This window comes from Talpa occidentalis, unplaced genomic scaffold (assembly GCF_014898055.3).
Source record: "Talpa occidentalis isolate TD23 unplaced genomic scaffold, MPIMG_talOcc4v2.1 talOcc4.7, whole genome shotgun sequence".
NCBI classification, from domain to species: Eukaryota; Metazoa; Chordata; class Mammalia; order Eulipotyphla; family Talpidae; genus Talpa; species Talpa occidentalis.
This window is the reverse complement of record NW_023605083.1, coordinates 81,372,311-81,444,187: the sequence shown is the minus strand read 5'-3', so window position 1 is coordinate 81,444,187 and position 71,877 is coordinate 81,372,311. Positions and strand designations below refer to the sequence as shown.

At 45.1% G+C, this 71,877-nt stretch overlaps 1 protein-coding gene, 1 long non-coding RNA gene and 1 other non-coding gene across 4 annotated transcripts; 1 reads left to right on the top strand and 2 right to left on the bottom strand.

Annotated features, from left to right (window-relative positions):
- Window positions 1–31,632: 31,632 nt before the first annotated feature.
- Window positions 31,633–57,297, bottom strand: LOC119232481 (uncharacterized). Its single transcript, XR_005122105.1, has 3 exons — window positions 57,158–57,297; window positions 33,007–33,072; window positions 31,633–31,987 (listed from the first exon to the last, which is right to left on the bottom strand). It is a non-coding gene; the product is annotated as an uncharacterized LOC119232481 (long non-coding RNA).
- A 1,150-nt stretch (window positions 57,298–58,447) lies between these two features.
- LOC119233086 (U6 spliceosomal RNA) lies at window positions 58,448–58,549 on the top strand. Its single transcript, XR_005122252.1, has one exon. It is a non-coding gene; the product is annotated as a U6 spliceosomal RNA (small nuclear RNA).
- A 5,156-nt stretch (window positions 58,550–63,705) lies between these two features.
- COPRS (coordinator of PRMT5 and differentiation stimulator) lies at window positions 63,706–70,212 on the bottom strand. 2 transcript variants are annotated; one of them, XM_054689281.1, is made up of 4 exons: window positions 70,114–70,212; window positions 67,952–68,022; window positions 64,997–65,214; window positions 63,706–64,362 (listed from the first exon to the last, which is right to left on the bottom strand). In XM_054689281.1, exons 1-4 carry the CDS (start codon window positions 70,210–70,212, stop codon window positions 64,193–64,195), a joined length of 558 nt encoding a protein of 185 aa, XP_054545256.1. In that variant the 3' UTR covers window positions 63,706–64,192. The 2 variants fall into 2 exon arrangements, with proteins under 2 accessions (XP_054545256.1, XP_054545257.1); XM_054689282.1 differs by lacking the exon at window positions 70,114–70,212 and adding an exon at window positions 69,819–69,932 and having other exon boundaries at window positions 63,707–64,362.
- Window positions 70,213–71,877: the final 1,665 nt, after the last annotated feature.

Below are 71,877 nucleotides of genomic sequence, written 5' to 3'. Positions count from 1 at the left end.
TCCTTGAATCAGCAAAACAGTGTGAGAAAAGAACAATTTGATTATGCAGAACCTGGGCGGTGAATGTGTGCCAGGAATATGCTGAATACTCAGAAATAGGAAAATGAACCACTGTTGTGTAGTTCTGCTTATGCCTATCTTACTTTGTAACTTTGTTGTTTCTGCTAATAAAAGCTGTGATGTGCTGAGGAGGGCAGAGCAAGATCTAAGACTCTGCCTCCCCCACTGCCCTCCCAAGCTTCCCAGACTCATGTCCTGGTCCTTTTGCCTCGGCTATCTGTGACAAAATTCCTCAAATGGCCTCCCCGGTGGTGCAGCGGGTTGAGCACAGCACTGTGAAGCTATCCACAGCCTCTGCAGTGTGGGTTCGATTCCCGTCAGGCCAGGAGAAACCTACATGGCGTGGCAGACCTCTCCCGTCTCACCCGCTGCTCCCCTCAGCAGTGTCTTCGGTCCGTCTGTCTGTTCTGTTCCCTGCTCTGTCTCTGGGGAATTCTCTCACCCTCCTGCAGCTCTGACCTATACTCTAGTTCTTGTATATTAAAAAAAAAAAAAATCTTAAAAAATTCCTCAAATGCCAGGCATGCCTATACCACCACATAATATTGTCTTCATATATTATCACTTCTCACATTTTTCCTTTTTTGTTTTAATGTTTAATATGAAAGCCATTTAAGATATAACACCCGCCTCCCTAAAGAAAGCGCAAACCCACTTTAATGTGCATACCCACATGGTTATCCCATCTCCCCAGCAGGTGTGGGAATGCTATCCAGTGTAGGATGTCAGGGAAACCTACATATTTCCTGGGGCCTCCACATTTCCCCCATACTGTCTCTGTTCCTACCCCCATTCAAGGTGTTAGCTTCCAGAGTTGTGGTCTTTCTGTTAGGGGGAAAAGGATGTCCTAAAGCTAATTCCATACAGGCTTTGTGGACTCCACCCCCACCCCAGGCCAAAGCCAAAGATACTGGGAACTCCAAATCCCATCACCACCACAGGGAAGGTGGCTGGGACCTGAGGGTGGGGTTAAGCAGCCAGGTTGCTATAAAGGCAGACACGTGGGCTTTGGGGGGGAGGGTCCCCCATTTTGGCTCCCCGCCAGCTCGCAGCATCCGGCCAGCTCTGAGAATGACTGGGTTTCCAGGTCGGCGGATCGGGTAGGATGCATTAAAGACTTTATTTCCCTATTTTCTCCCTGAGTTGTACATTTTCCTTATTTCCTTTTCCCTTGTAAATAAACCTTTTATTAACCTTTTGTGTATGCCTGTAGTGGAGTATTAATAAGTCCCTTGTAAGCGCGCGGGTGAGGACCCACAGCCAGGAACCCGTTCAATATCGGGGCTGTCCTATAACAGCTCCACCCAGGGAAAGTAAGCCTCCACCCAGGGAAAGTAAAATGGAAGTACATCACCACTAAGCTGTTGCAGGATTAAAAAGGACACAGCCACGGCCCAGCACAGGACCTAGACCATAAATGAAACTTGGGGTCTTCTTTCCCGCCTCCAAAGGGAAACCAACGCCAGGGAAGGTGGAACCCACTCAACTGTGCTCAGCAGCCATGGAGCTCTGGCATCACCCATCGCCCCCTCTTCTTTCCTTCTGCTCCAAAGTGCTCAAAGACCTAGCAAGATTTGTCTAGTTCGTCCCTGAGAGTCCACCAGCCTCGGGCCTAACTGGCCCGTATCAGAAGGAACAGAAGCCACCACCCCTCCCACCCAAACCCAAACCACTACCAGCGCCTCACGTTTTACCAAAATTTAAATGTTTGGGGTGGGTCACAGACTCACCGAAGTCTCTTAGAACTTGGAAAGCACTTGAGAATTGTTATCCAAGGCTCAGATGTGTGCATACTGGGGTCAGATGGTGGCTAAGCCAAAACCAGATTCTGCTCCGTGAGCACAAGACCCGAATCTGGGAGAAATGCAAGCCCTGGACACCCATGAACCAGCTTTTAAGTGGGCTGAGCCCATGCTTCTCGAGTCTCGCAACATCGCCAGATGCTTGTTATAAATGCAAATTCTCAAACTCTGCAGCCAGGTCAAAGGCACTGAACCCTGATGTCCATTAAAATCACCTGAAGAGGACCTCCCCTGGTGGTGCAGGCAGTTGAGCGCAGCGCTGTGAAGCTGTCGGCAGCCTCAGCAGCCGGGGGATTCGATCCCGGCTGGGCAGGCAAGAATCCCACATGGCAAAGCAGACCTCTCCTGTCTTGCCCGCTGCTCCCCTAAGCAGTGTATTTCATCAGTCTGCCTGTTCTGTTCCCTGCTCTGTCTCTGGTGAATCCTCTCACCCTCCCGCGCCTCTGGCCTGTAACCCGGTTCTTGTATACATGAATAAATAAATCTTTAAAAAAAAAATTCAATTCTCCAAAAAAATAAAATCACCTGAAGAGATTTGACACGGACCAATAACAAGTTCCCTCCCTGAAAAACTAAAAGACAAAAACGTTAAAATATCTTTTATTTCTGAGTCCTAAGAATATATCTTGTGTCTCCACAATGAATTTCTTTTATGAACAGATATTACAATAAGCATAAAAGATGTGGGATCTGACACTATCTCACATTAGCTCTCATTCTGTATGTTTAGTGACCACTTGGTTCTCTGTGGTTAGATAAGTGAGTCACAGCATTGCTGAGGCACCTATAAAAGACAGCTCACAGTGAGTAGGGTGGGGCCTCATTAGCTATTCTGAGGTGATGCTGATGTGAACTCCTGGTGAGGACTCAGTCTCCCAGCAGTGGCCTCAAAAGCTAATTTAGTTGGTCTGCCCTAGTGCAAGCATCCATAACTTAACAAGCACCCCAAGTGATTCTAATATGCTGCCAGGCTGAGAACACCCAGGTTAAAGTCACTCACTTGAATTTCTCAACCTCTGTGGTCTCAAAAAACTAAGCTGGAAGGATGCATAGGGAGCCAGGGACCGAGTAAGGTGGCAAGTCAAAGCCAGCTCCTTGTCCCTTTTCCTCTTGGCCGTACGGCCTCCCAGGCAACCCTCTTCTTCACCTCCTTGGAGGGTCTCAGTCTCAACACGGGTGGTTCTCAGTGGGGTCACTGAAGAGCAAACCTCCCAGCAATTTACTAACCTCAGCTCCTACATCTGCAAGTATGAAGAATCATAAATTCGTGAGAGAAAAACCCCAACCCAGCAGCCAGCATCAGGCCACAACTAAATAACTGAGGGTGACACTTAAGACTTTCCAGGGTCCAGTAGCCACCACATCTCCAGTCTCTCACCTCCTGCCTCCCCACCATGTCCACTTTCTCACCTGCACACAGGCTGCCCACTCCACCTAGAATGTACTTTTCGCCCTCTGCCTGGTAACTCCTACCCATCTTTCAAGGCCTGTAGGGTAAGTAAATGATACCAGGCTTTTCTGCCCTCCTCTATTAGGATTGATGATGGATATGCGGTCCTGAATGCATGCCTGGAATAGGGTGTGGGCATATGTAGATGGGATTCACCTGGGCTAAGACTGGGCTTATAAGGGCGGTGTCGCGGGGACAGCAGCAGAAGCAAAGAGAGCCCAGAAAGACTGAAGACTTGGGCCTCCCCAGTGGCGCAGCGGTTGAGTGCTGGGTTGCCAAGCTGCCTGTGGCCTCTGCGGCGCCGGTTCGATCCCCGGCTGCTCCCCGGCTGCTCCCCGGCTGCTCCCCGGCTGCTCCCCGGCTGCTCCCCGGCTGCTCCCCGGCCACCGGAGGAGGGTCCCACATGGCGCGCAGACCTCTCCTGCCGCCCGCTGCTCCCCTCAGCAGTGTACTTCGGTCCTTCTGCCTGTTCTGCTCCCCGTTCTGGCTCTGGTGAATTCTCTCACCCTCCCGCGCTTCTGACTGTACCCAGTGCATGTATAAACAAAACAAATAAATAAAAACATGCCTCTATTAAAAAAAATAAAAAAAAAAAAAGACTGAAGACTTGCTGGGGGTCTGGGAGGTCTGCCAGCCTCCTGGCCCCCCAGCACCTCTGCCTGCCATGTACCTGGTAAATCCCAATAAAAGCCTGCAAAGCCACTCCAGGACTCCTCCTTCACCCCTTCTGCTTGGGGTGAAAACCTGCACTGTGCCCATTCCTGCCACTACAAGACCCTACTCAACTGTCAACCTCCCCTTTGCAGGCTTCCTTGACTACTCATCAGGGCTCTCAGGTTATAATCCACAAAAGCCTAGTTCAAGCTGGCTTATGCAGTTTTTGATTTTCAGCACCAAAAGTGGGCTAATTGCCTGGTGTCTGGCCTTCTAGGATGTTTCCCTTCTATTCTAGATGCTGGCTTCCTCTGACTTGTCTTCATTCTCCAGCAGGCTCAGCCCTGGTGGTGTCCAGATGACCACCAGCATCCCCAGGCTACATCCTTCCAGGAGCAGCCCCAGCACAGTGAGAGTCTATGACTCCATCGTCCTGGAAATGACCCAAGCTCTATTTTCACTGGCCTGGACTGTGGCCCAGGCCTGTCCCTGAACCAGTGTGTCGTCGGGAGTGCTCTGATAGGCCAGGCAGTGGGGGTCACGTGCCCAGACCTGCAGTCTCGGGATGGGGTCGGCCCTACACAAACTGATGGAGTGAGGAGAGTGGAGGTGTGACTTCCAGAGGGAAATCAGGAAGCAAGTGCCAAAAGGGGGAAGGGGAACTCAGCAATAACCACCTGTAGCTACTAGGTGGCCAGTGAGGGTCCTCCCTCCACTCCAGAAGGCTCAGAGCTCCCCTTTCCCAGGGCATAACAATCACTGTGTGACACTTGCCTTTGCATGTCTCACACTGGCTGCAGAAGGTGAACTCCTGAGAGCAGCTACAACAGCCCAGACAAGTCTGACAGGGGCTGGCTTCTCTCTGCCTGGGAAATGGCCCCAAATCTTGCTTTCTTAGGGCAAGGAGATTTTTTTTTTGCATAAAGAATATCTGTGAGTGGTGAAAATCCCATGGTGTGTATAAATGAACTAGGAGAAAAAAGAGGGAAATTGCTCAGTGCAATAATGTCAAGAGTGGAGCAGCTGAGGAGGCAGACCAGTGAGCTGAAAGACGAGATCCTGAGAGGTAATGCCCTGCTGGGCTGGCTCTGCTCCATCTGACTTCTCCAAGTGTTTCTGACCTCTGCTTTGTTCAACAGCCTGTGTTCCAGGCTGATTTGGAGAATTGAGGGGGAAATGCTAGATTCCTGTTAGAGTCCACGAACACAGAGAAAAGAAACCATGCCCAGCAGGAAAGTCACAAAGAGAGCAAGAATTCTATGAAAATGTACTCAATGCTACTGAATTGTACACTTTAAAATAGTTAATTTTATGTTTGTTTTACCACACATAATTTTTGTTATTTTTTTTTAAGATTTATTCATGCATAAAAGAACTGGGGTACAGGCCAGAGTCACAGGAGGATGAGAGGATTCACCAGAGACAGAGTGGGGAGCAGAACAGGCAGACTGACGAAATACACTGCTGAGGGGAGCAGCGGGCGAGACAGGAGAGGTCTGCCATGCCATGTGGGCTTCTTGCAGGCCGGCTGGGATCAAACCGGCACTGCAGAGGCTGCTGACAGCTTCACAGTGCTGCGCTCAACCGCCTGCGCCACCAGGGGAGGCCCTGGTTTGGTTTTTTTTTTAAAGATTTATTTATTTATGCATACAAGAGCTGGGGTACAGGCCAGAGATGCAGGGTGTGAGAGGATTCACCAGAGACAGAGTGTGGAACACAACAGGCAAAATGACTGAAATAGACTGCTGAGGGGAGCAGTGGGTGAGACAAGAAAGGTCTGCTGTGCCATGTGGGTCACCTTCCTGGCCGGGGATCAAACTCATGCTACAGTGGCTGCGGTAGCTTCATAGTGCTTAGAGTTAACCCCTTGCGCCACCAGGGAGACCCCATAATTTTTGTTTACAAAAAAAAAGGTGGAAGTCATCTGCATGGTGAGGGGTTGGGAGAAAATTCAGTGGAAGTAGGAAAATCCCTAAGAGAAACCAGATCCCCAGGAATTCCCAGCCATGGGAGGGGCCCTGTTAGATTTCCTAACGCATGTACAACCGACTTGAGACCAGTTTCTCTCAAATGTTAAGGGAAAGCATGATGCCACATGACTTCAGTCAAGTCCAGATAAATCAATACATTGTAAATAATTAATCAATCATTATCCTTGTAATTGTGATAATTCCATGGCTGCATTCTACTATCACTGCGCTGACAATAAACCTAACACTATGTCTCATTCATTCTAAGTTGCCCATCTTTTCACAACTTAACAATTTGGAAATCACGTGCAACTTACAATCAATACTGTAACAAAGCCTGTGGCAATTTTTTTTTTTTTTTTGTAGGTACACAGAATAACCACACTGCTTAGAATCATTGTGGTGACAATTAGGAAATACTGCAAATAATGTGGTCCATCTCAGGGTAGTGAACCTGGGCCAGGAGATCCACGTCTTCACAGGGCACAGGGATGTTCTGACTATGAAGTGAAATGGAAGGAGCAGGGGTATTGGGGGATGGGGTTGGGGAGAGATTAACTTCCCAGAAAGCTTACTGCCCTGACCATTTCTCCTTTATTAAGTCTGACCCCTGTGCAGCCAAGGGCCTGCACAGCTGGGGATAATGTATCTGGAAAAGGAAATTAGTTTCTCAGATGTGCAATCTCCACAGAGGAAGTGTGGTGTTTACTCCATGCACTCTGTGCCCAGCGCTTACAAAGCTGCCTGTCACCCTACAAGGGTCACGCAGCACCCTTGTAGGGAACTGCCTAACTGGGTAAGGATAAAGAACAGTTCACAGTAATCCAGCATGGGCTCTGCCCACCCTCCTTAAAAGGAAGATCAGCAAACCCTTGGAGGTCTCTCCCCGACAGCCTTCAAGCCCTCAGGCCCAGCTTCTCTTGTTCTGGCCACACAGCTGAGACCCAGCCAGGAGGAGAATGATGGGACCAGGAGGCTAAAGCAGGGGGTCAGGTGGCCAGATAAAATTCTGGGTGGCTTGTACTTCTGTTTCCTAAATCTGGCAACCCTAATCGGGAAACAACCCAAAGGCCATGACTCTCTGGGACCCTGTGGTCACTGGATACAGTCACCCTCCCACTGGGGTCAGCATGGAGGCTCCTGGCTGGGTATTCAAGGAGGGAGACAGAATCTCCCCCACTCCCTCACACATCTGCAGGCTCAAGTCACTTGCAGGCTGCTCACCTTTCTGTGGTGAGCTGCCCAGCCTGCCTCCTCCAAACCAGAGATTTAGCTAAGGGCCTGCAGGACCAGCTTCGAGGGCAAGTGGTCAGCAGAATAATGGGCCCCCAAATAATCAGACCCCAATACCCTAAACCCAAGAATGTTATCTTATATGGCAAAAGGGATTTTGTTGATATAAGAATTTTGAGATTATACTGAATTATTCAGGTGGGTCCTAGATGCAAACTTTTTATAAGAGGTGGGTAAAGACTGGATTACTGTGGAAGTGACAACAGAAACAAGAGGTTGAAGTGATGTGAGGAAGAGGCCACAAGCCAAGGCATGCAGGCAGCCCCACAGCTAGCAGAGGAAGGTGTGGTCCTGCCCACAACTTGATTCCAGCCTTGTGAAACCATTTCAGACTATAGCCTCTGGAAGTGTGAGGAAATATTGTGTATTGCTTTAAGATATTTCATTTGTGTTAATTTGTTACTAATCACTTGGGGTCCACACTCAAAAGGGTGCTTGTCTTAGAGTTCAATACTCTGTCCCTGGTACCTGACACACTGGATATTTAATAAATATTTGAGGAATGAACCAACAAGTAAATGAAGTGTAATAAATGCCCCAATGGAGGACTGTTCAGGTGTAATGGAAATCCCAAGGAGGCAACATTAACTCTGCAGGCTGGGGGGTGGACTGTAAAGATTTGTCTTACTGACAATATCTATGTTTTATACAAGAGAAAAAGAACCACGTGTGCAAGAAAGGGGGCCTTTGATTTTGCACTTCCAGCTCTTTTTATCCAAGGACTGTGTTCAGTTTGGCTCAGTCTGATGCAGACATTCTCCTGGGTAGCATTCGGGAAAGGAGTTTCAAAGCCTAACTTTTGTTTGCCCTCACACGGCATAGCTTTCCTATGAGTAGAAACCAGGTAAAGTCCAAAATCAGAAATGCCCCATATGTGTGGGAGAAGAGGTTTATTGGAAAAGACATTTGTTCTTGCATTGACATGGGATCTGCATGGATGACAGCTGACAGACATGTATTTTGTAAAGCCTGAAATGTTTGTCCTCTTATGTTGCCATGGTGACACCCACTATTCAGGATGGTACCAAAAGATGTAGCAACTGAAATTGGATGCAATCAGGTTGCTAAGGTCTCATTCCTCCCTCCTTGCCCTACCCCTCTGCTCTCCAACCTTGATTTCTCACAATAACCGAGGCACAGAAGTAGTTGGTAACCAAAGTGACCTTACCAAAAATGCAAATCTGATCACCTCAGTTGCCTGCTGTGAAGTAGCCAGGGGCTCCTCTTCTTTCTAGTTAAAATCCACACACCTTCCTGTGGTTCTGCTAGGCCCTGCACGAGCTTCCCTGCTGGGCATGAGCACTTGCTGTCCCCAACTCCCATACTCCTTCCTAGCACTCAATGCTTTCCCTTCCTAGCCTGACCTGCATGTCTAATTATACATTTATCTGTTCACTGTTTGCCTCTCCCTGTTAATTATAAACTCTTTAAAAGGCAAAAGTCTTTTTAAATATATTTTTCTTTTTTTTTTAGACATCCTTGTTTTTTTTCCCCACAATATAGGATTTCTCTGCTCAGGTGGGATCAACATAGTTTTCCCAGCAAAGTGCCCATGGTCCTTCTACACCCTCCACGTAGGTTCCCCTCTCCCTCCCCCCTACTCTACTTTCTTTCTCTCACTCCCCCTCCTCCTCCCCTCCTCGGTGTCTCAGCTCTATGGTCTATAAAGGCAAAAGGCTTTCTGTATGTTGATTCATAATCCATTGTCCATACAGTGCCTGACACACAATAGGCACTTATTACTGAATACTTGTTATTGAATTAATTGTTACCAATCTCCACTTTAAGGGAAGGAAGGAGATGGAGCAGCAGCACCTCTTAGCCCAAGGGTAGAAGGAAGGAATCATCAAATGGAAATACCTGCAGACTCCTGGGGAGTTCCAGCTTATCCCAGTTCAGCCAGCTTAGCCCCTGCTGAAAGGGTAAAGTCTTGGCATGTGGCCCCAGTCCCTGAGGCAGCTCCTGCTTTCATATCCTGGGACAGACCTCTCCATATTGCTCCCACTTCAGCTGGTCTCCAGAGTTGGGGAACAATTGCCTATTGTCAGAAGCAAAGCAGAACTCATTCCCAGAATAGGTTCCCCAATACTTAAGATGCCTAGTCATTCCCCCAGAGTATCCTTTTCATCTTAATAATAATAATAATTATCATTTAAAAGCATTTCCTCTGCGCCAGTAATTGAGCTAGGAGCACTTTACAAGTATCATAGTATTTAATCCTCACACAGTTGCATGAAGTTGGCTTATTATTATCCCCTTCTTTCAGATGAGAACTCTAAGGCCAAGAAAGGTTAAGAAAATTGACTGAAGCCACACAGATACTAAAGTTGAAGATCCTGAGTTCTTAGCCATTTAAATATATCCTATTTGCCCTTCCAATCAGCCTCCTGCTTCCTCATCAGGACTTAAGTCCCTTTACTGGACATGAGGATCAGTTAGGGGCAAAGGGTAGGGAGCCCAGTTGAAGAGGCTGAGTGACCTTCCTGAGAGGAGGCTTGTAGTTCTGTGTGAGAGTTTGGGGATGAATCAGAATGCTTAGAAGAATATTAAGCAAACTAGATAACAACTTTTTAAATCTGAAAGTGTTAGGTATTAATAGTAGTTACCACAACAGACACATCTTGAAATCTCAGTGGCTTAACACAGGAAGATTTACACTTCATCCCCATCACAGCCTGATTCTGGTTGATGGCTCTCCTCCAAATGGTGACTCAGGAATCCAGGCTGCTTCCATCCTGCAACTCCGCCATATCAGAGTCCTTCACGCTACCCACCTTGAGGGAGGACCACAGTGTGGAGAGGCCTTGAACTTCCTTGGAGCACAGGGGCCATATCACTTCTACTTGCCAGACCTGTATCTACTGGCCAAATGTAGTCACATGGTCCAGGCTGAACTACAAAGGAGGTTGGAAAATGTAATTACCCTGTGTTCCATGGACTAAAAAACAGTGGCATCAACACATAGTATTGTTCTACCATATTGTATAACAAGTAAAATGTGATCATTTCAGCTCAGGTGATTCAGTCATGGACAATATTTATCTCTTCACAATAAGATAAAAACTGGATATTGGTGCAACCAAAGATCCCAGTATCACTAGATGACTCTATTAAGAAGATGAAGAAAGCAGAAACAAATGCAGGGGTGAGGGTTGGGAGTTGCCAGGGTTGGGGTAAGAGAGCAGAATCTTTTTCTAGTTGGAAGTCAATAACAGAAAAATTTAAAATCAAGGCATAGCATTATGAACACATTTAGAAATATGGTAGAAAATGCCAGAAGAAAACCTTCAAAAGTTCAAGGTATTTCACTCCAGGGAGTTGGTAGGGTATATTACAGTACTATTTTAATTTTTAACCAGATACCCATTATATCTTAATTAAAGTAAAGTTAAAATGGGGAAAACAAAGAAAGGTAATATTACTGCTTCCCCAGTGAGCAAAGGCAAAGTAAATTCCAAATGTAACGCCTGGTGGAGGCACAACCCAGGCACCCAGGGGCTCAGGTCTGTCAAATGCACAGGGTGCTGACTTGCCTTTGGAGAAGCACGCTGGCCTGGGCACAGCTGGGCCCACCTCAGGTGGTGCTCAGGGGGAGCCATATATTGCTCAGGTTGGCTGGGCTATGCTGTGGGAACATCCCCAGAATCGCAGTGGCTCCATACAACACAAGTTTCTTTCTCTCTCCTGATCCTGTCCCATGAGAGCTGGGTACTGGAGGTGTTTCACCCGACTCAGGCCAGGCCAAAGTGGGGCCAGACTGAAGGAGCTACACCCAGGTAACACACAGGTGACTCTGACCACAGCTGGGAGGAGGCAGCTGGAGGTGCTGCACTGCTCCCATCGACTTTAGCCCAGAGGAGACACAGTTTTTCTTCTCACAGCCCTTGGCCAGAACCACAAGTCCTTAACCAAGTGAAATAAAGTCCTCAGGGTACCCACAGGGAGGAAAACTGGCTGCTGGGATATGTGTGTAGTATACACATGGATCCTGATCTGTCACTGGGGATTTTACAAGAACCAGGAAGAGGCAGAGAACACCACTGAGGTTGGGAACCCAGAGCTTCACAGTTGCGGATACAGTCTTTATCAGGGTCAAGCTGTGGGAATCAGGATTGGTCCCTCCACAATACCTGAGTCTGGACCTGACATCTGAACCCACTATAAGATGCTATTATTTCAAATCCCTGGGGAAATGCTGGGGAAAGTTCACAGTGATCAACCATCCCACCTGTTCCCCTGTCTCTAAAACCTCAGCCATAAAAAGCACAAGCCAGGGCCTCCCGCGGTGGTGCAGCGGTTGAGCACTGGGCTTGGAAGCTGCCCGCAGCTTCTGCAGCTTCTGTTAGATCCCCGGCCGCTGGAGAGGGTCCCACATGGCGCACAGACCTCTCCTGCCGCCCGCTGCTCCCCTCAGCAGTGTACTTCAGTTCTTCCACCTGTTCTGCTCCCTGCTCTGGCTCTGGTGAATTCTCTCACCCTCCCGTGCCTCTGACTGTACCCAGTGCTTGTATAAATAAATACATAAAATCTTTAAAAAAAAAAAAAAAAGCCAATGGCTGAATGAAAATGTGATGTGATTTTAAACCACAAGCAGAAATCCCTTTCGAGACCCACCAGGTCCTTGCAAGTTCTTCTCATCCTCTGTGCCTCTCCCAAGGTCATCAGATACCTGGATAAGCAGTCCCCACTGTCCTGCAGTGGGATTTTATTCTAGATATTTCTCCATGTTTGAAATACACAGACCATTGTTATTAAAGTGGCCCAAGGAAACCTTCAATCCTGATCTGTTTTCCACAATGCAAAGATGATCTCTCAAGTCAGGTAAGTCTCTTTATGAGGTATCAGTAATAATAAGGATAACAACCACAGGCAACATTCATTACGTGTGCCAGGCCCATAGTGTTTTCATTATTTTTTTAAAAACAGAAGCCCCACCCTTTTTGTGTATGTGGAAAAGAGACTTTTTTCTTGGCAAACTATTAAATACATCTCTGTTGAGACGCTAACACACTGCATAAAAAAGCAGATTTCCCTGAAAGGCTGAAGAAATGAGAACAGAGCCAGAGGGGAACCATCCCTACTTCCTGAAAACAAAAAACAGGCCATCTTAGGAAACTTCTTTTTTTTTTGGTCAAGTGCTGAATTTACTGATAGAGATTTGAGCAGACATGCAATGAGTGGGGAAAAAAAACTTTTTAAAACAGCTTTCTAAACTCTGAATATATTGTAAAAATTAAGGTAAATTTGATATGCTTGTAATTTCTTAACTGCTTGAAGGACTGTCAGGGAATGGTACAAAGGAAAAAAATGCTAATGAGACATAACTCCCTTGCTTTTTTCTTTCTTTCACCTTTGGACCCTTCTCACCCATTTCTCCCATCCTCTAACCCCCACCTCTAACACCCATCAATCTGTTCTCTGTATTCATGAGTTTGATGTTTGCTTGTTGGCTTGTTTTAATTCTACAAATAAGTGAGATCCTATAGCATTTGTCTTTCTGACTAGTCACTTAGCAAAATCCCCTTGTAGGGTAAGGTAAAAGGTATCAGGCTTTTCTGCCCTTCCGCCATCAGGATAGATGAGAGAGCCCTGTGATCCTGGGTGCATGCCTGATGGCAGGCACCTGGAATAGGGTGTGGGCATAGGTAGATGGGATTCAGCTGAGCTAAGGCTGTGCTTTTTAAGGGCGGCGTCACGGGGGGACGCCAGCAGCAGCAGCAGCAGCGGGAGCAACAGTAGAAGCCGAAGCAGAAGCTGAAGGAGCAGCAGTAGAAGCAGCAGAACGAACGCTAGAGCGCCCGGATAGAGTGAGGATTTGCTGGGGGCTGGGAGGACTGCCAGCCTCCCGGCCCCCAGCACCCCTGCCTGCCATATGCCTGGTGAACCCCAATAAAAAACCTGCAAAATCACTGAGGACTCTGACTCCTCCTTTACCCGGTCTGCATGGGATCAGAAAACCTGCACTGTGTCCATGTCCTGCCCTTACACCCCTCAAGGTCCAACCATGTCAAGGCAAATTGCAAGAGTTCATCTTTGTTTATGGCCAAATAATATTCCATTGTATATTCCACATCTATTCCATATACACGCCACATCTTTATCCACCCATAGATACTCAGTTGTTCCACCTCTTGTGTTTTATTTGTTTTAACTCCTTTGGTTCTTCTACCACTTCAGAGAGGCAGGAATTATCACCTCGTTTTAACAAAAATTAAAGTAACTTAGTAATGTCCCTAAGTTTGCACAACTAGTAGTGGAGAAGCCAAAATATCCTAGTGCTTGGAGCCAAAATTTAAGCTCAAGCCCTTACAGTGTGTGAAATTGAAAAAATCATTTCTTATTTCTGAGTCAGTTTCCAAAAATAATAGTAACAAGCCTCAGTTTTTCCTAAAATGGGGATGCTAATATCTACTTCTCTAGAGGTTGTTGAGGATTAAATGGAATACTCTGGAAATTTCAGAGCATGGGCCTGGGCCATGAAGGCAGCAGAGCAAGCGCCACACTCCCACTTCCAACTACATTTTTCACCCATAAATCAGAGATTGATGCCATTGCAATTACTCACGATAAAGCACAGAGTAGGTGCTGGAATGCCTTCGTCCTCCTTCTCCCCTCTGACCAGTGGGCATTTGGGTCCTTTCCAGTTTCTCACTGTTACAAACACTGGGCCTCACACGTTTTGCCTGGGCCTGTGCCTGGCTCTGCCGCTGGCATTTCTCCCCATTTTCTGAGTCAGACGGGGTGGGGGAAGGTTCCTCTGGAAGCGCCTAAGGGGGACTGGCTGAGAACGCCTCCTGGCACAGCTGCCACTGTGGGAGTGGAAGGGGCCGAGGGGATGCAGCTGCGGCCACCGCCCCACACCAGCTCCGGCCCAGTCTGTATCTGTGGAACATCCCCCTGCTTGGGAAACTGTGTGGTAACAACGGGTCCAAGGAAAATTCATTTTTATTTACTCACATGTACTTTAACTTAGTCATCACTCTGCGCTCACACCCCACAGCCGTCATCCTCTCAATGGACACCGGCCATCAGCCTACCAGAGCCATGGGACAGAGAGAAGCACACTGCCACCTCCAGAGGCCACGCACGCCACCTTGCCTTTATGGCTTTTAACTTATTTAATACTTGTGAATAACTAGATACTTCTAGGGCCAAGGATTCAAACTGAATGTTGAACCCCAAGAGGGAAAGAACCAACTTGTTCTCTAATATCTATCCAAAGATTTTTTTTTTATAGAGGCATGTTCTTTTTATTTATTTATTTGTTTGTTTGTTTGTTTATACATGCACTGGGTATAGTCAGAAGTGCAGGAGGGTGAGAGAATTCGCCAGAGCCAGAGCAGGGAGCAGAGCAGGCAGAAAGACCGAAGTACACTGCTGAGGGGAGCAGCGGGCGGCAGGAGAGATCTGCGCGCCATGTGGGACCCTCGCCCAGTGGCCGGGGTGCAGCCAGGGATCGAACCGGCGCCGCAGAGGCTGCGGGCAGCTTCACAACCCAGCGCTCAACCGCTGTGCCACCAGGGAGGCCCCTATCCAAAGATATTCTTTATCCTGAACCATAAATCAAAACCAAGTTTTCCCAGGAAAAGCCCAATGAACTATTTTGATCTAGGTGGTGGCTTTGGAGTTGCTAAAATTGAGGCTAATTTCCCATCTGTAAATAAGGATAAAAGTTACTATCTCTGACTGTTCAGGCTGCTATAACAAAAATACCACAGGCTGTGTAGCTTAAAGAACAAACATCTATTTCTCATCGTTTTAGAAGCAGGAAAGCCCAAGGTTTAGGTGTTGGTGAAAGCTTTCTGGCCCAGAGCTGACAGCTACTCACTGTGAAATCACAGGGCAGAAAGGCCATGGGGCACTTTGGGGGCTCTACTATATAAGGGCACTAATCCCATTCTAGAGAGCTCCGCCCTCATACTCTACTCACCCCCAAATGTCCCACTTCCTGATACCATCACAGGAGGTCAGGATTTCAACAGATGACTCGGGGAGACAGAACATTCATTCCATAGCAGTTACCTCATAGGGCATTGTGGAACTTAAGATGAGCAGCATCTGTACGAGCTTAGCAGGTCCTGGATGCAAACTCAGCCACAAGCCTTCCTGGGCAAAAGCATGCCCTCTTCATATGGGAGGCAGTTAGGGAGAGACATATACCTTGGCTTTGGGGGAAAAAAAAACATCACTTTCTGACTCTTTATGTGAGCCCAGTTGTCTCACATGGAAGGTGGGTTAATAATAACTTTCTCAGAGGGTACTTGTGAGAATTAAGCAAGTTCGGTTCTATATTTCTCCAACCATATCAAGTAGCCTAGGGTCCCCAATCCTAACCTGAACCACCCTGCCCAGCCATACCCTCCATCCCAACGCACCCCCCTGGGTTCCTCTTGTGTCTCAGGCTGTGGCACACACCAGAAACAGCACATACCACAGTGCCTGGCACACATCATGAACACGATTATTTCTTGCTACACTGAATTACTCTGGTTTTTCTTTCTACATTCTAGTTGATTTCTAGCCTTTGGTATCTAACCCCCTCTGCCTGGAAGCACTGACCAATTCACTTTTCTACACATCTGTAACAGGAAGTGGGATGGGACTTTCCTGTTGTCTTAGAGTTTCAGTTAAAGATTCAAAACTGAAAATGACAGATAACAAATACCCCACATTCTAAAGAATGATGCTAAATATATCTGTGCAGAACTCAATCACAGATACCAAAGCCAGTGTGGCCCCGTCATTTTATAGCAGCTGAAGGCTAGAGACGTGAGGTGGTCACTGAAGGGGAAATGTGGGTCTAGAAGTGCAAAGGGGAATAAAGGAGTACTACCCAACAGGTGTGACGTAAACGGGGCCTTTACTATCTGAAAGTGAATCACTAAAACCAAAAGTAGACACCATATCTCTAAAGAGAAATACCACTAGAGATATGCAAAGAAAAATTAAGTGAGAATCAAGGTGATAATATCAGCAAGTTGGATTTATGGAAAAACAAATAAATGAATGAAATAAAGAAGAGTATTTGATAACGATGGAGTGTTCACCAAAAAATATATATATACACCAAGTAACAAAGCATCATGAATATGAATCAAAAACTCACAGAACACAAATATGTGTGTATACATAAATATATACATATATACATATATATATATATATATATATGCATTTGTGGTGAAACTTACATGATCTCTCTCAATCCTTGAGAGACTAAGTAGATAAAAAGTAAGGGCTGACCAACCACTATGGAAAGCTGTCTGGAGGTTCCTCAGTCTACTAAAAATGGAGCCACCATATGACCTGGCAATTCCACTCCTAAGGAACTTCCCAAAGGACACAAAAACATTGATTCAAAAGAATACCTGTACCCCTATGTTTATTGCAGCACTATTTACAATAGGTAAAACCTGGAACAACCCAAATGCCCAAAAATAGATGAGTGGATCAAGAAGATGTGGCATATATACACAATGGAATATTATTCAGTAATCAAAAAAGATAAACTCATGCCATTCGCAGCAACGTGGATGGAACTAAAAGGAATTGTGCTGGGTGAAATAAGTCAGAAGGAAAAAGAAAAATATCGCATGGTTTCACGTATAGCAGGAATATAGGGGAACCAAATAAGACATCAGTGTAAAAAAAAATAACAGTACAAAGCACAACAAAGCAAAAACAGACAATTATAAATCAGAGACATCCTGCAGGAGAGGAGGAGGGAGAGGGATCTGAGGGAGGGAGGGAGGAGCACAGGGACTGAGGTGATTGTGCACAGGTGCATTGGTGAAGGAAATTCTATGGGGACTACACCTGAGGGGGTTGGGGGAAGCAAATATTGTTTAAAAATGAAAGATGATGTAAAAAATAATTTTTTTAAAAAAGTAAAGACTGAGAAGACCCAAATAACATAGCTAGTAAAGTACATCTAATATTCCTCAAACCCATACTCAGAATCAAATGTCTTTTTAAAATTCAAATCACAAAAATTGACAGTACCAGAGAGGAAAGAGTAGTAGAAGAAGTCCAGAGATCCTAAACACCTCGAGTCTGTTTCTCTCCAGCCTCACTGCCACTGCCTGAGCTCAGCCCACTGTCATCTCTCATGAAGATTCCTACTATTCTGTCACCCAAACCACTGCACAAATAACACAAGTCCAACAGGTGAACTCATCAGTAGCTCCCAATTGCCATCAGGACAAAGTACAGACTCTAAACTTCAGCTAATAAATCCTCTTATGATCTGGCCCCTACTTTTCCAGCTTCTCTCCTATACCCTTCCCACATCACATTTCACACCCTTGTTAGAGAAAATTCTTACAGTTCCCTGAATGTACCATACTCATTCCTGCCTCTGGCCATTTGCACGTGCCATTTCCATTACCTACCTTTACCTCCTTTACCTATCCCTTTCCTCCTTTCCTTTATCTTGCCAATCCTTTCAGCTATCTCCTTTAGGCCACTTTCTCTGGAAAAACCTCTAGTCCCACAAGACCACATCAATACCCCTCCTGGTGGGCTCCTCTAGCTCCCCGTCCTGGTTCCTAACACCACATTAGAAATGTGTACTCAGGACCTCCCTGGGGGCTCAGGGGATTAAGCACTGCACTTTAAAGCAATCTGCATCCTCTGCAGCGTGAGTTCAATCCTCAGGCCGGCCAGGGAGAAACCCACATGGCAAGAAAGACCTCTCCTGTCTCGCCCACTGCTGCCCTCAGCAGTGTGTTTCGGTCAGTCTGCCTGTTCTGCTCCCCACTCTGTCTCTGGTGAATCCTCTCTCCCCCAGCACCTCTGGCCTGTACCCCAGCTCTTGCATGCATAAATAAATAAATCTTTAAAAAAAAACTGTGTACCCAATCATTTTCTTTTTTTTTTTTTATTTGTTTGTTTGTTCGTTCGTTTTGTTTATACATGCACTGGGTACAGTCAGAAGCGCGGGAGGGTGAGAGAATTCACGAGAGCCAGAGCGGGGAGCAGAGCAGGCAGAAAGACCAAAGTACACTGCTGAGGGGAGCAGCGGGCGGCAGGAGAGGTCTGCGCGCCATGTGGGACCCTCCTTCGGTGGCCGGGGAGCAGCCAGGGATCGAACCGGCGCCGCAGAGGTCGCCGGCAGCTTTGCAACCCAGCGCTCAACCGCTGCGCCACCGGGGAGGCCCAATACCCAATCATTTTCCCCACCAAGCAATGAGCTCCTGAGACCAAGGGCCTGGGTTATCAGGTGCCTCTCCAGGTGACACTAGAAGGCTTCCCAGCACCTAGCCTGAGTGTCACTCAGGTGACACTCAGAAGGCTTCCCAGCACCTAGCCTAACTAAATACTTGTTGAATTATCAATGACCTGAAGAAACCAACCATGGCCACACGGCCATCTTGCAGCCATCAACACATCAGCTGTCTGCCGCCAAAGCCCCCTCCTTCCAAGTGTCTCTCTGGAACACATCAGGATGGCCGGAGAACAATTTATGAACTGATAAACTTTGAAAGGTTACCTTCAAGGCTGTGTTACCTTTATTTTTTAAAGTGGCCTCCACTGTCATTCCCATAATACATGGTTTCCAACCTTGGCTGTGCTTTGGAATCACCTAATGAACTTTAAACATTGCTGATGCCCAGGTGTCACCTAGAGGTTCTCACTTGATGGACTGAAGTTCTCATCAGATTCTGATAATCTGGCGAGGTTGGTGGCTACCTGTGCTTCCTGTGGTTTCAAATCCCAGGGCAAATGTCACCCCCTTGGAAAAGGTTTCCCAGGCACCACCTCTCCCCCTCCACACACACACACACTCTCCAAAAACTAACTTCTCAGTTCTTCAGCATTTTGTGCATATTTCTAAAGTGGCCCCCAGGCACAGTGCCAGCACACTCCCTGAGTGAATAGGCGCACAGATGAGCAGATTCCCAGACTGGACACTCTGCCTGAGGTCCCCAATCCCAGGCTGAGGGTGGACATTAGTTCTGGAGAATGTGAAGGCGACAGTTCTGGAGAATGATGGTCCCTCTAAACTAACCGGCAGGACACAGCACCCAGAGGAAGAGCAGCGAGACACAAGCCAGTCGTTGTTTCCCCCAGAAATTATGGGACAAAACCAAACAGATGCATGAGAGTCAGACAAAGCCTTCTTGGGAGTTGTACTCTCGGGCTGATGGATCAGTTATGAAAATACTGCACTAATAATGAGGGTGGGGCCTGGAGAGGCACCTGATGAAGAGGGCTCATGCAGTCCTTTTTAAACGCAGAAGCACAGGGATATTGACTCTGGCAGCTGTGCTAAATCCTGACACTCAGAGCCAGGCTGTGAAAAAGGCCACCAGCCACATATCACCAGAGATTTATGACTGCTTTAGTGGTGAACACTTCAGGTTGCTGATTTACCTGCCCACATACAGTCATGTTCCAGGGGCCTCACTCCAGGCTATTAGAAACTCCTAGAACACTGTTTGAAGATATCGTGCTCAATGTCTCCACTCCCCACCCCACTCGCAATGTATTCTGTATAATGGGTCAAGGTGAGGGCCTGGGAACTAGGAATTTAACTTCTGCCCCTAAGTGACTAATGCACAGCTAGTGTGAGAGACCGACTTGCAGGGCATGACTGTGTACCCACCAGGTGCCAGAAGGGTCCATACAGGAGTTCTCGGCCCAAAGTGCATACCAGAATGAGCTGGGAGTTTAAAGAAAAACAAATAATGGGGGCTAGGACCCTTTAAATTGATTCTAGTGAGAAGCCAGGGCTGAAAGTCACTGGACTAAAAGCAGGGCTTCCCTCAGCTTGCGCGAGAGTGAGGTGCATCTGGGCCTTGCTAAACATTCCGTGAAGTCTCTAAGAGGTCGGAGGGCTTCCCAGGACCAGACAATTCTCATAAGCACCTGGGTTGCTAGAAGCAGTCTCCCAAACTTGTTGACCAGAAAATTTCTAGAACTCTTGTGAAACATCGAGATTCTGCATCTCATACAAGACCCACTGAACACGAACCTCTAGGAGTGGAACCCAAGTATGAACATGTATAACAAGTGTGAACATGACTATAGGCACTCCTTGTTTTATTGCACTTCACTCTATTGCCCTTATAGATACTGTTTTTTTACAGATTGAAGGCTTGTGGCAACCCTGCGTGCAGTGAGTCTATTAGGGCCATTTTGCCAACAGCCTGTGCTTGCTTTGAGTCTCTGTGTCACATTTAATCAATGTACGTTTTTTGGGCATACTACTATTACACTCTAATAGTGTAAGAGACTGTGGTATCATGTAAGCATCACCGTTACATGCATGGGGAAACCAAAAAATCATCACTGGCTTTATTGTGATATTCACTTTATTGTGGGGGTCGGGACAGAACCCACAGGAGCCCTAAGCTGTGCCTGTATACAGGAGGCCCATTAAAAATGAGGTCAGAGGCTAGAAAAGAGTTTCCATGCACGTGTGGTCAGCAAACTACAGGACCCCACATGCCTTGCAGTTACAATTCCAACATGAAGTGATGTTGCCTCCCCTCTTCAGAGCCAGAGGAAGGAGAAACTTCACCTAGTAGACCCTCCAAAGGATATATAGGGGTGCCAGCCCCTTCAAAGGATATATAGGGGTGCCTGCCCCTCCAAAGGATACATAGGGGTGCCTGCCCCTCCAAAGGATATTGTTCTGCAACCATTCCAGGCCGGGTAAGTTCATCATCCATTCAGGCAGCTTGAAAGAGAATCTTGGAGCCCTTGGCGTCATCCCCATAGGTCAGGGGAAACAAACCAGCAGGAGACAGCAACTTGAGCCCCTCTTCGAATCCCTATACACTCACGCTCTTTCTTCTCGTAGTCATTCTCTGACGCTCTCCACAGTTCTCCACTGCACCCTGCCGCGCGGTCCTCTACCACCACCCCCTCTTCCGCCCTTACATGCTCAGTCTCTGGCACAGGTGCGCCCACTCACACACACACACACACACACACACACACACACACACACCACACTCCAGGTGCCGCCATCAGGTATGCGTGTAAGACCACAGGTGTTGATCATAGATGTTAATGGCGGGAGGGCAGAAAAACCTGATAATTTTCATTTACCCTACAGCTATCTAAGGGGAAGTGCACGTGAGTCTCTCCATGAGACCGTACATACCAAACTGCCTTTTTTTTAAAAGATTTATTTATTTATACAAGAACTGGAGTAAGGTCAGAAGCATGGGAGGGTGAGAGAATTCACCAGAGACAGAGCAGCAAGCAGAACCAGCAGATGGACGGAAGACACTGCTGAGGGGACCAGCGGGCGAGGCAGGAGAGGTCTGCTGCACCGTGTGGGATTCTCGCCGGCCGGCCTGGATCAGAACCAGCACTGCATAAGCTCCAGATAGGTTCATAGCGCAGAGCTCAACCCGCTGCACCACCAGGGAGGCCCCAAACCGCATTTCTGTTCTTTCTGAATCATCCCCTTTTGTTCATGAAATAGATGATTTGTTTTTTAGAGTCAACGCAAGTGACCACAGTGATTCTAGGACCAGGCATAGACGGAAAAATCGAGCTGAGGTACTATGAATGCTGAAAGGGCATCTAAAATTGACAGAGATAAATGAGTCACTACGGTTTCCCACTCTCAAAGAGTCCTAAGCTCATTCATTCAGTAGATCATATGGCCAGGCAGTAAACCTTTTCTACACATCTTCTCTGCAGCAAGGATTGCTAATGTCTGGGATACAGGTTGATGAACTACAAGCCCTGCCTCTTCTTCAACTGCACAGCTGGCCCACCTCACCCTACAGACTATCATCAGCTCCTCCCCAGAAACCAATCCTCCCACAACTCCCATATCCTTCATGATCTGCTCTGGGTTAATTCTGCTGAGGAGCAGACCTGACCTCTGCCCTTTGTGTCATTGGTACCTGGACCAATGTCTCCTGACCCATTTAAAATGAGGCTGGCAATTACTAGTCCAGTAACTATAATCTTAGCCCTCCAGGAGAATTGGACAGTGGCTGGCTTATCTTTGCCACCCCTGTAGCTTGCACCTGACAGGTACTCAATGGGGGCTTATAGCTTATAGAGTAGAAAGATATGTACATTGATACACAGATCAAGAAGCTCTGTGATAGAGGTAAATATTTATAATGAAAATGTAGGCATCGGGGCCAGATGCTATTCTTGACCCTCTAGGGTGCAGAGAGAGGATAAAACATAGTCCTGTCCCCAGGAGTTCCCCAGGTTAGGAGGAAAGACGGGGAGTAACAACCATGATATAAGGCTAAAGGAGAGAGACAGCAGGTAAGAAGAAACAAGATGTCCCCGCAGGGACACCACTTCTGGTTACTAATCAGTGTATGCTCCAAGGAGCAGAATAATTTGAACTTAGACTGAAAGAGAAGACTTATGTGTTTGAATGACCAGAGATGGATGGTGAGGCATCCCAGGAGGAGGAGACAGCGTGAGCAGAAACAGAGAGGCAGGAACATAAAACTGTGCCTCAGAGGTGAAACAGCATGGCACAGGGCCTAAGAACAGAGTCTGAAGGTGGGAAAGTCACAGGCAGGAGTCTGAAAGGACCCCAGGCCTCCCTCATCCTCATAATTCTCTTAGAGAAGCTACTAGAAGAGTCTGGCCTCCCTTTGTCTGTTAGTTCCACATTTTCTAGATTTGTACCTCTGAATTCCATGTCCCCAGTTCACACATTCCCAGTATTTGCAGCATTTCCCCTGGGCCTCAGAAGTGTCTCACATGAAGGCTGAATTATCTGTGATGAACAGCAGCTAGGCAGAGCTCCTTATGCAAGGACAGGAGGTGGCTAGAGTCCAGCTGGGGACGCAGGACCCTGCATTTTGTTCACTGATGAGAAAAGCTCAAAACAGAACACAGGTGCCTTTGAGGAAGGGGGCTGCTTCTTTTCCTGGTCTTTCCTCCTGATCCCACAGGCTGAGGCCAACGTCATGTACCCTAAGCAAGAGCTCGGTGAGCACCAGGTGACCCGAGTCCAGGCCTGCAGGGTCCGGGATGAAGTCTAGTGAGGGAAAACAGAGAGGACCATGCACAGAGAGGGCAGCCTGGAGAGAAGGAACCAGAAGTGTGTTCTTGGAATTCCCAAACCAGACTATGGTGCAGGGGTCAGCGGTCTGAGAAAGGCTAAAGATCACAGCATCTCAAAAGGGCAAAGAATAAAACGGCAAGGGCCAGGGTTGTCATTAAGTGAAAATAAGACCCAAGGTGGGCATTCATGAGGGACTAGAGACTCGGATCCAAGAGCAGGAGCCAAGTCTCATCTTTACTCTGTGCCCTAAATATGAGCATGGGAGAGCTGACTAGTGACTGGGTGGCAGGGTTCATGCACTCTTCGTGCCAGCCCTGTCCAATAGAAATATAACTAAAGTCAGGCAACTATAAATCAGAGACCTTCTGCAGGAGAAGAGGAGGGAGAGGGGTCAAGACAGGGGTGGGAAGAGCACAAGGGACTACGGTGATGGTGCACGGGTGACTTGGTGGTGGGAATTATACGGGGACTCCACCTGAGAGGAGAAAGCATACATTATACAAAAAGGAAGAATGATGTAAAATATATTTTTTTTAAAAGTAGAACATATATAACACAAGCCTCCAACATCATTTTGAGGTTTTATTAGCCACACTAAAACATAAAAGGGAGGTAGAATTAATTTTGTAGACATTTTATTTAACCTGATCTAGCCAAAATATTTCAATATGTAATCTATCTTAAAAATTAATAAGATTTTTGCTTCTTTCCCCAACTAAGTCATCCTGTATTTTCCACTTATAGTTCATCTCCATTCAGACTAGCCGCAGTCAGTGCTCAGCAGCCACACGTGGCTGGCAGCTCCCAAAGAGGACGGGGCAGCTTCAGAGTGTCCAATTTAGTGGCCCATCTTGCCACTAGAGGTACAGGCAAGAGTATCCTCACTTCATTCATGGAGTGAAAGCCACTGTTGTGGCCAGCTAGAACGGTGTCCCCTTCATCCTCTCTGTTCCTTGATCTCCATCCTGAAGCTTGACAGAGATGCCCCTGCAGACAGAGAAGGGTGCCAACGTGACATGTTCCCTTCCAGATTCTCCAAACCAGTCCTCGAGGACCATTTGCAGGAGTATGTGGCCAGGACAGATTTGTACACGTGTTAAAAGAGGCCAGGCTTCCTGTAAAGACTGCTCTCAGGAGGGTGGCCTTATCTGCTCAGTTGCAGAGCAAAGCACCACAAAATGAGTGGCCACAAGGACAGAAATTTGTTTTCTCACATTTCTGGAGGTCAGAAACCTGAGGTCAAGGTGTCATCCAGGCTGGTTTCTTCCGAGGCATCTCTCCTTGGCTTGTAGATGGCCATCTTCTCCCTCTGTCTTCACGTGGTCTTCCCTCTGGGGATGTCCGTGTCCTAATTTCCTTTTCTTATGAGGACACTAGTCATAGCGATTAGGGGCCACCGTCACCACCTGCTTTTAACTTAATCCCCACCTTAAAACCCCTGTCATTAAACACATCACATTCTGAGATATGGAGGGGTGGGGTACTTTAGCATATGGATGGGGGCCAGGGAGACACAATTCATCCCAAAACACAGAAGAAACAGAGAACACTGACATAAAACTTCCAGATCCTTGCGACCTCCATGGAAAAGGCAGAAGCTGAGAGAGGGAGAAAGCCTCTATTTTCAAGGCTTCAAGCTGGTCTCTATTTTACCAGAGTTGGATTCACCTCTGGGAGAAAATAATCTTTTTATTTTAGGACAAATCCACTCGTAGTTGTAAAGATGTAAAGCAAATACTCCTGTAATCATGGTGATCAGAGAGGCCACGTGGATCCGGGGAACACAGAGAGTCTATGAGATGACAGAAAGGTTATCTGTGTGGCGGGGTGGTTCCCTGCAGGCTGCAGGGCCTTTAGAGAAGTGCTTCCTGCTCTGGGCACGGACTGGACTGTCCTGTGCCAGGACGTGCCTTGGAAGATGTGTGGCCTTGTGCAGACAGCTCTCACAGGAGAAGAGAAACTCCAGCTGACCTTGGACTGGAGATCAGACTATAAAAAGAACCTGCTAATATTCCCCTTGTGGTTCTGTTCAAGATGGAGGCAGGTGGAGCTAGGACTGGAGGCCTGAGTTTTGAGGTACAGTCGTGTTGGACCCTCAAAGCAGGAAGCTATCAAGGTGGTGAGGGGAGTCATTCCCCTGCAAGTTGGACATCCCCTCTCTCTGTCATCCTGGGGAGAGGTTATCTTGCAATTTAAAATAAAGACAGGGGCTGCAAGTGCTCACCTAAAATGGAAAGAGACTCATCTCTCCTTGAACCTGAAGGAACAAGGCATCTGGGCAAGAGACTGGTCCACTCGTGACATGCCCATTGTGTCCTGTCCAGCTTGGCTGGGATGGCAAGTGACAAGCAGGACAGAACAGCTGAACATAGAAGTATTCTTGAAGAGTCACAAGAGATCCTCAGAGAGAGGAAGACAATCAAAGATGACCTGAAGTGACGAGATGGGGATTACATGACAAAGTGCTCTCTTCGTTGTTACTGGCTGAGACTTAGACCTGTTTGTTCTCCTCCACTGAGCTTCAAGTTAAGGCCAAACCACTTACTCATCCTTGTGTCTCCAGAATGATCCTGGCACAGAGAAAGTCCTCAGCAATCACGCAAGGCAGGATGTGGGAAGCCAAGCCCGTCCTGCAGAAAGGAAAGCTGAGGCTCCAGTGTGTCACAGAGGAACCCTGGGGAAGCTCACATGATGGTTTTTCTCTTTACTTCCCGGCAGGCAGAGGCAGCCTGCCTCCCATCCTCAAATGTGCCTCTCAACAGAATTTGTCTCCCGGAGAAACAATGTAGAAAAGCACAGCAGAGAAATTTAACAGAAAAGAAAGGGGAGTGGTTAGCGGTAAGCCTGTACCCAGGCAGACACTTTATGAATGAAGAAGAAAAATAATCAGGACAAACCCCTAGAAAGGGCCAGACCACCAGGGCCTCCTTTCCTGGTAGTGATCAATTTCTGAAATGATTTCTCTCCCAAGGTCCCCAACAACAAGGAGGAGCTATTACCTCCCAGAGCCCTCTCTGTCTGGACTGAAGTCAAGGAGAGATGAGGAAAGAGCTGAGGTCTGGCCAGTTCATTAGATGGTAGCCCTGCCAACAGCATCAACAGCAGGGGGTTTCTGGCTACCTTGGTCTTGCCATTCTTTGCAGTCCTTCTGATAAAAAGCACTGGCATGGGGCCTCCCTGATGGCACAGGGGTTAAAATCTCAGAGCTATCAAGCTATTGCCAGCCACTGCAGCATGAGTTCTATCCCCAGCCAGGAAGATGACCACATGGCACAGAAGACCTCTCCCCTCTCGCCAAGTGCTCCTCTCAGTGTATTTCAGTAGATCTGCCTGTTCTGCTTCCCACTCTCTCTGGTGAATCCTCTCACCCCCTGCACCTCTGGCCTGTACCCCAGTTCTTGTATGCATAAATAAATAGAATAAATTTTTTTTAAAAAGCAGTGGCATGGTTCTAATGCCCTGGTAGGTAAGAAGGAAGGAAGAGAGGGAGGAGGAAGGAAATTTATTCAAAAGCAGTCTTGAGTTGAAACATCCACAAATACACCCTAAACCATGGTCTGATAAGGAAACCATCACCAATGCCAAGGGCTAAGTGCCAAGTACCCCACCCTACTGCAGACACTACTATAGCAGCGCTGTTTTCACCGTGTCAGAAGCCTGACCTTGATTCCTCTAAGAACCATCACCATTGCAGCTCCTGGAGGCTCCGTGGCTTTTAGATGGCCAATTTACAACTACAGCCCAGTCTTCCAAATCAAGGTCTGTGGGATGCATCTGATGGGTGGAGCCTGATCCGCCCACACCCAGGCCCAGGGCAGGAGGGAATGTGAGTTCAGACTTCCTCGTTGGGAAGACAGATGAAGAACTTTCCCAGGTAGGGAAAGATAATTCCAAAGACACTGGACATGGCAAGACAAAAAGAGTTCCACGGTGGATGGCGGTGACAGTACATGTAATGCCAATGTCCTTAATGCCACTGAAACTTAAAAATGGTTAAGATGGTGTAGGGTAAGGAAAAATGTCAGGCTTTTCTGCCCTCCCGCCATCAGGATAGATGATGGATCCTTGCGGTCCTGAATGCATGCCTGATGGCGGGCACCTGGAATAGGCTGTGGGCAGAGGTAGAAGGGATTCACCTGGGCTGAGACTGGGCTTTTAAGGGTGGCGTCATGGAGATGCCAGCAGAAGCAGCTCAGAGAGAAGCAAGAGAGGCAGAATCCGAGAGAAGGCCGGAGAGCCCAGAGTGAAGACCTGCTGGAGGCTGGGAGGCCTGACAGCCTACCGGCCCTCCAGCGCCCCTGCCTGCCGGGTACCTGGTAATCCCAATAAAAACCTGCAAAACCACTGAGGACTCTGACTCCTTTACCCGGTTTGCTGGATCATAGAAAACCTGCACTGTGTCCATTCCTGCCACTACAGATGGCAAATTTTATCACGTGTATATTTTATCACAACTTTAAAAATTGTTTAACAACAAAAAAATAAAATGACATGGGGCAGTGGTGAATACAACAAATGGCCACAGTTGATGTAGGGTAAATGATTGTCAGGCTTTTCTGCCCTCCCGCCATTAGGATTGATGATGGGTCCCTGCGGTCCTACATGCATGCCCGATGGCGGGCACCTGGAGTAGGGTGTGGGCATGCATAGGTGAGTACACCTGGGCTGAGACTCGGCTTATAAGGGCGGCATCACGGGGACACCAGAGAAACTACCAGAAGGAGAACAAGTGAGGGAACAGAACGGAACTACCAGAAAAGAAAGAGAAGGAAAGAGAAGCAGAAGAGAGAGAACAAGACCACGAAAGAACACCAGAGAGCCCAGAAAGAGAGAAGATTAGCCGGGGGCTGGGAGGCCTGCCAGCCTCCTGGGCACCCCCGGCACCCCTGCCTGCAGTATACCTGGTAAAATAGCAATAAAGTAAAAGCCTGAAAAGCCACCGAGGGTGCCAGGACTCCTTCTTCACCCATCTGCTCGAATCATAGTGCTCCTGCTCTATGCCATCCTGCCCCATGCCATCCTGGCCCTACAGTTGATCTCAATTAATGTTTGGTGATAAATAAAGGTACAGGGTATGGATACACAGTAGTTGTAATCAACTTCTGTTTAACATTTCTCAGCTACTGAACATTTTTAGTGTACTTTGTACTTCTTGCTCTCATAGCTCATACCACACAGGGTGACTGTTGTTTACATAATTATAGCTCATTTGTATTAGTTACAACGCGCCTGGTGCTCTCACACGTTATCTCAATTACTCCTCCCGTAACCTGGGAGCTAGGTGCTGGGAGACTGCATTGCTCAGAGAGAGTCATTTATTATCTGGGAGGAGGAGAAGGGGTCAGGCCAAGTCAACAGACATAGAAAGTGAAGCCAGTAAACTCAGGTTAAAGTAAAAGTCCAAAAGAACCGACAGAATAATAGAAAATAAGAAGAGAAACATCAGTGTATTTGTTTGATGATCACAAATGTGAGGAGCCTTAAAAAGTCTGGAATATAGGAGAAGTTTAACCAGATAGGGTCGGGACTCAGTAAAGGCTGAAATGGCATATACCTGATAACCCTGGCAACAGGCCTCCCACCTTATGGTACAAGGTTCTGATGAGAAAAGCCACATGCAAATAAATAGTCATTGCAGGTGGGGCCATGTAGATTCCAGCTGGCTCGATCCTTCAGGAAAGTTCTAAGAAGGAATTTGAGAGAAGTCTGTGCCGCAGTGTAAGCTGAGGTTGTGGGAGGTATCATCCAAATCATGCATTATCAAGGGTTCACCTGAACCACACCCTCAAGGGAACATGTGAGTCCAGCCCATACCTGTTGCTTCTGCTACTGCGGTTAGTCTAAGTGTGTGACCAGTCAGTCGTGCACTTGTTTATCCAGATGGGCACACATGTTCTCCTTCCTGCCTGGAGGAGACCCCAGACTGGAAAAGGGTAGATCTCACTCCCCCAGCTTGGGACGGGGCAGCTGCAGCCGCCTGCTGCTTGTTCCATTCTCCTACCTCCTAGGACTGCTGGCAGATCTGCCCAAAAGAGGCTTGGAAAGTAAAACAGAGAGCAATAATGAAAATTGAAGATTGGAGAGGTTAAATGCCATGTTCAAGATTTCCCAGCTAAGCAGATACTTTGTCAAGGGGCTTGCAGGTTCAAGCCTGACTCCTTTACCCGGTCTGGGTAAAGGAGTCAGGCTGGCCCAAGACCTCCTTCCTGGCCCAAGACCTCCCCCTGCATCCATGCTCCACCAGATCCTCAGCCACGCCAAGAAATACCCTAGCTTGATTCCCCCTTTGTGTTTATTGGAGCTGGAGGTGAGGGAGCAGAGTTGTATGTCATGTGTCTGACTTTGTTCCATCCAGATGTCAGTTGGGGCAGAAAGAATAACCCAGAGCCCTGGAACAAACTGGATCTCAAAGATCAAAACCAGTTCCACGTAGTGATGTAGATCACAGCAAAGTGAAGAAGGTCCAGACTTCTAAATAAAGTATTTCACTATAAAGTGGCTTAAAATGAAGGTCTTTTCAGGCCTCCCTGGTGGCGCAGTGGTTCAGCGCTGGATTGCGAAGCTGCCTGCAGCCTCTGCAGCGCCGGTTCGATCCCCGGCTGCTTCCCGGCCACCGGAGGAGGGTCCCACATGGCACGCAGACCTCTCCTGCCGCCCACTGCTCCCCTCAGCAGTGTACTTCGGTCCTTCTGCCTGTTCTGCTCCCTGCTCTGGCTCTGGTGAATTCTCTCACCCTCCCGCGCTTCTGACTGTACCCAATGCTTGTATAAATAAATAAATAAATCTTGGAAAAAAAAAAAATATGAAGGTCTTTTCAAAAAATAGTTCCCTCAAAATGCATGAAATCATGGTGTATTGTGTTGGGGTTTACATAGATTAATAAACATCTGAAACTTGGTAACAAAAGAAAAAGATTTCCCAGGTAGCAAGAGGTGGATGAGGACTTGAACCTGTCTTCTCATTCTGGAGCCCACCCCTTACACCAAGAGCACCTGCAGAGCCCTGTTCACACATAAGTAGCAACGTCAGACATGCGTGACCCTGACAAGGTAGTTTTGTTCAGAGTCTGTTTTCCCATCAATAAAAAGGTATCAAAAAGATCTACTTAACAGAGGTGTTAGGAGGAGTGAGGAGGATATAGATGAACTCTTTTTTTTTTTTTAGAGGCATGTTTTTTATTTATTTATTTATTTGTTTGTTTGTTTGTTTATACATGCACTGGGTACAGTCAGAAGTGCGGGAGGGCGAGAGAATTCACCAGAGCCAGAGCGGGGAGCAGAACAGGCAGAAGGACCGAAGTACACCGCTGAGGGGAGCAGCGGGCGGCAGGAGAGGTCTGCGCGCCATGTGGGACCCTCCTCCAGTGGCCGGGGAGCAGCCGGGGATCGAACCGGCGCCGCAGAGGCCGTGGGCAGCTTCGCAACCCAGCGCTCAACCGCTGCGCCACCGGGGAGGCCCTAGATGAACTCTTAACTCAGAGTTCTAATAAAGGAAAATTAATGAATGAAAATACAATTCCCATTTTCAGATGAAAAATCTCAGTTTTCTGGAGCTAAGGAACATGACCAGGGTTACATATCACTTGCTATTTATGACAGAAGTTAGAAGCTTTAGCCCAAATTCATACATCTATTATACCTAATTTGAAGGTTTAGATGGGCGTGTGGAGAGGACTAAATCAATAACTCTCCATAAGAAATGTAATTTTATTTCATGGTGGACAAGACTATGAAACAGACCTGGGCTAAGTTTGTAGAAAGGGCTCCTTTCTTTTCTCCTCCATCAGGAAAATTAAGTTTCGGGGCCTCTCTGGTGGCGCAAGGGGTTAAGCAACGCAGCATGAGTTCGATCCCTGGCTTGCCAGGGAGCAACCCACATGGCCCAGCACACCTCTCCTGACTCGCCCACTGCTCCCCTCAGCAGTGTACTTCAGTCAATCTGCCTGTTCTGTTCCCCACTCTGTCTCTGGTGACTTCTCACCCCCCGCATCTCTGGCCTGTACCCCAGCTCTTGTATGTATAAATAAATAAAATAAATCTTTAAAAAATTAAAAAAAAAAACCTGATAACTTCCATTTACCCTACAGTGGCCCTGGACATAAGATCCAGGTACTCATGGCAGGAGCAGAATGGAGCCCCTGCCCCTGCCTCCTAGCCAGCAGCTGCAGGCATCACACACAAGACCTCAGACCTACCTGCAGGGTGAAAATGCTTCCATCAGCCTGAGATACCACCTTCACTGCAAGAGCCTCACTAAGTTACCTGGAAAGGAAAAGTGTGCAGAGAACACACACAAGACTACAGCTACCAACTTGCCTTCCTGACCATGGGAGGTAGGATACATGGCCACTTGAATTGGTCTGCTGCATTTCCAAACACAGATAAATAAAATGCATTATTATTTTATTAGCAGCTCTTAAAAGCTCCCGCAGTGATGTGAGTTACAGAAGGTGCCACTAGTCTCATATTTATTTTATGTATTTAGCACTTAATTCACATTCGCTTACATTGTAAGACTCTCAGCTGTAACACATTTTTACTATTTCGTGTTCCTCCACATTATTCAGACTATTGAATAAGCAGTACTTCTAGAGAGTGGCTGTCTTGCATCCTCTCATTTCTTTTTCAATGTCATCTGACCATCTCTTACTGCAAGGTTTGGTTTCCATGTCACATTTCCATTCATCTCTACTCTTTTATTAGTGTTTCTTCTGTGGTTTCTCCAAGTTCTTCCATTGTAAGAACTTGTACTTCTTAAAATAGGAAGACATAAGATTATTGGATTCTGGAAAATACTCAGAAAACACACAATTCTTAAACACAATGTTAGGCTCTGAATGAAATCCCAAATGGGTGGTATGTTGAAAATGCCTGGTTATAGAAGTTCTAAGCTTAGCTTTTCAAAGACTAAAAACTCAAACATGCACAGATCTTCTTATCAAGAGTCACTCCCTGTGTCCATTGGGGTCCTGCTAGAGTTAGGAGTTAGCAGATGCACACTTGGAGTCAGGAGTGAGAGAATTGTTGGGGAGCAAAAACCATGAAGATGGGAGGGAGCAGAAACAGGGAACACCTTCTTCCCAGTGCCTGCAGATGTGATCCTGTGAAAGGAAGGGGGTGTGGGGAAATAGGGCATGGGGCCCTGTAGGGTAAATAGAAATTGTCAGGGTTTTCTGCCCTCCCACCATTAGCATATAAGATCCACACCTGTGGGCTTACCCTTGTGCCTCACGGCAGACACCTATACTAAAGTGTGGGCCTGAGTAAGTGGGCACACCTGGGCTGAGAGGCTGGGCATATAAGGGCGGCGTCACAGGGATGCCAGCAGAAGCGGCAGTAGCAGCAGTAGCAGAGCAGAAGCAGAGACCAAGAAACCACGCCAGGGAGCCCAGAAAGAGTGAAGATTTGCCAGCTGCTGGGAGGCCTGCCTGCCTCCTGGCCCCCCGCCCCACCTGCCTGCTAAGTAACCTGGTTTCCACACTGCAAATGATGTAAAAAACTCAATAAAAGCCTGAAAAAGCCATCAAGGGCTCCAGGACTCTCCTTTACCCGTCTGCCCAGATCATAGAGATCCTGCTCTTGTGCCTTGCTGGCACTATAGGCCCTCAGTCCACTGTGGAGATCATGGGAGATCTGGGCCAACCCCATGGGGAGGGGAGCAAAATTGCCCAGTGGAGTTCCCCATGACACAGGAATTTGGGTGCTGGTGCCTCTACCACCTCAGCCCCTGGCCTGGGAGGTGCCATCAGGGAAGAACATGAAGCTGGCTCACCTGCTGCAGCCCGAGGCCCTCAGTTAACAGCATTCGTCACAGTTGCAAGACCTCCACTCATTCTTTCTGGAAAGGAATTCAGAGCAATGCTGTTTTGTGACTGCCACGCTGCCTCCCTTCTCCTGACAGTGTAAGTCTTTATAAATGAAAAGACAGGGCCTCCCTGGTGGCCTAGGGGTTAAGTCTCAGCGCTATCATGCTGGTGTCCCAATGTTCGATCCCCAGCCAGGGAGCTCACCCACATGGCGCAGCAGACCTCTCCTGTCTTGTAAGCAGCAGACCTGCTTACGAGCAGACCTCTCCTATCCGCTGCTCTCCTCAGCAGTGTATTTCAGTAGATCTGCCTGTTCTGCTCCCCACTCTGTCTCTGGTGAATCCTCTCACCCCCCGCACCTCTGGTCTACACCCCAGTTCTTCTATACAAAGATAAATAAAATTTTTTTAAAAAGAATAAACAAAGAATAACTATAAGAAAGAAAAAATCAAAATCCACAAACCACTGTAAACCAGAGACACACTTTGGGGTGGGGGGGAAGGAGAGATTGGGGTCAAAATAAGAGGGGTGCAATTGTATGGGGAATATAAAAATAAAATAAAAAAAAGAGTAAACAAGTGAAAAGTCATGACTTCTTGAGATCACTACATGCTGTCTCTTCTCGGCATGTAGTGGTCAAGCAAGCACCATGCCCAGTCCAAAGATGGGCAAAATGCAAGTAAACATTTTAGAGAAGATACAGTTGATGGGCAGTAACTGGTAGAATCATGGGTAACTCTTTTCCTTCTGCTCTTCTCTATATTCCAAATTTTAAACAGTGATTATTCATTTACTTTTTGACTGGGAAAAATTTTGTAATGGATATTTTAAAATCCATCTCCATCATCAGATCTTTTTGATCCAAGATGTTGTTCCCTAAATTGGTAGAACAACAAATAGCTTTCAAGTGATAACACATGGTAATTGATAGACCACGCACAGGCTTTGAGCTCAGAGCCAACTGAGCTTGAACTTTGTAATTATTAAACTGTACACTGGGCAGGCCCTTACCCACTCTCTTCCTTAGTTTCCTCATCTGGGAAGGGAAACACTTACCCTCACTTCTCCGCCTGCTTTATTAGAAAATGTAGTATATGTAAACCCCCTAGCACCAGTCCAAGAAGTAGTAAGAAGCAAATTAATTTCAATGTTTCCCGCTTCCATAAAAATCCTGCTAGAGGTTTTTCAAAATTCAAATCCACATTCAAAGAAAAGTGCCCTTAGTTGAGGAATTTCAAAATTTCAAAATAACATCCTAGGAAAGCCCCAAAAACTAGTTCTAGAAACCTCTTTGGCAGCAATTCCAATTCTGAGTATATAACCACAAACACTGAAAGCAGGGACTCAAAGAGATATTCATACACCCATGTTCATAACAGCAAATTCACTACAGTCAGAAGGTAGAAAGAAGCTGAATTTTCATCCATGGATGAGTAGATAAGCAAAATGTGATACAGCTACATAGTGGATATCATTCGACCTTAAAAAGGAAGGAAATTCAACTTGGAAGAACTTTGCAGACATAACCTAGTTATGAGTACAAATTCTGGAAATAGCTTCAAATGGTTTCTTGATACTAAAATTTGTTGAAGAGGAAATAGAAGATAGATGTGTGCATATGTGTGTATATATATATATATATATATATATATAGAGAGAGAGAGAGAGAGAGAGAGAGAGAGAGAGAGAGACATAGATATATAGAAAAAAATATAATTTCTGAGTAGAGATTCAACTCTATCAAAGAAAGCAGGTATCTTGTTTAGGGGAACACTAGTTATCAAAGTTAATTTCAATGTTCCCAGTAGACAAGGAGTTTTTTTCCATGTGGTGACACAGGGATCCAGACCCCTTCCAGCTTATGGCTCTATCATCCCCTAAAATCTTGTTAGAGCCAGGGGAAAGATAAAAAAAGTGAAAAGTTTCATTGCTTTTAAAAAGTTGATGTACAAGCAGCACACATTACTCCCACTCAAGCGGGAGTCGGAACTAGTCACATGGCCACTTTGGAGGGAAGGCTGGAGAAAGTATACTCAACAAAGTTCTACAGAGTTCTTGTATCTCGAATATATAAAGTATATAAAATATAGAGAAGACATACATAAACTTTATATCCAGAATATAGAAAGAACTCTTCTGACTTAATAATAAGACAACTGACTTAGGAAACTGGCAAAAGATTTGGACAGACACTTCACCAAAGGAAATACACATGTGGTATACAGGCACCTGAAAAGATATGCACTATCATTGTTCCCTAGGGAAATTCAAATTAAAACCACAATTAGATACACTACATTCTACACCACTAAAATGGCTAAAACTTAAAAGTCCCAAGTGTTGCCAGAATGTAAAGTTCCTAGAATCCAAATACAACTCTGGGGGAAATGCAAAACTATACCATTGCTTTGGAAAACAGTTTGGGAGCTTTTTTATGTATAACAGACCTAACTTTTTTCAGTTACATATACCACTGGACCCAACTATTACAGAACATACATTTTATCAGAAATATACGGGGCCTCCTTGGTGGCGCAAGGGGTTAAGTACAGCACTGTGAAGCTATCTGCAGCCTCTGCAACATGAGTTGGATCCCAAGCCGTCCAGGGAGCTGATACACATGGCACAGCAGACCTCTCCTGTCATGCCATCTGCTCCCCTCAGCAGTGTATTTCATTCAGCCTGCCTGTTCTGTTCTCCACTCTGTCTCCGGTGAATCCTCCCACCCTATCCCTCACACCTCTGGCCTGTACCCCAGTTCTTGTATGCATAAATAAATAAATCTTAAAAAAAAGAAATATATGGAACATTTAAGTTTAGTTATGTTAAGGAGTGAACAAGTTTCAAGGATTAGTATGTGTAGAGCATTTTTTTCCTGACCACAATTCAAAGAAGATATACACACTTTGAAATTTGAAATCAATTACAAACAAAAAACTAGAAATAAAAAGCCATTATGTTTGGAAATTAAGATGCACATTCTAAAAAAAGTCATGGGTTAACATTCAGATACCACCTTCCACCAGTAGAAAGGCACATATCAAAAAAAACAAGTGACGACAAATGTTGGCGAGGATGTGGTAAAAAAGGAACTCTCCTACATTGCTGGTGGGAGTGCAAACTGATCCAACCACTATGGAAAGCTGTCTGGAGGTTCCTCAGTCTACTAAAAATGGAGCTACCATATGACCCAGCAATTCCACTCCTAGGGATCTACCCAAAGGACACAAAAACACTGATTCAAAAGAGCACCTGTACCCCTGTGTTTATTGCAGCACCATTTACAATAGGTAAAACCTGGAAACAACCGAAATGCCCCAAAATAGATGACAGGATCAGGAAGATGTGGTACATATACACAATGGAAATATATTATTCAGCAATCAAAAAAGATAAACTCATGCCATACGCAGCAACGTGGATGGCATTAGAAGGAATTATGCTCAGTGAAATAAGCCAGAAGGAAAAAGAAAAATATCATATGGTTTCAATAGGGGAACCAAATAAGACATCAGTGTAAAAATATAATAACAGTGCAAAGCACAACAAAGCAAAAACAGACAATTATAAGTCAGAGACATCCTGTAGGGGAGGAGGAGGGAGAGGGATCAGAGGGAGGGAAGGAGGAGCACAGGGACTGAGGTGATGGTGCACGGGTGCATTGGGGAAGGAATTCCATGGGGACTACACCTGAGGGGGTGGGGAGAAGTAAATATTGTTTTAAAATGAACAATGATGTCTGTAAAAATAAAAAAAATAATTTAAAAAAATTGACTTAAAAAAAAAGGTCATGGTTTAAATAATAAGTCAATGGAAATGTTTAAATACTTAACAACTCTACAATAAAATTGTACTATATGTTAAAACTTATATAATTTACCAAAACCAAAGCATTGCTATGCTAGTGGGAATTTTAAATATTATGTGCTCCTATTACATAAATAAAGAGAGAGAGAGAAACTAAGAGTAGGTCAAGACCAAAGAAATTCATAAGGAAGGAAATAAAAAAAAAATAAGAGCACAGAACAATGAAAAAGAAATACATAAAAAAGATCAACAGACCAAAACTGAGTTCTTTTAAAAGGTTGATAATACTAACAAATCTTTAACAAGATTGATCAAGAAAAAACAACAGAGAAAGCATATTAGGAATAAGAACATGGCTTATACCTATAGATGCCACATAGATTGAAAAGATAGAGAATATTATAAACAACTTTATGATAATAAGTTTGAAAACATAGAGAAATACAAGACAAATTCCTAGAAAAATAAGCTGATTTGAAAAGAAATTAAAATTCAAAATAGCCCTATCTACGACTGTTAAAGAAATGGTATCAATCGTTCAAAATCTTGCCACAGGGCCTCCCCGGTGGCGCAGTGGTTGAGCGCTGGGTTGCAAAGCTGCCCGCAGCCTCTGCAGTGCCGGTTCGATCCCCAGCTGCTCCCCGGCCACCTGTGAGGGTCCCACATGGCGCGCAGACCTCTCCTGCCGCCCGCTGCTCCCCTCAGCAGTGTACTTCGGTCCTTCTGCCTGCTCTGCTCCCTGCTCTGGCTCTGGTGAATTCTCTCACCCTCCTGCACTTCTGACTGTACCCAGTGCTTGTATGTATGTATGTATGTATGTATGTATCAATCAATCAATCAATAAATAAATAAATCTTTAAAAAAAAAAACCAAAATCTTGCCGCAAAGAAAACACCACATCCACATTATTTTACTAGTTACTTCTGTCAGCTGTTCATGTAACAAATAACTTCAATATTACCTAAATGCTTTTAAATTATAGGAAAGGAAGAAACACTCCCCAAATCATTTTATGAGGCTAGCCCATAAAATTAATACAACACAAAAGAAAAATTAGAGGATAATTTTACTAGTAAGAATACATGTAAAACTTTAAAATTAGTGAACTAATTCCAGCAGTGTATAAAAGAATCATGACCAGGTTGGTTTTATTTCAAGAATACAAGATTGTTTTAATGTTAGAAAATCAAATAAAATTCACAAAGATTAAATAAGAAAAATCACATGACCATCTCATAAATGAAAAAATTTTTTAAAGATTTATTTATTATACAAGAACTGGGGTATAGGCCAGAAGCGCGGGAAGGTGAGAGGATTCACCAGACAGAGCGAGAAGCAGAACAAGCAGATGGACCGAAAACACTGCTGAAGGGAGCAGCGGGTGAGTCAGGAGAGGTCTGCCACACCATGTTGGTATCTCCCTGGCCTGCCAGGAACTGAACCCGTGCTGCAGAGGCTGAGGACAGCTTCACAGCGCTACACTCAACCCGTTGCGCCACCAAGGAGGCCTGAAATTTTTTGATAAATTTTAATATCCATTCATGATAAATATAAAAATAAATCCTTAGAAAGCTAGAAATAGAATTTCTTTCTCCTCCTAAAGAGCGTCTACAGAAAATCAACAGCAAATGTTTATTGGTGAAACACTGAATATTTTCCCTTTGACACCAAAAAAAGAAAGCCAGCTTGTCACATTTTTATTCAGCGTTGGAGGGGAGAAGAGAAATAAAGGATGGAAAGAGGAAATAAAATATTCATTATTCATATACGTTGTTAGCTACAGGTAAAACAAAAATCTATAGAGAAATTAATAGTAAGAGAGTGTGCAGGATTGTTAAAGAAATCAATATACAACAATCGATGGATTTCTACAACAGCAACAAACAAAAAAAAGTGACTTGTAAAGAGATAATCATGCCAAAGTGTAAACTGAAATAAATAAACAAAATAAAAGCTGTGTAAGAACTTTATGGAGAAAATTATAAAACTCTTTAACAACATTAAAGAAGATCTAAATAAAAGGGGAGAATAATCACTACCTCTTAATATCGTTTCCTTCTAATGTTTTCAAAATTAACTCTTTGAAAACAGCAATTTTCACTTTTATGGTGTTTTTCTTCATTCAAACATTGCTAGCCCATCATTCAGGCAATCATGATTAAGATTAAATTGTTTCGTATTTAGTTACTATTAAATTCTATTCACTATTTTGCCAATTTCAGCAATACAAAGTACAAAGATATACACACTTTTTTAAAATCCTGTAATTAATGAGAATATGTGTTGAGATAGGAAGATGGTATATATTTTATTTCACTTTATTAGCTTAATTCATAACTTTTAAATATTTGGACAGTTGGTCTGCCAACTGTGGACCTCCTTTTATATTCCCAAAGTGGGTACCTCTGATGTTAGGGGCAGAGCTGGTGAGAGGTATTGAGAAGGCAGGCAGGTAACTCATTTCTGGCTCCTGCAGACTCACTGGGCACTGGCCCAGGCTAGTCAAGATGATCTATTTTGAAACATCAATCAAACCCATCTAAACTGCTTCCTAGGAGGAAGGTCCTGGGCCCTGAGGCAAACCTATCTCAGCTGCCAAGAAGGAAAACATTCACTATCCTGCCAGTTCAAGACCTCTCACTCTGTGGCCATGTTGAGTCAGGGCTTGGAAAAAGGCATGTTTGGCAGGGGGTCCTAGAAAGGAGAGATTGGGGAATCCCAAGAAGAGAAAATCCATTCCTCCTTTCTGTCTACATGTAAGCAGTCCGAAATTCATTCAACAAATATTTTCATGGTGCTAAACATTGTCATCATCACCCAAATTGGTAAGATTTATGAAGCACTTATGTCTTGGGCCTGGGTGAGGTGACATTTACTTCTAACCATACACAGTCCACTCAAATACAACAGTCATATGAACTGGGTACAATTGTTTCCTCAATGTTTACAGATGAGGAAACTGGGCCTTGATGTTAAGTGACTTGTCCAAGGTCAGAGCCAGGATTTGAATCTGGATAAATGTGGGTGTGTTTGGTGCCACACATTTGGTTTGTGGGCTGGTGCCTAAGGTACAGAAGTGAGTCAGTCAATCATGGTCCTTACCTGCAAAGAAATCATGGTCTAGCAGGAAAGTCAAATAAGCATGTAGCTATGTTAAATGACACAACCTGAATAAAACTAGGTCACCAAGAAGGACCTCCAGATAAAGCGAAGTTAATGAATGAGGAATAGCAGAACACAGTGGAAGGAATGAGAGGTCTATTGGACCCTAGGAAAGGTGTTTAAAGAAACAGGGTGGGTGAGTGGTAACCAGGTTTGCTTAATATTGGATTGTGGCAATGCCAAAGACTTTGGACTTTCTCATCCAGTTAAGGTAGAGGAGTGATATGAAAAACATAGCCTTAAGATTCATTTGTCTCTTCTGAATGGGGTGAATAGAGCAGACACAACTAATGGCAGGATGACCAGTGGAGCAATGAGGAAACCCCTGGCCTGTAGGACCTGACCTTGAAGTGGAATGTTGGCAGAATGGAATGGTTATAATGAACTTGGCAAAGGAAGGATGGATAAGATTTGCAGATTGGCTTGCCAAGGGAAACTGGTTAAACAAAGACAAGGAATACTACAGATGCAATGCAGTCCTTTAAAATGTGAGTTATGAACACTATATTGTAATACATGAAAATGTGTATGATATAATGATAAGTGAGCAGAATTTTTAAATTCATAAATCTATGATTACAAATATCTTTTCAAAGCTCAAGAAAAAAATTAACAGGGCCTCCCTGGTGGTCTAGGGGTTAAGTCTCAGTGCTATTGTTATAGGACAGGGAGAGGGGCAGCCCAAACCCCGCAAACCTGCCTATTCTAAATGGGTTCTGCCATCCGCCGCATCAACACAAAACATAGGAGACTTTAAGGGGAAGGAACTTTAATAAAACTAGGAAACAATACAAGTAAGGCAGAGTCTAGTTTCTAAATGAAGCATCCAGAGTTACCCGTCCCCTCGTGGGTAAAAGTCCATCCAAATGGGATTGGCCCAGAACAAGGCCCCAAAGCCTGCTACAAGTCTAAAGCATCTTCCAGTGGGGACCCACAGAAAAGGGTCACAAACAACCGGACAAGCCCGGAAGGAAAAGAGCAAAATCAACATCAAGATAAAAACTGCCATTGTCACCTCCCCATGGGTCTCACCCACATCTGTGTCACCCAGTCCACGACCAAAAGACAAGCGCAGTTTCTTCACGTGTCTCTAGGCTCCATGCGCCTCCTCCAGGTCTCCTGGCTCCATCCTGCTTCCTTCCTCAGTCTCTTCTGCAGCTTCTCCTCTTCCTGCTCAGCTCCACCCTTCCTTGGGTGGGGCAGGGAACCTGGAACCTCCACCTTTCCTGGGGACCACCCTGTTACAATATCACCGCAACAGCCTCAATCTGATCCCCAATCAGGGAGCTGACACACATGGCACAGCAGACCTCTACTCTCACCTGCTGCTCCCCTCAGCAGTATTTTTCAGTAAATCTGCCTCTTGGGCTCCCCACTCTGTCTCTAGTGAATTCTCTCACCTCCCACACCTCTTGCCTATACCCCAGTTCTTCTATGCAAAAAATCAAAAAAAATTATAATTTTTTATATACTGCTTAAAAAAAACTAACTCAAACAAATGAAATTAATCACCTCATCCTCAAGACTTATTATTACTTAGCTAGTGTTATGAACTTAATTGTGTACCTACTCCCCAAATTCGTGTATTCAAGCCCTAACATCCAATGCATCTGTACTTGGAGATGGGGCCTTTAAGGAGGTAATTAAGGTTAAGTGAGAAAGGTAAGGCTCTAGTCTGATAAGATGGGTGTCCTTTAAGAAGAGACATCAGAGGGCCTGCCTGGTGGCATAAGGGGTTGAGCACAGCACTGTGAAGCTATCCACAGCCTCTGCAGCATGAATTCAATCCCCCTGCTGGTCAGGGAGCTACCCACATGGCGCAGCAGACCTCTCCTGTCTTGCCCGCTGCTCCCCTCAGCAGTGTATTTCAGTCAGTCTGCCTGTTCTGTTCCCCACTCTATCTAGTGAGTCCTCTAACCACCACCACCACCCCGGCACCTCTGGCCTGCAGCCCAGTTCCTGTATGCATAAATAATCTTTTTTTAAAAAGAGACGAGACATCAGAGATCTCTCTCTCTGCACATGTACACTAAGAAAAGTTAGGTGAACTAAAATCAACCAAGCACCTTCATCTTGGACTTCCAGAATTGTGAGAAAATGAATTTCTGCTGTTAAGCTAGTGAGCCTGTGATATTATGTTGCAGCAGCCCAAGGAGACAAATAGCTAGTCAATCAGTCACCAAGTTCTGTCAGTTCTTCCTTTGCAATTCTCCTGGTAAACACTGCTTCCTTTCCCACCTTTCCCCCTGCTGGTGTGCAGACCAGATGAATACAATAGACTCCCCTGGCTACTCTGGCTTTGTACTGTACTTCCTGACTTGCTGCTCATATTCCCAGCCACTGATTCTTATTGCCCCATCTTAACCATCATCTGAGACATCTGAGATATTTGAATCTGACAACTGATTTTCCTCCAGTACCAACCCTAAACTCCCTCTTTCTAAGTTGCTCTGTGTTCTCATCTCAGATGCAAGTTTTCTGGTCTCCCCACATGAACTTAAAGATAACTATAGAAAGAAAACCACGTCAGGGGCCTCCCTGGTAGCGCAAGGGGTTAAGACACAGCACTATGAAGCTATCCGCAGCCTCTGCAGCACAAGTTCGATCGCTGGCCAGGCAGCTAACCCACATGGTGTAGCAGACCTCTCCTGTCTTGCCTGCTGCTCCCCTCAGCAGTATGTTTCAGTCAGTCAGCCTGTTCTGTTCTCCACTCTGTCTCTGGTGAATCCTCTCACATACACACCCCTGCTCTCCCTCCCACCTCTGGCCTGTACCTGAGTTCTTGTACGCATAAATAAAGAAATCTTTTTTTAAAAAAAGAAAGAAAGAAAACCACTTCAAACAAACATTCAAATGGCTGCTGTGAATGCAGCCCCTTTCTACCTCTCCCATCCTATCTCAGTGTGTTTTTCCTTAACTGCATATTCTCAGGCTTCTACTACAGGCACCAACTTCCACAAGGAAGGAGAGGGGACCATCAACAGCCATAAACCTCAATCATCCCTGCTGACCAAACTTCACAGGAAAAGCAAAATTTCTTTCTCCCAGCAGCCACATGTCAACTTCCAGGAAGGACTGAGAAGGCCTTCTTAAGTCCAATGCCAGCTCATGAATCAGTCACTCTGATCCACAGGCAAGGGGATTCTGTTAGGTCAGGGCTAGGTCACCATACAGCGGTTTGCAAGAAAGAGAAGCTCCTATTACCAGAAGAGGAACAAGCAGATGAAACAAAATCTCTACTCCTTCAAGTGATACTTGCTCTGAGTTAGCCCAGCACACAGGACAGCTTCCCCAGACCATCCTCATTGACTTTGCCACATCCCAGCAAGAATGAGTAAGATGGCACCTCCCTAGGCTGAGCATAGCATCTGTGCTACCCCACACCTCTAGGGTCACAGGGCATCTATTCCACTTGTCAAGTCAGTAGAGAGTCACTTGACTATTTCTTGGAACTGCAACAGGGTGGTCCCCAGGAAAGGGGGAGGTTCCCTGCCCCACCCAAGGGAGGGTGGAGCTGAGCAGGAAGAGGAGAAGCTGCAGAAGAGACTGAGGAAGGAAGGAAGCAGGATGGAGCCAGGAGACCTGGAGGAGGCGCATGGAGCCTAGAGACACGTGAAGAAACTGCGCTTGTCTTTTGGTCGTGGACTGGGTGACACAGATGTGGGTGAGACCCGTGGGGAGGTGACAATGGCAGCTTTTATCTTGATGTTGATTTTGCTCTTTTCCTTCCGGGCTTGTCTGGTTGTTTGTGACCCTTTTCTGTGGGTCCCCACTGGAAGATGGTTTAGACTTGTAGCAGGCTTTGGGGCCTTGTTCTGGGCCAATCCCATTTGGATGGACTTTTACCCACGAGGGGACGGGTAACTTTGGGTGCTTCATTTAGAAACTAGATTCTTTGCCTTACCTGTATTGTTTCCTAGTTTTATTAAAGTTCCTTCCCATTAAAGTCTCCTATGTTTTGTGTTGATGCGGCGGATGGCAGAACCCATTTAGAATAGGCAGGTTTGTGGGGGTCTGGGGTGCCCCTCTCCCTGTCCTATAACAGAACGAACACAATGTTCATCTTCTATAATGATTCATACAAACTTGGCTGTGGGATTTGACAAAGAAAGGATAATAGACCTTGACATCTCTAATGTAGAACTTTGTTCCGCCCAGAACAAAGCTAAGCATCAATTTGACAGGCAGGATTTGGTCTGGGAAACAAAGGGAGAAAGTCTTCTAACTTTAAAGGTGAGGCTAACACTGGATTTGAGCACAAAATGAAACTACAGAAGCTGCACCCTGTGAGACCTTTAAACGCAGCAAGCCAGTGTTGGCAATGGGAAAGTAAATCAGGCACACGTGTACATCGTTGGTGTGGTTGTGAGCTAGTGTAAACCTTTCCTAGAGCAACTTGGCAGTTGCACCCTTGAAATGCCACTACCCTTTGGCCCACAAATTTCATTTCCAAGAATCAGTTCCAAGAAAACAATACAACCTGCTGAAGTTTTGTACAAAAATGATGTTCACTCCAGTATTATTATATACCAGTGAAGTTTTAGAAACAACATAAACCAAAGACTTGATACATTATGTACATCCTCTCCTTGGGATATTTTTCAGCAATTAAAAATTATCACTAGTCAGTCTACAGAAAACAAAATATATTAAAACAGGCTTTCTTATAAGAAAAACATTAAAACAAGAGTGCAATACTACTTTTACCTTTTAAGTTTGTCAAAGATCAAAGAAACAATTAAAACTCTGTAACAGCGCCTCCCTGGAGGTCTAGGAGTTAAGTCTCAGCGCTATCATCTCTATGGCCTGAGTTCGATCCTGGCCAGGGAGGTGACCCACATGGCGCAGCAGACCTCTCCTATTCCGCCTACTTCTCCCCTCAGCAATGTATTTCAGTAAATCCACCTGTTCTGCTCCCCACTCTGTCTCTGGTGAATCCTCTCACCCCCCCCACACACACACCTCAGGCCTACACTTCAGTTCTTCTATGCAAAAATAAACAAATAAATTTAAAAAATAAATAAACTGTATTTTAAAAAAAACTGTGCTGGGCCTCCCTGGTGGTGCAAGGGGTTAAGACACAACCTATGAAGCTATGCGCAGCCACTGCAGCACAAGTTTGATCCCCAGCTAGGGAGTTACCCACATGGCGCAGCAGACCTCTCCTGACTTGCCCACTGCTCCCCTCAGCAGTGTATTTCAGTCAATCCAGCTGTTCTGTTCCCCACTTTGTCTCTGATGAATCCTCTCACCCCACACACCTCTGGCCTGTACCCCAGTTCTTATATGCATAAATAAATAAATCTTTAAAAAAAAAACTGTGCTGACAGTGGCATAGGGGAACAGGCACTTTTATATGTTATTGGGTAGGTGTTGAAATCAGTCTCAGCAGAACTCCTACAGAAGGCAATCTGATGGTGTCTATCGAAATTTAAAGTGTTTATCTTAAAATGTGACTGTTGACGAAGCAAAATTTCACTGCTAGGAACTTATTCTCCAGATATGACTGACACATGTGCAGGATGGCAAGGCTGTCACTTGAGTCATTGTCTACAGGAACAAAAGAATATCTTCACAGGAGGCTGGATGCTACAGTACCACCTGTCCTTGTGACATATGCCATTTGTTGTTCAAAGGAAAGAGCATGTCAAAGCATATGTGCCTTTGTGGGATAATTTCCAAGACATATTTAGTGAAAGAGACAAGAAAGCGAAGTGTAAAATAATATGTCTGGTCCTCTATTATTTGTGTAGAAAAGTTCATTTATGCTTGAATATGTGTAGAATCTCTCAGGCTACACAAGAAAATGATGACAATGGCTCAGCTGGAGAAAGAGACTTTATTGTATACACTGCACTGTCTGGATTTTTTGTAATTCGTGGGTACGTATTTCCTTTTCCAGAAAAAAAGGCAATGTGTTTGCAATTATATAGATAAATACCTGTACTATAATATTAAGTTTGAAAGGATAAGTTAAAAAATGTTCATATAGTATATTCAAAAAAATATTCATAGAGTATATTCACAGTTATGTGCAAGGAGAAAAATTGTTTACAGAGGAAAAACTTGGAAGTAAATGAGGGAAAATACCAAAATGCTAGCCTTGGGACTGAGAGGGACTTATCTTTCAACTTTTGCTATAGTTTTCAAAATGCCTTAAATATTCACATTTTTCTCTTATCATAGAAAAACAAATTTTTTCTTTCAATGAGGTAACATTGGCTTACAACACTGTGCATGATTTAGGGATATAGGTTCACATCTCCTCAGATCTATGTCACCACACCACACCCACCACCAAAGTAACCCACAGTCCTTTGTGATAGTCCTTCGGACCCTTTCCCTACTTTTTCTACCCCCATTCTCCCTCCCCTTCAAGTAGCCTCAATTCTGCAGTCATACTTCTATGATTTGTTTTGAATTAGTTTTGTCAGTTCCTTTGTTTTTCTTTCTCTATATTCCACATATAAATGACTCCATCTGGTACTGGCTTTTTCCTTCTGACTTATTTCACATAGCATAATGCCTTCCAGTTCCATCCATGCTGTCTCAAATGGCAAGAGTTCATCTTTTTTTTATACCTGAGCGGTATTCTATTGTGCGTATATACCACATCTTCTTAATTCACTGCTCTATCGATGGGCATTTAGGTTGTTTCCATAGCGTGGCTATTGAAATAGTGCTGCAATGAATTTAAGAGTTCATATATCCCCTCAAATTAGTGGGGGTTTCTTTATATTCTTCAGGTAGATATCCAGGCATGGAATCACTGGATCATATGATAGATCTATTTTTAATATTTTGAGAAATCTCCCCATTGTTTGCCACAGGGGCTAGAACCAGTCTCCATTCCCACCAACATTGTATGAGGGTCCTTTAGAAAAATAAACTTTTTAAAATTATGTTAAATTATAACATAGTCTCCATCCATCATTATAGTCCAAATGCAGAAGATAAAATCAGGGGAGACAAGAAGTTAGTACACCACTCGAGTTCTTCTCAACTCCATGATTTTGCATTAATGAAGGTTGTTGTGGTTTCTTAGCTCCTTTTCACTTTTTCCTGGCTTGGCAACTGCTGCCGATAAAGATAAAATATAGTTCCTAAATCAGCCAAAAGAAAACTGTATTTATAATGCCCGATACCAATGAATATGCAGTTGGATGAGCTTTATCAGACATTACTGCATTGCAAATTAATACCACCTTTTTGGAAAGCAATTTGGTTATATGAATCTGAAGCCATAAAATGTGTTTTTGCCCTTCGAGCCAATAATTTGATTTCTGGAATCCTAAGGGGAAAAAACCTGAAAAACTGAGATCTTTATGCAATAATGTCTTAATTAAAAGTGGTATGCAGTCATTAAAATTACAATTACAAATAGCATAAAGTCACATGGGGAAATGTTACTGACACAGCATTAAAGAAAAGAATACAGAAATGTATGCCTCTTTATAACCACTTATATATGTGCACCATTATAACCACTTAATAAATGCATATGAATAAACCCTGGAAGGAAGTATACTAACATCTTCGCAGTGCTTGGGTCTAGCTGGTGGGCTCTTGCAGGAGTTTTGGGTTTTTTTTCTTTTTCTCTTTTCCAAAATGTTCATTATGTATTTTCATTATGTATTTTTAAAGTATATGTTTATAAATACCTGAATATTTAAAGTCCGGGCTATTCCATAGCAAATGATCAGTGTTATTGTATATGTATTTCTCTTTAGTGTCAATAAAACTTTCATCTTATGTAATAGTAACAGTCACTAACATTTAAACCACTTTCTTTACACATTACAGTTCAATGAATCCAACAAAGTAGAAATCCTTGTTACCATTTTGCAGATGGGGAAAACTGAGGTTCAGACAAGGCTAAATGATACAACTAAGAGGTGACAACATCAGAATTCAAACCCAAGTCCTTCTAGCTTCAAGCTCAGGTCTTCCTACATGTCACCATGCCACCACAATAACTACTCAAAGCAAGTCTTGAGTCCAGGGTGTGTCAGGGAGAGTACTAATGCTTTACACATGTGTTCTCATTTAAAAGCCCTGCAGATGTAGGCCATGTCCTCATTTTATAAATGAGGAAATAGCAGCTAAGGGAGATCAAGTCACCAACACAAGATTCCACAGTGGGTAAGATGTAGAACTGGGATTCCAACCTAGGTTGGTCGACATTGGTAACCATGATACTGCCATTCCTGCTTGTGACAAGGAAAACCCAGACACTAAGCCTGGGGCCCAGGGCATCACTGGGGCAACCACTATCAACAAAGAAGAATCTAGCAGGAAGGAAAATGCAATAGGTAGGCTTCTGGAGCTGCTATGCTCTGTGCATACAACATAGCTGAGGCCCCACACTGGATGAGCTGTGCTTTGCAGAGACTTTTACATGACCTGGTCTGGGGTCAGCACAGATGTCACATCCCCTGCCAATGCTGCCAGTGCTGATGCTAACCTGACAAAAGGCCTCAAGAAAAGTCAGTAAAGGGACCTCCCTGGTGGTGCAAGAGGTTAAGTGTCAGCAATCCGCAGAGGTTATGAAGCAATCCACAGCTACTGCAGCATGAGTTCGATCCCTGACCAGGGAAGTGACCCATGTGGCTCAGCAGACCTCTCCTGTCTTACTCACTGCTCCCCTCAGCAGTATATTACAGTCAATCCTCCTGTTCTGCTCCCCACTCTGTCTCTGGTGACTCCTCTCACCTCCCCCCCCCACCTCTGGTCTGTACCCCAGTTCTTGCATGCATAAATAAATCTCAAAATATATATTTTTTTAAAAAGCCAGTAAAGTTGTCCTTAAGGATCCTTGGATATGAGGGAGGGTATAGTGGAAGTAGGGGGAGAAAATATTGCCTCCTCTATGGTGGAAAATTCTAATGTCACCTTATTTGGCAAGAGAAAGTGATATTTAACCTTCTTGACCTCCAGGAGCCATACATCCCTGCCAGGACCCAGAATCCAGAACCAAGGCTGGAGCCCTGTGCCTGTACCCAGAGACTGAGCCAATGATACCAGCACGGTGGCTCAAACTCAAGGGGCAGTAGGAAGTCCAGCCTGGATATGAGCAAACCAGAGATACTCAGGCCAGAAGCCAAGAGAAAACTGAGTAGAGCAAAGGAACTTCAGAGATGCAGACATAGCTGAGTAGACAGACCAGCACCAAAGAGAGCTCTGAGGATATGGAACGCTGTGAACCCTCATACACCACTTGTAGGAGAGTCAGTGGATCTAATTCTTTGAAAAATTTAGCATTGTCCAGTGGACACATACTCTATGCCCAGTAATTCTACTATCTGTAATATACCTAGAGAAACTCTTATACCATCTGGGCCCCAGAACGCTCATAGTATGAGTGTTCATAAAAGTAAAAACTGCAAACAGCTCAAACACCCACAGACATGAAATGAATTTAAAATATATATATTCTTTCTATGATGGAATACTATATAGCTGTAAAAAATGAGTAAGCTACAACTTCATGAGTGAATCCCATAAACACAATATTGAGTAAATAAGGACAGTCACAATATAATATATAGAGCATGGTTTCATTTAATAGAAGTAAAAAAAATTTCCAGACTATACAACTTATTGCTTAGGGACATAAGCCTATGTGGGAAAACGATACAAGTGAGAGAAATACAAACACAAAATTCAGAAGGGTGATTTTTGGCAAGGGATGAGGGGAAAGCGTGGTGTTGAAGGAAACATACAGAGGTGGGATTAAAAAGTATTGGAAATATTATCTTTGTTAAGTTAGGTACTGAGTACAGGGGTATTTACTTTTATTATTGTTATTTAAACTGACCCTATGATTTGTATATACTCAAGTGTCTATAAAATATATTTCAAATTAAAAAAATAAAACTAGGGCCTCCCTGGTGACCTAGGGGTTAAGTCCCAGCATTATCATGGCCACGGCCCACCATGGTGGCCTGAGTTCAATACCTGGCCAGGGAGCTAACATGCATGGCACAGCAGACCTCTCCTGTCTCCCCCACTGCTCCCCTCAGCAGTGTATTTCAGTAAATCCGCCTGCTCTGCTCCCCACTCTGACTCTGGTGAATCCTCTCACACCTTTCACCTCTGGCCTACACCTCAGTTCTTCTATGAAAAAATAAAATAAATAAATAATCTTTAAAATTAATTAATTAATTAAAAATAAATAAATCTAAATGAGGAGCTGCTGCTTATTAGTAGTGGTCGCCCAGCACAAGCTGCCTGCCCAGCCCCAACCATGTCCCATTGATTGTGAATGTCCCAAGAAAAAGTAAGGAAACAGTCTCCGTTGACTGAGAGAGAAAGAGGGTAGAGAAAGAGAAAGTGCAAGCCTTAAGTCAGAAGGATGAGTCCAAATCCCATCTTTGCCATTAACTGACTGCATGACCTTGGACAAGTCATTAAAATTCTCTGAGATTAAATTCCATGTGTAAAATGAACATAAGAACATAAACAAAGACACTAGGTTTTTATCTCTGAATCCTTAGCAACGAGCATCTTATTTGGCACAGACTAATAAACATACATCAAATACCTGGCCTTATCATAAGAGTAACATCTGACAAATTCCAGTAGTGGGTCAGCCTATAAAATACCTGACCAGCATTCCTCAAACTGTCACGGTTAGCAAAATAAGGAAAGTCACAAAAGGACAACTATTCCAGTTATGTGAGGTGTCTAGGGGAGTCAAATTCATAGAGAAATGAGTATAGAGGTTACCAAGGCCTGGCAGGGGTGGAAATGGGGCGCTGTTGTTTAGTGGGTACAGAGTTGTAGTTTGGGATGATGGAAATGTTCAGAAGATGGACAGTGGTTCTGGCTGCACAATTCTGTGAACATGCTTACTGCCTCTGAACTGTGAGCTTAGAAATGCTAAAATGGAATGATATAAAATGTTGTGACAGGAACTTTGTTGCCAGCTTTACAGCAGGAAGATAAAGAACACAAAGCAGTGGTGGAGCAGGTTTGCCAGGCAAGATTCTGCTGCTTGAGCAGAAGTTCTTGTGCCATTTACTGAAAGCACACAAGCTAGTAAAAGCTGATCATGCGACAATGGTATGAGGAAAAAAGTCCAGAGGATGGGATAGGAATGGGGGACAAAGTTTTACAAGGGACAGGGAAGGGGACATCGTGACCATCCATCAAGAGACATTTGCATCAGCAAAGAATTTGATGTTATCACAGGCAGAGTTATCCCGAGACCACCATGAAGAGAGTCACGTAATCAGGTCAACATCAGCCTAGGCATCCCTGGGCGTCCCTGGGCCTGCCTCATGATACGGGCTCTACCCCATAGGTAGTCAAGGAATGCTTTGCTGTGATGTGCAGATAGCAAATAGGTCACAGTTGCCCACGAGTAGCCAGCTAGTAGCCAGCTTATAGGAACCCACAGTAAAATATATATGAAATAAAATTTTTTAAAAAAGAAATGCTAAAATGGTCAATTTTATGTATGTTTAACATAAATTTTAAAAAATCAAATTAAAAAAAGGAAATCTGAGAAACTGCTCCAGCAGCCAAGAGGAGCCCAAAAAGACATGATAATTAAGTATAAAGTGGTACCCTAGAGGGGATCCTGCAACAGAAAAAAGACCTTCAGGAAATATAAGCTATAGACAAAGACTTTAGTTCATCATAATATATTGATATTGCTTCATTAATAATAACACATCTGTCACACTAATGCAAGATGTTAATAAGAGGGGAAACTAGGTGTGGGGAGTGGGTGCTCTCAGTGCTATCTTCTCCCCTTTTCTGAAAATCTAAAATAAATTCTATGAATTAAAATTCAATATAAATAGATTTATTTAAATACATATATAATTACAAAATATAAAATGCTATATATATATATATATATATATATATATATATATAATGAAGGTTGAAGGGGACTAAGGGGCTGATGGAAGGAAGAGGAAGAGGAGGGGCAGGGACGGGGGACTGGGCAGGTCCTAAGCCTTTTTTAAAAAAAAAAAAAGGATTTATTTATTTATACAAGAAGTGGGGTACAGGTCAGAGGCACAGGAGGGTGAGAGAATTCACCAGAGAGAGTGGGGAGCAGAACAGGCAGACAACCGTAGACACTGCTGAGGGGAGCAGCAGGCAAGGCAAGAGAGGTCTGCCATGCCATGTGGGTTTCTCCCCAGCCGGCCGGGAATTGAACCCGCGCTGCAGAGGCTGCGGACAGCTTCACAGCGCCGTGTTCAACCCGCTGCGCCACCGGGGATGCCCCCTAAGCCTCTTTCTACAGGACCTTCTTCTCAAGGAGGTTCAAGTTACCAGGCTTCAGCTCAGTGGCAGACCCACACCCACAGACTATCATGTCCATCCTCTGTCCTGCCCACTTACCCTGACGAGGTAGTCCTTAACCCTTGTGTGGCATCAGCCTCTTCCCTGCTCTCTCCACCCCCAGATCTTTTAAGGAATTGGTTAATGGTTCTTTATTTCATATTTCTTATCACAGATGTTCTATGTCTGCCATCTCTTCATACCCAGGTCCTGGCAGATCACTGAGTGAAGAAAAGGGGCCCGCCCCACTGGGAGCTGGTGCCCCACACAGACTCTCAGTAACATGAAATCACAGAACCTTTGAGGCGACCCCCATCCCTAAGTCCTTATTTTACCAAGAAGCTGGGGACTGGAGGGCCCATGGGCCTTGTCTGGAATCACAGCAGTTGAAGGTCAGGCCGGAATTGAGACCAAGGATTCCTGAACCCCAGTCTTCCCTCCTGTAACTGCCATCTCCTGTAACACTGATACTTAATGGACTTTTGTTTCTGGCATGAGAGCAGACTAGACCTCGGAACTACTTCCTGCCGAGACATTAAAAATGCTAGTTGAAAGTTTTCAGTCTTTTAAAGGCACCAACCAAGCTGGAAAAAAATGGTTAAGAATAGTCATAGACTCAAGAAGGGCAAGCAGGAGCCAGAGGGTGCGGAAGCTGGCCTTCTCACTAAGGAAATCTGTCAAAGCCAAGTGATCTTGAACTCCGGTGTTCAAGGCCTCCTGCAGCCCATGAAAGGAGACAAGCCCTCACCCTGTCAAGGTGGAAAATGCAATAGAGAACCCCATGTAAAGCAGGCCACATCCCCACTATGAGAGTGGGCTACAAATAAACTCACCTCCCCACAGCAGAGCAAAGTAAATTGCCCATGTTGAAACATTGCCAGTGGATGGAAAGAAAAAAACTTTTACCCTGAGAATTCTCCAACAACCAGCCAACTCTTATGTTTAAATTCATAAAGAGCAGGCAAAAAACCTCAGGCCAGTTGAGCACGGTTTTAAAGGGGCAAGAGAGTTAATCGTAAGATTTTCTGGGGGCAGAACATTCCAGGCAGGCAGAGGCAATGGTCACTCAAAGGCCTGAAGGCAGGGTCATGCCTGCCTTGTTCAGGAGCACAAGAGGGCCTAAGGGGCTGAAGTGGAGAGAGCCAGGGAGAAAGAGAAGGAAATGAAGCCAGGTAGGATGCCAGGTAGGACAAGGCCTGCTATGCCACTGTAAGATCTTGGACACTTCCAAGAAATGCAGAGCCCTAGGAGGAGTCTGAGCAGTGGAGTTAGTTGATCTAACTTACATGTTAAAAAGCTCACCCTCATGATGGGTGCACCAGCCGTGAATGCAGCAATGACGCTGTCCTGTACATGTTCCCAATGGTAAGGTCTATGTTACAGCTATCTTACTACAGTAACAAAACAGCCCCCTGACTGCTATGCTAAGGATATATGGAAGTAATCCAGGGATGGGCTACAGCGAGGATGGGAGCAGGGCAAGAGATGAGGTCATATTTTGGATGTGTTGGCAGGAAAGCCAGTAGATTCCTGGCATTGTATATAAAGTATGAAGAAAAGGAAAGACATGATGACTCCAAGGTCATCATGGAAGGAATAAAAATGTCATCGATAAAGATGGGGAACAGGTTTGGAGAACATAAGACTAATGTTAAATTTTGGACTTACCGGGCTTGGGAAGTCATGCACTCCTAGGGGAGTAAAAATTAGAATAACTTTAGACCATCCTTTGGAAGTATATACTAAAGGCAAACATGTGCATCATCTATGGTCCAGCAATTCCATTCTGAGGTATGTGCCTTATAGCAATCTGCACTCATAGTCACCAAAAGACACGAATGAGCAGTGATGACCCTTCTAATGACGCAAAACTGGACATAACCCTTCCAAGAGATGGGATAAATGTTCACATAGTCACATAATGACAAATTATCTGGCGATGTGAACGAGCAGGCTCCTACTCGGCTATAATGAAGATGGATCTTAAATTAGAGAATATAATCTTCATAGGGGAAAGGTCATGTGTAGGGGCCACTTAAAGTTTAGAAACATAATACTGGCATTCAAACAAAAGCTTGTACATGAAGGCTCACAGTGGCAGTTTATGATAACCAAAGAGTGATAGAATAGCTGCAGTGGGAGAGGAGAGACTAATGCGGGAGTGTGTATGGGACTGGGAGGGGAGGGTCATCAGCTGATGAATGGACAAACGAGACATGGTATAGCCACACCATGGAATATTATTCAGCCTTAAAAAGGAGTGACATCCTGATACCTGCCACAATGGATGAACCTTGAAAACATTATGTTAAACGCAAGATGCCAGACACATTTATATGAAATATCCAGAATAAGGAAGTCCATAGAGGCAAAAAGCCAATTAGTGGTTGCCAGGGGCTAAGGCAAATGGGGAATATGCTAATGGGTTTGGGGTTTCCTTTGAAATGATGAAATGTTCTGGAGCTAGGTAACGGTGACAGTTGCCCAATATTGTGGATATGTTAAATGTCATTGACATGTATGTTTTAAATGGTTAAAATGGTTTAAAAAAATTCTTATGTGTATTTTACAATAAAATTGAAAAGAGAAAACTAATCCATGATGATATAATCAGGAGTGGTGACCTGAGGGTGCAGAGAAGGTGAGTGATTGGAAGGACAGCAGAGCTTCTGGGGTGCTGGTAATATATTTCAAAAAAAAATAAAAATAAAAAACCCTGGATGGTAGGTAGTTATATGAGTGTTCATTCTGTAAAGATCCATTAAGTAAAAGAGACACATATAGACAATTCTTTCCAGAGTTTTGCTGCAAGAGTGGAGCTGCAGCTACAGAGGGGCATGGAATCAAGGAGGGTTGTTTTCAGATGGGAGAGAATATTGTTTCTTGTGCATACAAGAAAAATATCGTAAGGAAGGCACAGAGGATGTAGTGCTAAGTGGACCTTCAGTGGGAGAGAAGGAGAGATCTAATGCAGGAGTGTGTAGGGGCTGGAAGGAGAGTGTCTACCTATAGTAACAAGCAGGAAGCTGATCACTAGGGATGTGGGTGCCAGTGGGTGAGGTGAGCAGAGCAGTGGTTAGTCTGGTTTACTGCCCCCAATTTACCAGGGAGCCATCTGAGACCCTGGGAGAAAAGGGGATTGCTCACACCCACACAGGAGTAAGGAGTGACACGCAATCTCCTTGACTCCAGACACATGACCCACAGCTGCCCAAGTACTCTGAGTTCACCTGTGCATCGTACAAAGAAGCATCTTCCAGTCATTTGCCTTGACATAACTTCCTAGACCTTCAGGTAGCACCCTAGGTTTCTTGGGATTCTGGGATTTGATAAACAGCTCTGTTCCACCTTGCTGACATACCATACCACATAAAAGACTTTTATATGTAGTTACATTCCCTCCATAGCCCTCATCTTTCCAGACTGAAGAATTCTAGTTGCAGCACTTGCCCTGATGGTAAAAGCATTTCATCACTCCATTGTCTGGCCCCTTTCCAGTTCTATTACGTCTTTCTTGGAATGCAAAGCCCATAACAACAGAAACCACAGTGGCTTCCATTTTGATGAGCCTTTTACAAGGACAAGGGCCCCATTTATATATTCAAACCCATGGTCAGTGAGGTTGCAGCTTGCCCAAGGTCACACACAGCATCCACAACAGAGCCCAGCAGAAGAGAATTCCAGTTGCTGTGATCTCTCCCCCATGCCCAAATGCCTGGAGGCAGGACTCCAGATGGCATTCATCAATCGGGGTGCAAGCCATAAGGGAAAGTCATGTCTTTCCTCTCCCTCACCCTATCCTCATGGGCATCCTGTCCCAGTCCTGTTAGCTCTACCTTCTACAAATAGTTGCAACCTGTCCATCTCCGTCCATATTACCCTAGCTTCAGTCGCCATTCTTTTTCATTAGATTACAGCTCCCAGACCAACCTCCCTGCCTTCAGCCTCGGCCTCCTCCTACCATTCTCCACCGGAAGCTACAAAGCCCTCCTGAAAATGAAAATCTACCCATATCATGTTCCTGCTAATAACCAATCAAGCCACTTGGCATAGTCTTAAGGCCCCTTGTTTACTTGACATTATCTCTCACTGATTTCCCAAATGCACAGGTTCTCTCACACCTGGAGGACCTCTCACACTTGGCTCCCTCTGCCGGGAAAATCTCCACCACCACTTGCCTGGTCAAATCCTCAAGGACTCAGCTGTGAGGTGGTATCCTCTGAGGGGCCTTCCTGTCCTCCTGGCTTCTGGGTTCCCACAACCGGGTTGACATAATTCCCCTCTGGTCTATTTGAAGGCCTTCGCCTTCTTGGACGCTGAGCTCCCTGAGAGCAGGAGCAGGAGCCAGGCCCTTCTCTCCATCCTGAGTCAGTAGCATAGAGATGTTCCTCAGTAAATCACTGAATAAAGTCCAAACCTACACTGGATGCCCTTGATTTTTCTGGAACAACATTCACCCTAGACATTTGCTAAATCTAAATGTGCCCCAACTCAACAGGGCATGCATGCAAGCCCACAAGCTTGTGGCCAGATGAATTGGGTGACATCCTGTCTGCGTGACCTCTGGACAGTTATTTCACCTCCCCATGTCTCAGTTTCTCTTTCTGTAAAATGAGAATTATAAGACCTATTTCACAAGAAAACTCACAGAACATATCACCTGGCAGGGGAGCAAGATATGATACATTTAAGTTTCCTTAGCACATATGCACACTTTAGCAGCAAGCATCTACTGTGCTCTGGATGGGAGGGGGGAGGGGGGAGGGATAAGAATGAGGAGCCTTAGCCTACATTTCAAGTTAACATCTTCTGAGAAAACTCATCTATAAAATCAATTGAAAATCCAACCTGGGATTCATGGGTGAGTCTGCCAACCAGCAGGAAGTCCGCTGACAGGAAGGTAACCCTAGGTCAGCCTCAGCGTCTCCTCCAGGGCAGCTCTCCCGCGAGTCAGACCGAGACAGCAGCGTCGGTGGGTCTCTACTGCCACCTGCTGGAGGAGTAGAGTAAGGTCACAGGCAGCAGCCGGGAGAAATAGGCGCGGGCTCGAGCTGCCAAATACATGACTTTAACTTATATTTGCCACATTTGTCCCACAGTAAATGAGAAGCTGTCAAAGGAAATAGCTTTTGAAATCAAAACTCCTTACCAGAAAAAAAATAAGGAAAATCAACAACACCCCGCTAAGTTCAGAAAGCAGAAGAGTGCCTCCTGAGGAAATTTCTCTCTCTGACTCTAAGGGGAGCACCTGAGAACTCTGTAAGGCAGAGAGAAATACCTTCTTCAGAAAGAATGGCCTTCTGAAACATCATCAAGTGCAAATCCTGATGGAAAGCATCAAACCTTGGTGTCCCAAAACCCAGCTGCCCAGAAACACCTGCAGGATCCAGTTCGGTCCCGGAACCAGCTCAATAGAAACTGCGGGAAGCAGGGAGGCCATTTTTTCCAAAGGTCTTGGCTTTGCAGCCAGACTAAGTCAACAAAGCAGCAGCCAGCCTTTGCCTTCCTGTTACACCCTCCAGCTTCTCCTGCCTGGCCCGCCACGTTCACACACACACACACACACACACACACACTCCTCCAGATGCAGTGTGCGTGGTCCTTTGCATGCGCAATCTGCTCTGGGGGAACCAGGAGGCAGAATCCGGACAGGCTCCAGTCAGGGTTATTTTTTCTTTCTCCATGTTCCAACCACCATATGAAAAATCAGGTCCAAGAATGCAAACTCCAGAAAACCAAGCAGCAGGATATTGACTTAGTCAGTGAGTGTGCCTCTGCCTCCCCGGGCTCCCTGGAGGCAGTCTCAGGTCTCCTAAGCAGGGGAGGCTTTGCTGAGTGGACACTGCGGTCCCGACAGACACCCAGGCAGGGCCTGGGGAAGCACCAGCCACTACACCTTCTCAATGACTCAACTGTCCCCACTGTAAATGCAGCACCAAACTAACTGGAGTTTGGGGTAATAGGGTACAGTCCCCAGAATTTCCCAGAAGGAAGACAACAAATACACAACACATCAGAACTGCCAAAAATACAGGCAGGCAACTTACCTATATGTGAGTGGCACAAGTCTGTTGGTTCCAACAAAGTACAGAAGTTGCAAATTCATCCAGACAGAAAGCAAAAACAAAAACAATTTCAGTGTTTGCTTCAGCAACACATATACTAAAATTGGAATGATACAGAGAAGATTAGCATGGTCGCTGGGCAAGGATGACACGCAAATTCGTGAAGCCTTCTTTTCAAAATCAAGAAAACCAACTCTTTTGTAATTGAAACAAAAAAATCAAATACTTGGGAATAAACCTTACAAAAGAGGTGAAAGACCTATACGAAGAAAATTATAAAACACTGTTAAATAGGAGACACAAAGAAATGGAAAGACATAGATTGGAATAATTAACATTATTAAAATGTCCATCCTACCAAAAGCAATATACAGATTCAACGCTATTCCAATGAAAATCTCAATGACATTCTTCAAAGAAATAGAACAAATACTGATGAAATTCATATGGAACCACAAAAAAACACAAATAGCCAAAGCCCTACTGATGAAAACAAAGGAGAAAGGAGGTATCACACTTCCAAACTTCAAGCCATACTACAAAGCCATAATAATTAAAACACGATGGACTATTATTCAGTAATCAAAAAAGATAAACTCATGCCATTCGCAGCAATGTGGATGGAGCTAGAAGGAATTATGCTCCGTGAAATAAGCCAGAAGGAAAAAGAAAAATATCGGATGGTTTCACTTATAGCAGTATTATAGGGGAACCAAATTAAGACATCAGTGAAAAAAATAGTAACAGTGCAAAACACAACAAAGCAAAAACAGACAATTATAAATCAGAGACATCCTGCAGGGGAGGAGGAGGGAGAGGGATTAGAGGGAGGGAGGAAAGAGCACAGGGGACTGAGGTGAAGGTGCACGGGTGCACTGGTAAAGGAAACTCTATGGGGACTACACCTGAGGGGGTGGGGGGAAGCAAATATTGTTTAGAAATGAACAATGGGGCCTCCCTGGCGGCGCAGCAGGTTGAATGCAGCACTGTGAAGTTGAATGCAGCACTGTGAAGCCTCTGCAGCGCTGATTCGATTCCTGGCCGGCCAGGGAGAAACCGACATGGGGAGGCAGACTTCTCCTGTCTCCCCAGCTGCTGCCCTCAGCAATGCTTTCCGTCTGTCCTGCCTGGCTGGCCAGGATGGAACCGGCAACGCAGAAGCTGCAGACAGCTTCACAGCGCTGCGCTCAATGGCCTGCGCCACCAGGGAAGGTCCAATAAAAATAAATCTTAAAAAAAAACTTTTAAAAAATGAATAATGTTGTAAAAAATAAAAAAAATCATAAAAAATTTTAAAAAACAAAAAAGTTAAAAAATAAAAATGAACAATGATGAAAAAAACAAAAAATTTCATAAAAAAAGGAAAAAAAACAATTTCAGCACACTGGCTGAATTAACCCTTGTTATTTTAAAGACTTTCTCTCCACCCAGCAGGTGGTCAGCACCCCCAGTTCCCAGCAGTTCTCATGCAGGTTTCTATTAACTTTGCCTCTCTTGCATCTTGGGGGGTTCAAAAAGCAAAACTGGGCATCCCTCTGACCATCCTAATTTCCCACGCTTGTATCTGGGCCTTCTGGTGTTCTCCTCACTTCCTCGTGCAGTTCAGATCATTGCGTGGCCATTGCTTCAAAGGGTCGCCCTGTCATGTTAGGTCCTCTGTATGCTCGAGGCATGTTATTTTTTGCAAAATGGTCCTGACTGCCTAGAAGCACCAGCATCTACCACTGAAGACCTAACTTCCCAGGGACACCCTGGGAGGCAGGATTCATATTGTGTCTGCTCTCTCTGTCTCTTCTCACCATCTTTCCTCTCATAACACAGGACATTTTTGGGGTGAGGGAAGTGGGAGCAGATCTATGCAAAAATCTCTTCCTCTAAATTTTTAAAGACATATAGTCTGTTGGCTTAAAGCCCACCTGCCTCCTTGTCACCCCACGCCCCCCAAAAAAATCCCTTTTGTAACACAAAAGGTAGAAAATTTTCTTGGCTATTTTCCACCCTGTCTCAAGCCTCCACTAAGGCAATGAACAAAAGAACCCACTGCCTACTTGCCTGGAGAGTGAGAGAAACAGGGTCCTGTCTCAGATGTCATCCAGCCATACTTGATAAATACTTTTTTACCCACCTTCCCAACATCCAAGATTCTCGCAATGGTCAATTGTGATTTCCTTCCTGGTAATTGATAATGTTTGAAATGTCAGAATAAAAGTTTATTTTTGTTCTTTTTCAGCAGTAAGTCCCTTCCTACCCTTATTTCTCCAGCAGCCTCTGTTCATATCTATCCCCCTCCCTTCCCTCCATTCTTCTCCCATCGCTGCCACTTTCCAGCCCAGCTCACAGATTCAGAGAGCACCTAGCCAGCAGTCACCACTGACCCAATCAAGAGAAACGAAAGTGCCAAACACAGAAGCTCACTATCCCCTAAAACGTGTCGGCCTGCCATGCCCACGACCCCACCCGTGTTGTACTATGTGAGCACTTTCTATTGCTAATTCCCACATCCAAAAATACCTCATTAGGACCTCCCTGGTGGTGCGGCGGGTTGAGCGCAGCGCTGTGAAGCTGTCCGTAGCCTCTGCAGCGCTGGTTCGATTCCCAGGCAGCCAGGGAGATACCCACATGGCGCAGTAAACCACTCCTGCCTCACCTGCTGCTCCCCTCAGCAGTGTCTTTGGTTCATCTGCCTGTTCTTCTCCCTACTCTGTCTATGGTGAATCCTCTCATGCTCCCACACTTCTGGCCTGTACCCCAGTTCTTGTATAGATAAAAACAAATCTTTAAAAAAAAACCCTCATTAGCCTTCATCTTACTTGTCCTCACTCAAAGATCACCGCTCCCTCTTCCTTAACTCTGCTCATCTGGTTTTCCTCCTCCACTGCCAATCCTTCCATCAAGACTTTAGCTGCCAATACTACCCAAGAATCTGTCCTGTTCTGTCTCACTCTGCATGCTCCCTACTGAACAATGTCAGTCTCTCTCAGTGCTGTATCACCTACCAAACCCTCAAAGATACCCCAAATATTCCCTCTCCTGCCCTCCCTCCTCCTCCTTCTGATTTCAGACACACATATTGATTAGCCTGTTGATCAGCCTAGAAAACAAAAAGCCAGACACAGCACTAGATTGCTTATTTCCTACACGTGAAAGAATGTCAGGACTACAGAGGCAACTAGGAGCAAATGGATTGATTGCAACTCAATACAAGGGAAATTTTTCTAACAGATAGCACTAACCAGCAATGGATGTGAGATGTGAGATCCCTATGACTGGGAGGGAGCAGAAAGGATTCCTGTACCGAACACAAGGCCAAACTAAGCCCTGTCCATAGTCTCTCCCTCTGAAAGTGATACTCCTCAGCTCAGCATTCAGAAATAGGGATATAGATGGGGTTTTTTTCCACTTTGTTTAGTACCTAAAATTACAATTCTTCATTATATGACACTGATTAGATACCATCAAAGGGATTTCCTTTTTATTATTTTTTTAATAACCATGATGTATCAAATAATTGGTATTACAAACTCATTTGTCATACACTCAAGTTTTTAGAAAACAAAATTTACTTGGTCACTGGTTGAAGGCTTTCAGATGAAAGCCCAGTTGCCAAACTCATTATTGCTTATGGATATTTCTCTGTTCTATTCCTTTCGGCTGTTTTTAAAAGTGAACAGAAAAGGAATCCTACCTAAATCCTAATCTGATTTAACAGACTCTTTGAAGGTATTCTCCAAATACCCTACTCTTGCTTCGTCACTAGCCTGGGATGTTATCAGTCAAATCTAAACACTGCAAGGCAAATACTACTGAACCATTTCATAAGATACTGGAATTTGTACTGGTATTTGCTGAACCTATTTGTGCTATGCTCCAGGCTATAAAACAGGGGTGCTAAGGATATGACACATGATCCTGCCCTCCAAGAGCTCTCACTCTGCAGGCCGCCAAACCAGTGATTATAGCAGAGGGAGGCAAGGATTGTGATGTCTGCTAGCTAGAACAGGCAAGGCAAAGCAGCAGAGGCAACTGTTTTAGAATAACTTGTCTTTAAATACCAAAACACCAAAGCTGTATTAAAAATCACAAAAATATGAAAGCAAATTGTCTACACCTCCATCATCAGTAGTTTCCATTTGTCCATATGAATCTATTACTTGCACATGCAGTTTTTTCCTAATTGTAATATATATTATCAATATATATTATTGGTATTTTCCCATTTCACAGATTTTTTCTTCTCCTACCTCACCTCCTCAAGATAACTGACAGTCACAACCTGGGGAGTTGTTCTTCTACCTCCCATGGGGCACCATAGCAATATTTATTGTTTTTATTTCATTTTATAATTTTTTACACCAATTTTCATTTTTGTACAATATATGCATTTTCATCTCAGTTATAGCCCCCGTGAAATTCCCACTACCCGTTCACCTGTGACATGGTTCCTTGTGCTCTTCCCACCTGTTTTGATCCTACTTCCTTCTCCCCACCTGCAGAATGTCTATTATTATAATGACTAGGCCCCACTTTTCTTGTTCTCCTGATATACCCAATTTTCAGCTTTGAAAACCATTCTAATGTCTTTATTTTTAACTTCAAGAGTTGAATGTAATGACTCTGGCTAGGAGAAGTGTCGTGGACAACACGTCCGGAGAGGACCACCTTAGCCGTGAGGCCCGTCACAGAAGGCCACTGCTTTCCCTCAAAAGGGTCTGCCTTCTTCACACTCTGCTGGGACTCTGAAAAAGGTTTCATTTAACTGCTGTGGAGTTGACTCAAATTTTGGATTTGAAATTTTTTCTGGGTTCAGCTTCAACAAGGAGGCGGAGTGGTGTGAAAGGATTCCTTGGCCTTCCAAAGTGGGAAAAGGTGGCGCATCGCAGCTTTGCCCCCAGGCTCTCACATGCCAAGGGCAACCAAGGCAAACAGACTTCAGAGTTATGTGTGGGTTAGAGGCCAGTTCTGCTGCTTCCTGACTGGTTGATCTTGGAGAGGTTGAAACATTTTGAGTCTTATTTTCCCCATTTAAAGTCCACCTCAAACGAGGTAAATAAAAAAAAGTGACTTCATAAAATTAAACAGAAAATAATTTTAAAACATTTTTGCCAATTGGGGGTTATACAATTGCTGGTTTAATTAATTTGCCATTTAGCTTTCCTGCCTGCAAAAAGTCCTCATTAACTAAATAAATGTTCGGTTTGCCACCAACAGTAATAGCAATCAGCCACAAAGACACCAATGTCTTCAGGATTCCAGTCCCTGCCAATAACTGCAGATATATAAAAGCAAAGCCATATAATTTTAAAATGTTATACATAGAATTATATATTATATAACATACTTTGCTTCTATCTGGCAGCATCAACAATATATGGTATATATACAGTATATATAAGATGTACATTCCATTTTTATAATTATAAACTTTATTTTCTTTTACAGAGTACTTTTTAAGTCTTCAAGTACCTGATCCTTAAAATGCAAGTCAGGCATTTTAAATGAAGGAGTAAGGCTTTGCTCAGAAGTATCTAATTAAGGGGGGGAGGGAAGGTAGACAAAAAAAGCTGGTTTTTTCCACCTTTATTTATAAAGAACACAACTTCTCCTGACACAGACACAGACTCACACACTTCAGGAGGAGCTCATTAAAAACAACAACAACAGAAAGGGGGACAGTGGTGCCTTATTTAACACAGAGTGTGTACCCAACTCTGGGATCACTGGGAATGTTTCCTCAGATATGACTTCGCACCACAAAGAAAGGAAAAGACCTTGGACCAGAGGGCGCACCTACCCACCAACCAGGCAAAAGGCTGTACACTCAGTCTTCCGCATCATCAAACTGTCCTGTTTCAAAGACCATCTTGGAATAATGGGGTATCAGTGGAGGTGGATGGTGCCAACTGGGGTCATAGATCATGTCTCCTTGTGGGGCACAGCATACCCAAGGTTTGACCTCTTGAGAAATGCAGCCCTGGATGTCCTCGGCATCTGCAGGCAGTTGTAAAGGACAGATTAAGGAAGGAGGGAAGGTGAAAATGGAGCACCAGAAATGTCTAGGGGACAGACATTGCACTTTGTTTAAACACATGCTCAGACACACACAGAGACACATACACACACACACACACACACACACACACACACACACAGAGTCTTCCTTTCCTGAAGAACCACAAGCATGTCCATTTAAAGCACAACCTGAAGCTGTGCTTCTTAGAGGAGCGAGCATTCTTAGCAGTGCAGAGGAAGCAGCTGGATAGCAAGGCCCTCTGTCTGCACCTGCTCTAGTCACACAAAGATACTTGGAGAGAGTAACATTGTCCCAGTGTTAAAACTAACTGATACCTTAAGGAGTCAAATGCAGAATTTGCAAGTTATTTATTTTGTTTTGTGGTTTTTTTTAAGATTTATTTTTATTTATACAAGAACTGTGTATAGGCCACAGGCTAGGGAGGGTGAGGATTCACCAGAGACACAGCTGTCCTGCAAATTTTCGTGCTGTCACAGACATCAGGCTGGGCTCACAGACATGCATCCCTCTTCCAAACTATCTGCCTCTAGAGGTAATCTGGCTGGAGGGTCTCAGAATGCTGGCCTAGGACCCCAGAAAGCCCACACCTACCATAAGGATTCCCTTGATCTGCTTTCAACTCCAGGTCCCAGTCCTCAGTAAAAAGGTCAGCGGCCTGTTCCTTGGGCGGGCGGCTGGAGACCCCTTCTGACAGCTCCCATGTACTGGGCTCCCCATCAGAATCCTCATCATCCACAGCAAAGCCTTCCTCTTCTGAATGGGCGTCCTCAGCACCCGCAGGACTATCATTAGAGACGCTTTGTGCTCTGCTGGCTAAGAAAGTGACCAAAGGGAGAAGGGTCAAAAAAACAAGCAGCAAACCAGATCCAGCAGACCCAGGGGGCTTGACAAATTTCTGGCAGACTTACTAAGAGAGCAGCAGTAAATGGTGTAGACAATGCTTTCGCCACCCGAAAACTATGTTGTTCTGTTTACTTTTTTTTGGGGGGGGGGTAATCCAGAGAGTCTTATTTTTTTTTCACACCTATCATGCCATGAATTCACAGGGAATGGGTCTGGCAGTTCAGCGCCTCCCTGGGGGTTGTCACCAAGTGTGCCTCTTGGGGTGGGATAGGCTGGTGCTTCAGTTGAACCCAAGCACCTTTCTCTTTGGCTTCCTTGTTTTCTGATCACTTTCTTTTATATGTTTCAGGAAGCGCTCTCAGCTCTTAGGGTGCTTAATATGCTCAACACCAACAGTAATTCTCTTGGTGAGAATCTTGCCCTTTACTTGTGTGTTCACAGCAATGCCAACTGCATGCCAGGGAACACTATAGACTCGAGTTTTGCCATGAGAACACATGTGGGGCACTCCTTCTTGAACAGTGCCAACCCCCCACCAACCCCCGATGTCTATAATTATCACCTTTCTTGTAGATTTACAAGTATATGACCAAGGGAACAACTCCGCATTTTCTCAAAGGCCCAGAGAACATATAGTGGGGGCCTCTCCTTGTTTCCTTTGTGTAGGTCATTTGACGATTTACTGGAAGTTGGTGGTTCTGGCTGAAAAAGGCTATTTACATTTTTAGATGTAAATAAGATGCTTTTGCCACAAGTAAGACATTAATCACCAGGTCCTGTAATCCACACAAAAAGGCAGGCACAGTTTATATGTCTGGGTAGTTTACATGTCATTGAGGCAAAGGGCCTCTGGCAATGGATATGCTTTCACCAAAGGAGCCTGAATTGAGTTTGCTCTCCCAGTCCTCCCTTCATCCTTGAAGAGAGCATCCAAGGGGGTAGCGAGAGGAGAGCAGAAATCATCTCACAAAGCGGCCTGACACCAGTGACAGAGGGAAGGTACATTTTCAAATGGTCTCAAGATAACAGGGAAAAGCTTGGGGAAGAAGAGCAATGGATACGGTGCAACGGGGATGCCAGGTCAGGGGTGGGAAAAGCCACAGTCTAAACCAGCCACCAACAGTGTGACGACAGAGTCAACTAGCTATAAGCAAAGAGTTCAGGGGGTGGGTGTGGAGCCAAACTGCCTGGGTTTAATTATAATTAAATCCCAATTCTGCCAATTACTGCATATGTGATTGAGCTGAAATTCACTCAACCGATTCCTCAACAACATAAACACAGAACTGCCATACAACCAGCAATTCCACTCCTAAATGTACACCCAAGAGAAACAGGTATTAATGAAATGCATCTAAGCACATTCAGAACAGCTTTCATAATCACCAAAAGTCAGAAAAACCCAAATGCCTATCAACTGAGGAATAGGCAAACAAACCGTGGTGTAGCCCTAGGATGGAAGTATTCAGGCATAGAAATGAATGAAGTACTGACACCTGCTACAACGTGAACCTTGAAAATACTGTACTGAGTCAAAGGCCAGCATAAAAGACCACAGCATACATGATGCTATTTCCTTGCAGCTCACAGTTGTCCACCCAGAAGAGGTAAATCCATGGAGAGAGAGCAGATTATTCAAGGAAGGGAGAATGAATGTGACTACTTAGTGGGCACAGGGTTTCTTTTTGGGGTGATGAATAGCAGTGGTGGCTGCATAAGAGGGCAATTGTGCTAAATACAAATTGTGCTTTAAAATTGTCAAATGATACGGCTTGAGTTCGATCCCTGGCCAAGAAGCTGACCCACATATGATGCAGCAGACCTCTCCTGACATGCCCACCACTCCCCCAGTGTATTTCAGGGGAGCCTGTTCTGCTCCCCACTGTCTCTGATGAATCCTCTCACCCCCCACACCTTTGGCCTACACCCCAGTTCTGTAAAATGGAGATAGCATTGTGGTGAGAGTTAAAAGGAAAAGGAAAAACAAAACACTTAAGCCTGGCTCACCTCATACTTGGTGCCTGATCTGGCCCACAGTGTCCTGCATAACCTGTGCTAATAGTCAAGCTCTATAAAATAGTCAATGCTGTCCATCAGGGCAGCACTGTGGCTACCAAGCACTTGAAATGTGGCTAGTGTGACTAGCCACACTTTGTTTTTTTGGTTTTTTTTTTTGTTTAGGTATAATTTTTTGTTTTGTTTTGTTTAGTTATAATTTTTTTTTTGTTTGTTTGTTTTTTTTTCCGCTTTGTTTAGTTATAATTCAATTTCAATAGCACTGGCAGCTAATACCTATTATCTTTCTACAGCCGCTTACCTAATTCTCAGAACAACCTCCTGAGATAAGTGTTTTAAAGATAAGGAAAGGACAAGTGATTTATCCAAGGCCACAAAACTCAAGCTCAGGACTCTGTGACCTAGAGTTGGAAATGGAAACAATTTTGCCTGGCTCCAAAGCTCCTTCCGCTATCCTAAGCTGTTTTTCTCAGTAGAAGGGATGGGTTTGGACTTAAGTCCAAACTTGCCATTAAGCAAGTTCCAGGGATTCCAAATGAGGGCACTGTTGCCACAGTAGGCAGAAAAGTCAATTGCGCAACAAAGAGAAGGGCTGGCTAGACAGAGAAGGTAAGTAAAACACAGGGACCATTCCTCTCGCTGCTTGCCCCGCCTCTCCCAACACCCACCCCAATCTCTGCCTTCTACTTGCCTAGTCTATCTGTGGTCTTCTCAGTCTCTCTCTCCCGATGAGAGTGGTCCACTGAGGCAGAGCCAGCCTGCAGGAAAAAGAAAGTCCAAAGACTTGAACATCTGGGGTATGCCGGGAATTAAGCTATTGTGTCTCAGCCCCCAACCCAACGTCCATATTCCCCTTTTTGATGCTGGGCTTGGATTCTGCAACCCATAATTTTGCTCTGCCCTGTCAGACTCTGGCAAGGCTCCTTCTACTCCGGTAGGCATCACCCCAGCGATGCTTCTTCATCCCTGGCAGCAAAAGTACCTTCCTTTATTGGCTGTTGAACCCAGTTTTGTTTGCCAAAGCCTCCACAACCAGCCTCATCCCTGGACCCTCTCTTAAGAGGTCTGAGTCCTGGGTCCACAGCACCCCCTGGATCAGCACACACACCCCTGCCCAACAAGAGGTTGTATTTTAGCGCTGCAAAGCCTTCCCTCTGAGCTTTTACATTTAAATCATCCCAACCTCAGCCCTGGGTTCCTTCAGCCCTAAGGTGAGGCAGTTTCTACCAGCAACCCGAAGGCGCTTCCATCATGTTGACTTTTTATCTTTCCAGTTACTTTTTTATCTATGTAACAACTCTATCAAAGTCTGTCTCCTGACTGATACAGGGGGAGAGCAGAGCTTAAGCTCCTTTGCTGCACTGAAGGGTAAGCTTCCCCCCACAGTCAACCATCACCCTGAAATTCTATCACCTCCAAGACCTCTTTCAAAATGGACAAGAAGAAAAAAACAAAATCAACAACAAATGTTGACTGCCATTAAGGAAGTTTCAGGGATTCCAAATGAGGGCACTGTTGCCACAGTAGGCAAAAAGCAACTGCGCAGCAAAGAGGAGGGCAGGCTAGACAGAGAAGGTAAGCAAAACACAGGGACTATTCCTCTCACCTCTTGTCCTGCCTCTCCCAACACCTACCCCAATCTCTGCTTAAGAGATTGGGGTTTATGATAAAATAACACTCATAAAAACACCTAGTATGTAGCAAATCCACCTTCTTGGCCTCTTCATCTAAACTGCACTTGGCACCTGCCCAATTAAGCAGATGATCTAGTCACACCTGGATTTGATGAGTCAATTCCACCTGAGGCCATGTGGTGGGGGACCTCTCACCTAGGCCACTGCAGTGTCCTCCTACCTGCCTCCCACCCATCTTGCCAAGCCTTAGGGTGATGATCCCCACTCCACTTAAAAAAAAAAAAAAAAAACCTTTCCATCGCCCCTCCACTGCCCAGCACTAAATGCATCATGGCATCCTCACCTCCCCCTCACATCTGATCCCAGCTCTCAGATCCAAATCTTTTGTCCAGTATTTCCTCATCTCCACACCTTTGCAGGCACCTCCATCCTCACCCTGGGGAGGAAATGCACGTCCCTTGCTATGCCCTGTCAAAATTAGTCTCTCCCTATGTGCATTTCGAAGTATTTTTAAGACTATGGCTACATTTTTCTTACTTTGGTTAGCTACTATTTGAGATGCTTTAACAAGCATTCCTTTTCTCCATCTAATTAACAGGCGTGTCAATCGTGCCCAGCACTAGCTAGCCTCTGGCTTAACAGCAATAAACAGAAAGTTCCTACCCTCCAGGAGCTCACCATCTAGCAGATTATTGACTGCAAAGAAGGACAGGTGACGGATGTAAAACGGTCTTTGCAAAACCAGGAGCTGTCTGATGCGTAAATGAAAACAAGTTTCTGGAAACCCCGCATCAAACCGGCCTTTTGGTTTCAGGTAAATAGAAAAGGAGAGAGCGCTTGAGACAACATCCAGGTTATTGATCATCCCCACCAATGAACATAGGTCCTTCAGGGTAAATCCCTCTCCTCTCCGCCCTCACCTGACCCCTGCCAAGGCCCCCAGCAGCAAACCCCAGCCCTCGGTCATCAGCACCACCTCCCATTTAACCAGTACGCAGAGACGCCCTCGGCGCCGAGAGCTTTCCCACCCACGCCCTCCGGGTTCCCCACCGCGCAGACCCGCAGCTCTCCGGCCGTTTCCAGCTAGAACGCGCGCCCAAACGGCGTCCCGCGATCACCCGGCCAACTAAAGCGCCTCCCCGGCCCCGCGAGCCCCGCAACTTCCCGCCCTAGGCCGCAGGTGGTGGCCGCACCCGGCCCCAGCGCGGCGCTCACCCCCGGGCTGGGGGGCGCCTCCTGCGCGCTCAGCAGCGGCGGGCCCCGAGGCGGCTCCGCGGCCCCCAGCGCCTGGGCCCCGGCGGCCTGGCGGTCCATGCCCGGCGGCCCGTGGCTCGGCGCCTCGGACGCTGCTTGACCACGTGACGCGCCGGCCCGGCCACCAAACGCCGCGTAGAGGCCAATCAGCCTGGGGTGCTCCCTCCCGGCCGAGGGGGGCGGAACACTGGGGTCACGAGGAAGCCAGGGGCGGGCCGGGGCGGGGCTGGCAGGCCGGCGCGCGCCGGAACAGCGAAAGCCCCCTACCTACGGGTCTGGGAATATCGCTGGTGCAGATCCCGGGGTGGACATACTGAGTCTGGAATGGCAAATGTTTTCCCTAACCAACCATACTGGATGTGCTTAGGCTCCAAAACCTGTCATTCCTGTTAGTATATTCTATCACCAGGGTCTACCTGATAGTGAATAAAGCTCAGCTCTTGAAACTTTTAATGCAATTGTAGCTCCAACCACATTCCACCCTCTTCTCACAGATTTCTTTAGAACTCAGACCTGAATTAGCCTGTAACTCATCCTCAGATAGATGTGGCGACTCAGCAACCCAGTAATTCTCCATCTTTAATGCATTAGAAACCAGATAATCAAAACAAAATTCCTACAATGTGCTGGACACCACATAGGATAGGACACGTTCACAATTTGACCTGCGTACCCATCTTTCAGTGCTCAAAGACTGGCACTCTACAACCTAAAAGTGGCAGAAGATGGGCAGGGCCTGAGATGGGGATCAGCCCACTCTAAAAAACTTCCCGTAGCCCTCACTTCTCCTATCTCCTTCCAACCCCCAGCCCTCACCTCCCCCCCAAACCAAACCTCTCAAGGTGTGTAATTGCATTAACATCTAAGTAGCAGAAAAGCTGGAAACTAGGATTCACTGCTTATAGGACCACCTTTGGACGCGCTGTTGGGACATCAGAACATATTCCTTCATCTCCTCAAAGAATGTGTTTATATATAAACTATGTATTTCCTTTTTCTCTATGTAGACTTCACTACCTGAAAGAGAATGTGACCAATTAACGTGGGCTGTTCTGACCCTTAAGTACATTTCTCCCATGCTAACTGGATCTAGATCAAACTGCCCAACAGAACCTTCTGTGATGGTGGAAACTCTATTATAATCTGTGCTGTCCCATGGTAAACAGCACTTGAAATGTTGCCAGTATAAATGAGAAGCTGATCAATGCTAACTTAAACTCACCCAGGGACTAGATGCTTACATCTAACCTCACAGCTCCAGTGAACTAGCTAGAAGTATTTTCATAACCTGCAATAGTGAGAACTGGATACAAGGTTGAGCCACCTTCACAGCTTTGCTTTAAGAAGCCACCACCCCCCTCACTGCCTTCATCTCTTAGGTGCAAAAAAAGTATCTTTTTCCTAAGATAAAAATGCCAGGAAAGTATTTGGAATGTTAAGCTTCCTGGGACTTAATGGAGGGGAAATAAGGGTGACTTTTCTTATTTTAAAGCAAATGACAAACAACATTTAGAGTACAAAAACTCAAAATAAAAATGTCCTCAAACAGGCTCTAATATACACAGAAATCTAAGATAAAATAAAGATAATATCACAAATCAGAGAGAAAAATGACCACAAAGGTTGTGGAGAAATTACTTAACTGCTTGGAGGACAAAAACGAGCTGTCCTCAGCAAAAGGAAGGGTTTTCAACAACACAAATCATACACACACACACACACACA

Coding starts and splice junctions, on each gene's coding strand:
- COPRS (XM_054689281.1), bottom strand. CDS start 70,212: ATGGACCGCCAGGCCGCCGGGGCCCAGGCGCTGGGGGCCGCGGAGCCG. Junction 68,023..70,113: donor AGGCGCCCCCCAGCCCGGGG/GTGAGCGCCGCG, acceptor TTTTTCCTGCAG/GCTGGCTCTGCCTCAGTGGA. Junction 65,215..67,951: donor ACCACAGATAGACTAGGCAA/GTAGAAGGCAGA, acceptor TTTCTTAGCCAG/CAGAGCACAAAGCGTCTCTA.